At 36.0% G+C, this 72,089-nt stretch overlaps 1 protein-coding gene across 1 annotated transcript; it reads right to left on the bottom strand.

The window, feature by feature from the left end:
• Window positions 1-18,484: 18,484 nt before the first annotated feature.
• On the bottom strand, window positions 18,485-55,917 carry NAF1 (nuclear assembly factor 1 ribonucleoprotein). The gene is made up of 8 exons (XM_004450803.4): window positions 53,800-55,917; window positions 50,829-51,000; window positions 35,590-35,683; window positions 32,702-32,784; window positions 28,669-28,829; window positions 25,742-25,793; window positions 23,313-23,415; window positions 18,485-19,399 (listed from the first exon to the last, which is right to left on the bottom strand). Exons 1-8 carry the CDS (start codon window positions 54,147-54,149, stop codon window positions 18,936-18,938), a joined length of 1,479 nt encoding a protein of 492 aa, XP_004450860.2. The 5' UTR covers window positions 54,150-55,917; the 3' UTR covers window positions 18,485-18,935.
• Window positions 55,918-72,089: the final 16,172 nt, after the last annotated feature.

Below are 72,089 nucleotides of genomic sequence, written 5' to 3'. Positions count from 1 at the left end.
GAATGGAAGTTTAGAATTTAATTTTGGATGTGTTAAATTCAAGATATGCATTAGACATCCAAGTGAAGATGCCAGGTAGTCTGTGTCTGTCTTAGGCTGGAGTTCAGGAGTGAAGTCTAGAATAGAAATAAGTGTATTTAGAAGAGTGCACCAAGCACAGTTCTCTGGACAGTCCTACATTAAGAGGCAGGCTAAAAAGAAAGAACATGAAAAGGAGACAGAGGAGCAGGGCCACCTCCTTGAATACCTCCAGAAGGCACCATTTGTATTTTGGTCTAGGTGAGTGGTATCACTTGGAATTGTCTGAGAAGGAGGGACCAGTGGGGTAGAGGAAAATATAGGAGAGTTTGATATCCTGGAAACCAAGTAGCATTTCAAAGAGTAAAAAATTACCAACTATGCAAAAGAGATTAAGTTTGATGAAGACTGAGATTTGACCATGGCTCTATTAAGGTCACTGATGATTTTGACAAGAGCAATAGGGACAGAAGTCTTATTAAAATAGGCTTAAAAGAAAAAAGGAGAAGAGAAAATAGAGACTGACATTATAAATAATTTTAGAACAGATTTTTTTGTCAACAAAGAGCAGAAAAATAATAGGACTGTAGCTGATGAATGGACCAAAAGAATGGTTTTTAATAATTACAAGATGGAAGAGAGAATATCAAGTTTTATATGCTAATGGGAGTTGTGATTCCATAAGGAAAAATTGATGAGTAGAAAAGGGAGGGGAGAATTTCTGGAGAAATTGATGTCTTTGAGTAAGAAATACAGTGCACAAATGAAGAGATTGGCTTTAAATAAAAGCACTATCTAAAGAAGACAGCCATAGGTTATTGAAACAGATGCAAATTAGTGTTAGACATGGTGGTGGCATTCTGGATGCATACTGGGATGTCTCAGATTGAGTTTTCCGGAAGCAAACACTGAGATGGAGTTTGGAATGCCCATTATTTTTAGGGTTCAACAAAATAGAAGGGAGAAAGAGCAAATAGAATGGAGAGGAGGAAAATTTCACACCACTATACATGGCTGGCAAAGTCTTGACCAATCCCAACAGGCAGTCTGCATCTGTGGTCAGTACTTTTATGCCCCCATCACAATCAGGCATTGTCTTTGGGCTTCCCTGGGAAGAGTGTGCACTTGAGCTAGGAGGCTCTTGCTAGCCAAAGTAGACCATGAAGAAGCTGTCCCCTGGAGGCTGTTGGCTCACAGCTGTCACAGCTGTTGGGATAATATTAATAGGTCCTTCTCTGAAAGGGGATGCAAACTGTACATAGACATAGAGATGTCTACCAACTAAAATTATTTCAATTTTCTCAAAGAGGCAAACAAAGTCAACAGCTAGGAGTAAGGTATGAGAGTGAAATGGGGGTGGGAATGGGATTGAGAATAAAGGAGAAGTGTGAAATTGTCGCCTTGAAGAGGAACCAGTGAATGAGCTAGAGAAACATGGTACATTTCCAGGCAGTACTGAGGATCCATCTCAAATGGTTTCACACTTACAAATTTAAAGTGAGAACAGATAGCATGTTTGTTTGATTTTCTCCCACCAAGTTTAACCACATATATGAAGATATAGGACCAGAGTAAGAGAGAGGAATAATTGACCAATCAAACCATTTACAGTGAAACATTATATAGGGACTTGCAGACCATTTAAAGACTTTGCCTTTTCCTTTAAGTGAGATGGGGAGCCATTTTGAGGTTGTTTGTTATAATCCTTTTGATTTTGAGAAATAACATACAGACAGGAAATTGTACATAACATAAAGGTACAGCTCAATAAATTATCACAAAGCAATCAGTCTTATAACTCCACCTAGGTCAAGAAATATAGCCAGCATTGTGGAAAGTCTCCTCTTGCCCTTTCCAATTATTCCCTTCCTCACTGTTAACCATTACACTCTAGCAACATTTGATTATCCCTTCCTTGTTGTTGTTGTTTAATAGTTCTGCCATCAAAACTTATTTGACGGAAAACTAAAGTTTAGGGTTGCTGGGTTTTGGGTTTCTTTTTCCCCCATCATTTCATAAATGAAATCAAATAAATTTTAAAAATGCAAAGATGTTGTGCCTAACATTTTTGCTCCACATTGTGTTGGCAAGATTCACCCAAGCTATTGCATTTGTGAATTTAGCCACACACAGGATCAGAATTTGGGTTTGGTTTCCAGAAATTTTATTTCTTCAGCTACAGGAGATAGATTGGGGTGTTTTGTTTTATTTTGTTTTTCTCAGAGCAATTTAAGTTTTCTTGGTCCTTGCTCAGGTTGTAAGCTTGGAATTTAAAGACCTGATCAACTTTTTCTTTCTCCAATGTCCACTACACTTGGAAACAATCAACCAAACACAAAAGTCCTTGTTCTTTATTCCCATACTATTGTTATGTTAGCAATGACTTGATCACTTAAAACCTTATTGTATATCTTTTTGTTATTGATTTGAAGTATTTCTGTATATATTCTGGATATTAAACCCTTATCAGATGTGTTATTTCCAAATATTTTCTCCCATTTCATAGATCATCATTTTACTTTCATGATAAAGTCCTTCAATATATAAAAGTTTTAAATTTTGATGAGTTTTTTTTTCATTTGTTGCTTGTGCTGTGGTTGAAAAATATATATAAGAAAGCATTGCCTAACATAAGTTCCTAAAGATGCTTTCCTATGGTTTCTTCTAGGAGATTTATAGTTCTGACTCTCATATTTAGATCTTTGACCCATTTTGAGTTGATTTTTCTATACAGTGGGAGGTAGGGATCTGATCTTTATTCTTTTGTATATGTAAATCCATTTATACAACATCATTTGATGAAGAGACTATTCTTTCCCAATTGAGTGGTCTTTGTCCCCAGCCAAAAATCGGTGGGCCAAAAAACGTGAAGGCTGACTTCTGAATTCTCAATTCAGTTCCATTGCTCTAGAAGTTCGTCCTTCTGCCAGTACCATGCTATTCTCATTACTGTGACTTTGTCATAAGTTTTAACATCAGAAAGTATGAGTCCTCCAGCTTCTTTCCTATTTTTCAAGATGGCTTTGGCTATACAGGATCCCTTACCCTTCAATATAAATTTGATGATTTCCTTTTCCATTTCTGCAAAGAAGACTGGGATTGTGTTGAATCTGTAAATTGCATTGAGTGGAATTGACTACTTAACAATATTTGGCCTTCCAATCCATGAACACAGAATGTCCTTCCATTTATTTAGGTCTCTTTAATTTCTTTTAGCAATATTCTTCTTAGATATTAGATTTTTTAGTTGCTATTGTAAATGACATTTTCCCTTGCTTTCTTCTTCTGACTGTTGTTTACTAGTATATAAAAACACTACTGACCTTTGAGTAGTGCCACTTTGCCACACAGGGGTGTCCCTGCATGGAGGAGACCCATGCACAAGGAGTGTGCCCCGTAAGGAGAGCTGCCCAACATGAAAGAAAGCGCAGCCTGCCCAGGAATGGCGCCACACACATGGAGAGCTGACACAGCAAGATGACACAACAAAAAGAGACACAGATTCCCGTGCCACTGACAACAACAGAAGCAGACAAAGAACACATAGCAAATTGAAACAGAGAACAGACAACCCGGGGGCGGGGGGGAAGGGGAGAGAAATAAACAAAATAAATAAATCTTAAAAAAAAAAATTTAGAAACATTTATATGTTATATCTGCTCCAAAAGGGTAAAGTCTTAAGAAGGGCTCCCTTTGTCTTTCTTTCTTCATAAATTATTTTGAAAACAAGATAAAAACCAGGGACCCTCTCTCCCAGAAAAATGTATATTTCAGAGGCTCTGGAATATTGACACCTAGCCTCAGATGTCCCAGGGAACATAAACCCAGATTAAGCACCACAGAGTCTATTCTAGAGGGAAGCTAGAGCAGCAATTTCCTAACCTAACACAAAAGATGTGATATTCCTTCCAGGATCACCTAAATAATCCATTACCTTCTTAGCAGAACTAGAGATATCTCAGAAAAATGCACACCACCATGAATTTCTGCCAGCTATCTTCTCTGATAATTTCCCAAAGTGTGTTCTGTGGAATAATGGTAAGTAGAGATAGTCTATGAAAGAATATAAATATGGGAAGTAATATATTCTATAATCCAATACTAGGTTTGAAATTTTTATTTTGTAGTACATTTCAAATGATTCAAACTAATACTATTTGCTTTGTTTTTAAAGATTTTTTTATTTATTTCTCTTCCCCCCCCACCCCAGTTGTTTGTTCTCTGTGTCTATTTGCTGCGTCTTCTTTGTCCGCTTCTGTTGTTGTCAGCGGCATGGGAATCTGTTTCTTTTTGTTGTGTTGTCTGGTTGTGTCAGCTCTCCGTGTGTGCGGCGCCATTCCTGGGCAGACTGCAAGTTCTTTCACACTGGGCGGCTCTCCTTACGGGGCGCACTACTTCCGTGTGGGGCTCCCCTATGTGGGGGACACCCCTGCATGGCAGGGCACTCCTCTCATGCATCAGTGCTATGCATGGGCCAGCTCCACACGGGTCAAGGAGGCCCGGGGTTTGAACCGTGGACCTCCCATGTGGTAGAAGGGCGCCCTAACCACTGGGCCATGTCCACCACCCAAACTAATAGTATTTGAATGCATTAATTTTTTCTCTGTCTATAATTTTACTAAACAGAACTCATTTGAATTTATGTTGTCCCTCACAAATATATCAGCAACAATAGTTGGTCAAAAAAGAAATCAACATTAGAAAAAATTAGTCATTTGCTTTCAGTGAATTAGTTACCAACACAGCTGAACATAATTGAGCCTGACCATGTCAAATCATGTCTGGTACATGCATCGTATGTAGTCAAACACATATTTGCAAGAATGGTAAGATGGAAGAGACAGCCAAAAGTTTTCCCACCACTTATGTAGGTCAGGGGAACACAGACCTAATAGTTTGAAGAGCTACAATGACAGGTTTTGCACACTGTCGTGGCTATTGATACAAAACACATTTTAGAAGCTCATCCCTATTGTCAGCCACTACAGATCACCATCATCTATTTATCATATATATTTTAATCTTTTCTATTTGCTATATTTTATTATTTGGGTCACATCTATCAGAAACAATGTTTAGTCCATCTTATATAAATACATATAGAAAGCTTTTATCACATAAACAAGGTCAGATTGTTCTGCTTGAGGTTAACATAGTGTAACTAATTACAAGATAATCCAACATAAGATGTATTCCCATTCATCAATTGTGTGAATAGAAATAAAAGACATATTTTTGGAAGTTAATTAATTCATGTAAAATATGTGTAACAATCAAGCTTTTTATAATATCTTTCAAATAAATATATAAATATATATCTGTCTTTGAGCAGAAGAGAATATTGGGGGTTTTGTTTTCATTGCCTATTTTCATTACTTAACAAACAAATTTGTACCATGTTCCTAGGGCACTAAGTAACTATGCATATCTAATTCACCAATGCTAACAATTTGGATCCAGAGTTCAAACAAAGTCAAGAATGAGAAATAATTTCATTACTGCTAGTAACTCAAAAACAAGTACACTGGCTGATTAATGGTATTAATGAGATATATCCAAACTTCAGTTTTAAGCACATTACAATAAATGTTTTCTTGGTGTAGTGGTTTGAAACTGTATTGTACCCCAGAAAATTATGCAAATTAAAGCAAATCAATTCTTGTGGGTACAAACCTATTGAAAGTAGGACTTTTGAATAGGTTACTTCAGCTAGGTCATGGCCCAGGGTGGGTCTTAATTCTCTATTACTAGAGTCCTTTATAAATGGGAGCAATACAGAGAGAGAAAGAGAAAGTCACTGAAACAAGAAGCTGAAAGCAAGAAAACCTGGAAGTGATAGGAGAGACCATCAGACACTGTCATGTGCCTTGCCGTGTGACAAAGGAGTCCAGGATCACTGGTAGCCAGTCTTCAGGAAGAAAGTATCATCTTGATGATGACTTGATCTGGACATTTTCATGGCCTCAGAACTATAAGCTGATAAGCTAATAAATTCCCATAGTTAAAAAGTCAACCCATGTTATGGTATCTGCTTGAGCAGCTTAGCAAAATAAAACACTTGGTTTTCTGGAAAACAATTGCAATATAAATTTAGGGTTACACTAGGTCACAGATGACAGGAAGAGAAAGGTTTTCAGAGTATTGGTACTTAATCTGCAGGAAAGGACACAAATGGTTTTCTTTTTCCATTTCTACCCCGATTATTATGAAATCATAGTGTAACTGCAACATTACCTGAAAATGAATTCTCATAAATAATGCAGTTCTTTTTCTTCTAACTATATGAATAGAGAGACGTATAGTTATTTAGCTAGGCCTTCACCTTACCAAAACAAAACATCATCTTTTTTATATTTGCCCTCTTGTATTTTCTTAAAATCTATTTTTTTTACATCTAGATCTCAGAACATGATTGTTCGCAAGCATGCACTGTCAGAATGAGGTACATGCATACTGTGTGAACACCCAGATAAATTCATTCTACACAATGTTAATCTAATTTTTTATTATATTTTTTAAGTATCCAGCATTTAACAATATACTAATTTATTTTCCCTAGCACTTTAATTATAAAATTACACAGTATTTATAAGGAAAATTCTAAATACCTTGAGCACATAAACTAATACCTTAAGCATGTGAAAATAGTGTCCTAAGCAAGAATTCTCCCAAGCCAACCATAGAAAAGCAGATTGGAAAAGGTGAGTAGACATAATTATTTCTCTTCCTCTGCTTATATTCCTTGATTTGTGTCATCTGGGATAGGATGGAAGGGTATCTAATTCTGCAACGAAAAAGATGCTGAAAACAGCTGGATTTTTCTTGATTCTGAAAAGTTCACTCTATATAAACAAAAATGATTACTAAACCATTTGCTCTGGTATGAAGCCTAAATTAACTTGATTATCTTTGACAAAGAATGGGCACCCAAGATAAGACCATTTAAACCTAAATAATTCCTAGGTTTTACTATACATTTTTAGATTATATTACTTGTGGGTTTTTTTGTTTGTGTTTTCACTGCTTTCTAAAAATTTCCTCACACCATGTTTTCCTTAATGATTACAATATATGCAAACTAATATTAAGTTTATGTTTAAAGAAACAACAGCTATCTGTTGGCAAAGACAAGGGGTTGATGAATTCTCTGAGCAGATATGAAAACGCATTTGGGATTAAATTTTTACTTGCTAGTGACTGTATCCACACACATAATGTATATCAACATCACAGAAAGAAAAATTTACTTTACTTTGAGCTTTGAAAATGTATGTAAAATCATATCATAAGATTAGTTCCTATTTAGACAGTCAAAATGTTAACTCTGAAAGTGCAAGTTTCTTCCCAACTCTGTTTTACCTTTATCTCATTTGGTAGTGTAAACATGTCTTTCTATAAAGCTGTGCAATAAGCAGCCAATAGAATTTATTTAGAATTTATTTGGTCTTCTCATCTTTGGAGGTTTGGTATATTGATATTAGAAGATAATGAAACAGATGGCACTAGTGAATGACAAGGGTGCTTTAATAGAATATATGAACAAATAAAACTACATCTTTCTCCGGTACATTTATCCATTCTAAAATGGTTGCAGAATTGTATTCATATGTAAGGCCTATAAAGCTTAAGAGTTATTTTTGCTGCAACGTGAGCAGTTTCACTATTAAAATGCAGCAATAAACACACATAAATGCTCACTTAGACTTTTGTAAGAATATATCTATAGGGTAAATTTTCTGAAGTGCAACAAACTCTCTAGCCTTTGTTTTCCTGAAAACATTTTTATTTCATCTACATTTTTGAGGTTGGGTTCCCCTCCCTTGGCTTTTTGTGTTTTGTTTTTTGAGTACAGCAATTGTTTGTTCTGTACTTTAAATATAGAATTCCATTTTCATCTACTTCCCGTACTTTTTTGAAAAGTCAGTCATATTCTTATTGTTGCTTCATTGAAGTGAACTTGTCTTTCTTCTCTGGGTGTTTTTTAGATATTCTCTGTGATTTTCATTGATAAAAAGTATGAATCTAGTGGTTTTGTTTTTATCCTGCTTGGGGTTTTCTAAGCTTCTTGAATCTGTGGGCTGATATCTTTCAAAATATTTGGAAATTTATTGGTCATTATTTCTTCAAATATTGCTCATCTCTCATTCACTCTCTCCTGACTTCCAAGGATACACTTATGTTAAATCTTTTAACCATGCCCCACATGAAATACATTTTCCCCCACTTTATTATCATTCAATGTGGACATTTCTTAATGACTTTATTCTGCTATGCAAATCCATTATAATCCCATCTAATGGTTTCTTCATTCTAGTTATTATAACATACTAATTATAGTTAGTTTAGAAGTCTTTTTAGTCAACTATTTTCTGGATCATTTCTTAGTCTGCTTCTGTTGACTATAATTTTCCTTGATTATTGTTAGATACTATTACTTCCTCATATGCCTTTAATATTTTATTGTATGCCAGATATCATAGATAATACATTGTAGAGACACTGAATTATGCTATCTTATTGTAATATGTGGTTAAGTTTTGTGCTTGCAGGCAGTTATATTACTGACAGATCATCTTTAAGTTTTATTAGGGAAAGTCTATCTCAGTTCTGTCCTTCATCCTAGAGTGTAGTTCTTAGTCCTATTGTGTGCTTTCTATGGTCTCAACTGAGAGTTCTGATCATTCAGCAACAATTTCCAATCTGGTTAGGCCCTAAGTACAAATTCTGGCTTCTAAGCACTGTGCCGCTTCTGAAATTTCTGCTGAGTTCTCAGTCTCCTAACAGCTCTTATTTGCAAGGCTACACAGAACCCTACTCTGCATATGCACAGCTTAGACATCAGCTGAGATGCTGAGGATGAATCTGTATGCAGTTTTCCTGGGTTATTTCTCTGTAGCTGCATTCTCTCTGGGGCCTACACCTAACTCCCCACAAATCCCAGCCATGTTAGCAGCTCTGAACTCCCCACTCTTTTGCTTAATTTAGAGGACTAACTTTCCCTGTGCTGTTGTTTGGAAATGACTTCACTGAAAAAGCCAGTCTGAAAATGGAATTCAACTCATGTGTTTCCCTACTCTCTAAAATTGCAACCCTGTGCTGGTTGCTCTCCAATGGGTGCAAACTTTGATTACATATTTTGACCCCTATTTTTCATGACAGGGGTTAATACATATACCAATTACCCTGTCATGATAAAAACTAAGACTGTTTTCAACAAAATTTTGGGTTCAACTAGACTTGATTTTGATAGGTAGAGTAGAAATCTAAATTAAATCATTCTGAATTGTAAACCAACTGTTCAACATCATTTAATTTTTCTTTTCCTCATGATTTTATTTTCATTTTTGCTGAATTTTTTCTTTATTTTTAAAGAACCTTTAGATTACATAAATGTTATATTGAAAATAGAGGGGATTCCCATATACCTTACCCCTTCTCCCTCCCATGCTTTCCTCCATTAACCTCATCTTTCATTTGTGTGGTACATTTGTTACAACTGATGAACACATATTGAAGGACTGCTACTAAACAAGGTCTCCTCATGATCTGAAATACCAACTTTATCAGAAATTAAATTCAAATATATATCAGTGAATATATGAAATATTTGGTATACTACATTGATCTGTCAATATTTGCTTGTGTTGTAACACAAAACACTATCACAATTATAATATATAGTGCTACAAATATTATTGTTCTCATGGTACTACCAGCAATGTTAAGTCTCAAAAATTCCTTGGCTATACTTAGTGACACTTTCAATTAGCTTTAGAATATTCTTGTCCATTGCCATCATCATCATGCTCATCATCATCACCACCATCAATACCCAAAAAATTTGATAGTGTATTAGTATTAAACCTCTGAATATACATCTCTACATAGCCTCATTTAGGAGTATTTTAATTTATTCAAATTTTCTTTCATGTCCTTCATAATAAACTTCACCTGGAATATATACAAATTTTATTAGACAATTCTCCTATTGGAATTTTTTCTCTCCAAGTAGCTATTTATATATTTCTAAAACAATCCATATTGCATATTATTCCTTTAACACAATCCTGAACTATATGAATAATTCTAAAAATGTTAGAAATTTTGCAACTATGTTTTAGAAGACTGATCTTAAAGAAATTAAATAAATTTGACAAGTTAGAATTCCACTGACTGGTCATTAGTAACAGGGTTATGTACATTCCTAATGAATGGGAAAGCTTTCTTATAGGCTATTGATATACTGTTACAGCAGATTTTAACTGTACTTTGAAATTTAAAATTCACCTGTAAAATGTGTAGGGCCTTCTTTGTTAAACTGTAAAATTTTGTTATTAGTCTGTGTATTAGTCAGCCATAGGGGTGCTGATGCAAAATACTGTTGGCTTTTATAAAGGGTATTTATTTGGGGTAGACGCTTACAGTTACCAGGCAATAAAGCATAAGTTACTTCCCTCACCAAAGTCTGTTTCCATGTGTTAGAGCAAGATGGCTGCTGATGTCTGCCAAGAGTTCAGGCTTCTTGGGTTCCTCTCTTCCCAGGGCTTGTTGTTTCTCTCCAGGTTCAGCTGCTGTGTTTTCTCCACAAGGCCAGCTGTAGCCTATCAGGTGAATGGCTCTATCTTTCTCACCAGGGCTTCTGCCATGTCTAAGGAACCTTCTCTGTTCCTCTCTGTTCTTCTTCTGTGTGTTCACTTCCCAGGCTCCAGCTCAAAACTCCCAACTCTGTCCTTTGCCATGTCTTTTCTCTGTGAGTCCCTGCCCATCAAGGGATGGGGACTCAATGCCCTACTGACAAGACCCAATAAAAATCCTTATCATAATTTAATCAAACAAAAGTGATACCTCTGCCAGACCAGTTTAAAAACATAATCCAGTAACTATTTTTGGAATTCATAAACAATACCAACTGCTACATTTCACCTCCTGAATTCCAAAAAGACATTATAATATTCAAAAAACCTTAAACCAGTAACAATACTAAGTACAAAATCATATCACAATCAGTTTAAAGAAATACAATGTATCTTGGGGCAAAGTCCCATCTGCTGTAGACTTCTGAAACTTATAAAACCATTTACCTGCTTCCAATACACAAATGGACAAAGGATAAATATTTTCATTATCATAAAGAGAAACTGGAGAGGAAACCTGAATCATGGGTCCTCTATGTTCAGTAAACCTGCAGAACATACTTATTTAGTTGTCGAAGTCTGAGAGTCATTCTTAAGACAATGGTTTCTTCTCCTTGGTGCCTCATGTGGACCCACAATTTCCACAGGCTTGCCCAATGGCCATTTTCTTGTTTTCACCTTTATCAAGAATCTGGGTGTCAACCAAACTCCAGATCTCACCCTCCAAGAGCATAGGGGTGATTGCCACACTTTACCCAAACTTTGGGTTGTGGTCTTAGCCCCCCCCCCCCCCACAGGACAGTGAAGACAAGATTCTCCCTAACCTTTGGCATACAAGCCCAACCTTCTTAGAGCATCAAGTTGACCATCTGGCCTTCCCTATTCCATGGGATGACAGGTCCACCCCTCTCAGACCTAGGGTGCTGACCTTAACTGCCATAATCCTTGAGGAATGTGCTCCACCTCCCTGCACCCTAGGGTAGCAAAACTCTCCCTGAACACTGGGTGGGAACATCCACCCTCTTCAACTGCCAGGGCAAACCCACTCACTCAGCACACATGGCTGGATTTCTTCTCTTGGCCAGAAAGATGTCTTAATTTCATATATCAGTTTCCATGGTATTCCTCTTGAAGCCATTTCCCCTTCAATCTCTCCCTTCCATGTCCCTTTTATTCTAGGCTGACAGCAATTTTGTTATTGTGCCCTAAAAAAGTTTGTTGGTTTAGCATGCAGGAAGCAGGGGTCCAAGCTATCAGACAGTTAAGATGTTCCACAAGTCTTTCCAAGATAACTGCATCTTCAATCCTGATTTACAAGTTCCAAGTTGAGGTAAGTTTCAAATGGAGCACTATCGTCTGGGGACTTGATTTCCTGAGGCTTGGAATTTCTGGGATCAATTTCTGGTTTATTTGTGACTATCAGTTCAGTCCTCAGCATATTTCTTTCATCTAGCATTTTGCTATAAACTACAAGAAGCCAAGCCATATTCTCTGAGTTTACTTTGGAAAGTTCTTCAGCTAAAGGCCCAGGCTCACCATTTTCAAATTTTTCCTTCCACAAAAAACCAGGAGTTAATCTTGCTAAATTCTCTGTAACATTAAAACACAGATCGCCTTTCCTCCATTTTCCAAAAATAGTTTCATCCTTTCCATCTAAGGCCTCATAAAAAGTCTCTTTAGCATTCATCTAACAATTATTTCCTTCTAAGGCATGATAGCCATTAAACAGCAGGTGCTGATACATGATTACCTAAATTGAAATACCATCTCTGTCATTTTGTGACCTTTGAGCAAGTTTTAATTCTCTGTTGCTCAGTTACCTCATCAGCAAAATGGGGCAATAGTGGTACCATAAAGCTTGGGTTCTTAACAAGGGGTCTGTGAGCCTTAATTTTTTTAAAAAAAACATTATTCTTGTGGGAGCATGTAGGTGTGGGAGTGATATATTTATTAGATAATAGTATAGTGTGGACTCAGTCACCAGACTGGCCAAGGGGTCCATGGAACAAAAAAGTTAACCAAATATTTTAACATTTGTATGATTCAAAAAAAAATGTTTGTATCCAGTACATTTAATTGAGAAATGTTTTTATTCAACTGTTTCCTTTTTAATTATTGCTTATATTTTCAATTATTAAATGTACAAAATAAAGTTTAAAAAAAAACCTGCCTTACTGTGAAGATTAATATACAGAAAGCCTTTATTAGAGTATCTAGCACAAAGCAAATGCTCAATAAATATTAACTATTCTGAAGTTAAGCTCCATGTTAGCAGGAATTTGCTCTAATACTTTACTTTCAGGGCTGAACTGGCAACTCAATCAAATAATCTTAAATATCATAGTAAACAAATCTTGTTTTATCAAGATTTTCAGATTACAGTTATAATAATTTTTCTAATTGACTAAATGCTTGATTTTATATCTCTTTTTTTTCTAATTTTATATCTATGTTCCCCTTTGTTTTCTGGTCATAGACTTGGTAGATGATTGGCCTTTCTCTGCAGAACTAGCTCTATTATTATTTTTTTTAAGATTTATTTAAAGCTCCTACTATTAATCTTCTGGGTTTTTTCTTCCCTAACACATTATTATTCTCAGTTTTCATTTTTCCTATGCTTTAGGTTTATTATTCTTTATCTAAATGCTGGTTATTTTCATTGCTTTTTAGAAAATAACTACAAAAATGAATTCTCTCAATATACTATTGGCTGATGATTTTATATTTGGTGGCATATCCTACCCCCCCACCCCCCCACACACACAGTTATCCTGGAATTGTAGTATTTAATTTCTTCTTTCATCCATTGGGTAGTTGGAAGTGATTTAAAATTAACTTCTAGGAAGCGGACTTGGCACAGTGGATAGGGCATCCGTCTACCACATGGGAAGTCCGCGGTTCAAACCCCAGGCTTCCTTGATCCATGTGGAGCTGGTCCACGCGCAGTGCTGATGCGCGCAAGGAGTGCCCTGCCAGGCAGGGGTGCCCCCCACGTAGGGGAGTCCCACGCGCAAGGAGTGCACCCCATAAGGAGAGCCGCCCAGCGCAAAAGTGCAGCCTGTCCAGGAATGGCGCCGCACACACGGAGAGTTGACACAGCAAGATGACACAACAAAAAGAAACACAGATTCCCATGCCAATGACAACAACAGAAGTGGACAAAAAGAATAATTCGCAGCAAATGGACACAGAGAACAGACAACTGGGGTGGAGGGCAGGGGGCGGAGAGAAATAAAAAAATAAATCTTAAAAAATTAAATTAACTTCTAATTTCTAAATGAAGATTATGGTTTTGATATTGTTTAATTCATTGTTAATTTATAATTTTATTTCATGATCAGGAAAAGAAAATGCAACCTATAAAATTTTCTTCCTTTTGGAAGACAACTTGCCTAGATTATTTAGTTGCACAATTCTTCTAAAATTTTCTGTTGGTGCTGTCCCTTTGTCTAGGTCTTTTATCTCAAAGAGCTGTCTGTCTGAGGCTAGTATGATGCAGATAACTTTCACAGAAGTATACTGTTTTCTTCATATTTAAAATTTACGATGTCAACAGTCCATGAGTTCATGTCTTTTTAAATTAATTTTGCATGCTATAAAGTAAGCCCTTTCAGTCAGCAGACTTATGTGATTTCTTTAGATTTCTTATCTGATTTTCTATTTTTTTGTGCTCTATCATTCTTTCCCCTTCAATCTCAGAAACCTTCCTCAGTTATTTTCAAATTTTTTTCTGATTTTCAGTAATCTTGATTCAGCTAGTTCCTAGGCAAATTTTAATTTGTATCATCACAGTAAGATAACCACTGATAATCAAGGTCCCAGAAAGCATACCACTTATATAATCTTCATTTTAAAACTGTTTAAAGATCTACTTTTGCTGACTAAAAATCAAAATAACTCCATAATGGCAAGTTGTATAAAAGAACTAAATAGACAATATTGAAGTCAATTAAACATACTTGTCTTTATATGCTTAATGTAAATTTATAAAACTGAATGCAAATGCCAAACATTATGTCAAAATAGAATATATATAAATGACATATTCTAAGTTTCTACCTCTCCCCAAATCATTACAGCTACCCTAAGAAAAACCTTGTCCTGAGAAGTAGTTCTTTTCTAGTACCTGGGGATTTTAAATACCACTTCGCTTTATTTATTAAATAGCTTAAAATTACAGTAGCCTGGAACTCAGAATATTCTTTTATTAGGAAAGCGGACTTAGCCCAATGGATACAGCATCTGCCTACCACATGGGAGGTCCACAGTTCAAACCCCGGGTCTCCTTGACCTGTGTGGAGCAGGCCCATGTGCAGTACTGATGTGCACAAGGAGTGCCCTGCCGCACAGGAGGGTCCCCCGTGTAGGGGAGCCCCACGCACAAGAAGTGTATCCCGCAAGGAGAGCCGCCCAGTGCGAAAGAAAGAGCAGCCTGCCCAAGAATGACGCCGCTGATAAGGACGGAAGTGGTCACAGAAGAACACATAGCGAATGAACACAGAGATCAGCCAACATGGGGGGGAGGGGAGGGAAGGGGAGAGAAATAAATCTTTGGAAAAAAAATATTCTTTTAGCAAATAGCCTGATTTTAGTTTATATACTTAGTTACCATCCATTCTAAGTAATAAAAATAATATAAAATGGAAGGGAACATGACAAATCATAACATGGGTGGGAAAAGCAGCAAAAGCATACTCTATTCCTGACTTCCCAAAAAAAAATGGAAACTTCTGAACATAGTCACTGCTCATTACTTACATCCTTCCTATGTCCTATTAGCAGTACTATTCATTAAGATGCACAGAAGTTAATGGTCAAGTCATTCAATTCCTATGGACCTGACTAACTTTTCTGTAAAAGGAAGAGACAGTTACTCATCTTATTAAAACAAATGTACTAAACAGCAATTTTATTTTCTGTAAACACCCAAAGGTAGTATCCATATTCAATCATTATTTTATTATAGAAAGGCTAATATATTTTCTATTTGAGGTGAGAAATTGTGTGAATTTACCTTTATAACCCTAGTAGTTTCAAGACGTAGGGTTACATGATTTTAAAAGAAGCACTTTAAGACTAAGGATGATGAAAATTATGTTTCTCTTTTCCAAGTGAGATAGTTGGATTCCTCCTCTTAAATTTAAAGATGGACTTGGTTGACAAAACACTTCTGAGAATCAAGTGCAACATTAAAGGTACAAATATAAGCAGCTAGTTTTCTTCCTCTTTTCTCCCACATATCCTCAACATTACCCCAAACAAAATTTGCTGAAGCTCTAGAAAGCAAGGCCAAAATTGTGTGGTAGTATATTTACCTTCAAATATATGCATACTGAAAACAAATCCTGAAATCAATCATCTGGAGTGCCTATTAAAATAATTTCTTAGATTTCATCTCAGAACTACTGAATTTGACCATGGAAATCAATGTTCATTTTTAACATGCTACTGAGGTGATTTCTAGGCACTGAGAATTAAGTATAGGGAGAACGGAATATTGGCCCTATGTGGTTGATGCACCAACTTAATTGAAACTAGAAATAAAACATCCACTGCCAGATACCAGTACCTGAAGTACAGACTGAAAAATTTTTAGTGCCACTGTGATTATAATGGCTTTGATTTACCATAACTTTACCACTGTTGCAGAAAAGGAAGTTTTAGTGCTTTTAGTCTCACTTGAGACTCCTAAAATCTTCTATCAAGCAGAAAGTGGTACTGTCATTTGCACTGTATACTTCAAATTAGACCAATGCCAGATGTCTTATAGTCACACTGTAAGCTGGAAACATGTAGTCCTCTCTTTTAAGCTATTGGTTATCTTTTCCACTGTATATGTGTTGTTGGGTAATTTTTTAAAAACCCTTCTGGCAATAAAACTGTAAAGATGATGATATCAATTCACTGTAGTATCTATTTCTGTCATCTGCAGACTGACGGCTGCAACTGGTTGATCAAGAGGCAATTCAAACAAAACCTTCATGTTCAAATTTGTCTCTTATGAGTAATATATCAAAGAGCAGCTTTTAAGAAAGCTTTTAATTATAATTTAAATCATTAAAGCTTTAAGTGTATTTTATTGTTAAGTTTACTCATTTATTAGTAAAATTAGAATTCTATTCTACATAATAAACTTTGTGTTATTACTTGTTATTGATAGTGCCCTTCCTTTAGAGAAAAATCAATTCCAACTTGAACATAAAGACCCAGCTCTTTACATTTTATGATTCAGATATCCTTCACCCATCTGCATGATCCTAGCTGGGTCATTCGAGCCCCCAAGGACAGGAGGCACTATGCAACTGGCCTTGTCTTCTACAGAGATGACCAAGAAGTGGCAAACATTTCCACCTTCACTTGGTGGCCCAAATCATGATCACAAAGAGCTGCAAAAAAAAGGATGGGAAAGATATCTCATTCCTTTCTATCTAAATTCAGACAAAAACATATTTAGACAGCACAAGATACTTGTATAAACTGGCTTTTCAAACTTTATTACTTTATCATATGTTTGGGATGTCCATGAAATATTTATGAATCTTACTTGAAACTCAACTATGAAATTTTTCATACTATAATCTTACTATACTACATATTTAAAACAGCAAATATAAACAGTTACATTATTATACATTTAAAGCAGTATTGGTGTTTGGTAATAACGGGTTACTTGGGCCTAAAGTATGCTGATTTGTACTATGTTTTTGTTCAAAGTAAACTGCATGTCCTTTGTTAAATCTACTTCAGTTACAACAAAATAAATGATTCTCAATTTCACAGAATTTCAAAATATTTTTTAATTTCTCTTTTGGTACTGCTTTCAGCACTAGTACATCACATCTTTTGTTTTTTTTAAAGCCACACCTTGCTTTGGACCAAAAGTCACCAAACTTAATCTTATTCACCAGAAATGGTTATCTTTTTGGCTACTCCACAGCTAGGCATATTCAAAAAGACCATACTACCAGCTATGAAGGCGATTCCTGAAGAGGTGCTGCAAAAATATCTGAAGAAATAAGAAAGTTCTGAAGTAAATGATAAAGACAAGGTATACCAAGGGCAGAACTTAATATGCACACTAGAAATCTGCTAAGATTCTCCCCAGACCATGTAGAGGTCAAGTGAGTCTTGGCTGAGCCAGATACCCCAAGGACCATGGACTTGTGACAAGCTAACTTTCAGATTATCCCAGTGTGCTATATGAATATTATTTTCTAACAGTCTTAAGGATTGAAAAAGATTGGGAAGAACCCGTTTAGTGGAAGCTGATCTAGGAATCAAACTAGATTCAATGTCTTGCTGTCTCACTAGCCGAGTGGCCTCAGTTACTTAAGCTCTTTGGAACCCTTAGTTAGGCTCCTCAATTAAAAAACTAATTTAGACTACTTCTAAGGTCTTTTTTACCTCTAAAATTCCATAATTCTCCTTACATTTACACTTTATTACATAAAGTAACATTCACTGGTCTTTCATTTGAGAACTCTAAACTCAAGTCAATCAAGAAATATTTATAAAGCACTTTAAACGGTGCCAGGTATATGAGCATATGGAAAATAGAGATGGGATATATGATCCTTAATTACGTGTGTGTGTGAATATCCTTTGTTTCTCCTTAAGTCTGTTAAATTATAAAACCTACTAAATAGTGCCCAAATAATGGAAATTCACATTAACTTTGCCGTTTTAGACCCTGCCAAAATTGCAAGGTTTGTCCCCTCTGAACCCTTCTTTGCCTTTAAAAATTAATATAAAGAGGCATTTAAATTTAATGGTAAATTGCACTTACAGTGAAGGTCAAATTGCACTTACAATTAAAGTCAAATTCCCAAGTATAAATTTATAAAAATATTTTATTTTAAAGACTCTCAATAGTACTTCAATATCTTATTTTCAGATATACCAAGACAAGTGTTCAGTATATTTTAATCCATGATGAAAGTGGTTCCATAGCTATTATTAGACATACACATATATAGATTCTTCTCTTTTTAATTAGGCAGGGGCTGGGAGATGGGGGGAGGTTTCAATTTAAATACTATATAATTTTAATTTTCCACATCAATTTGGGCTAATATTTTCATACGAATACAATTTTACAAAGGTTACAAATATATCAACTTACAACCAAAGGAATAATTATTTCATATTTTACATTGTTTTAAAAACCTATCTCCATAATCTTTCATTTTTTTCTTTCTTTCCAAAAAAAAAAAAAAAAAAAATCCCTCACCATACCATGTAATATGAAAAAGTCCAGATATCTCTGGAAATGCATACATTCACCTAATAATAAGATCCAAAATGAGAAGAATTACTACCTCCAGAAGACGGTGGGGCAGGCATGGGTGGAGGGGGAGGGGGTGGGGGTAGAGAATATGCCAAATTAAGTAATGGATGAGGTGCCATAGGTGCACTATGAGGTGCAGCCCAACCCATATTTACAGATGGGGGTGGTGGTGGAGGTGGTGGAGGAAGTGAAAAATTATGCATGTCAAATACTGGAGGAGGAAAGTGATACTGTGGCATAACAGGACTGTCTTGTCTTTGAGATGGAAACCCAGAAGTCTCCTGAGATACCACATGTTCTGAGTTATAAAACTGCTGAGGTGGGGGTCTTCCATAGCAAGGTCGAGGATATCTACCCCTGGAAAATCCTCGTGTGAATTCTCTGTTGCCATATCCTTTTGAGTACTCTGAAGCAGAGTTATGAGCATTCCAATTCTGATGTACTTCTGTAAAATCTCCACCTTTGAAGGGGAGAAAAATTCAAAGAAAACAAAATTAAAATTAACTTTAACATATTAAAAAAACATGTTTGAATTTCAAAAATTTGTTTTAACTTCCAATTCACCTTATGACAGTTGGAAATTAAGGGCTAAGGCTTAAAATTATTAAACTATTTTAAAAGACAAAACAAAGTCAAAGGAGAAGAGAAAGTCTAGCAAGACAGAATACTTTTAGAAAGTAATCACTCTATTCCAGCCTAATACTACAAAAACAAAAACAAAAACAGAAACAAAAACACTGTGGCACCATTTCTACCCTCCAAAGGCCACATATAGATCCTAGGGTTCTACTCTCACCCAGCCATAATGAGGCACACCCAAGTCTCCCACCTGAGTGGTATCAAAACAGGCTAGAGAGCAAGCCAGTTACATGGCCTCCTTTAAACAGTGTCAGTGGAGATAACTAATACTTCCACTGGCAGCAATACAATGTTCCCCCCTCCCAGAGGAAGGTGGTATCAGAGGCCTAGTGGTGAGTCAGGACTTTCATCAATCCCTAGCAGTAATAAATCCATCCCCCATAGGTGTTCGTGGGGGCCACAGAGGAGCTGTAAAAACAGAGAAAATAAATTGAAAAATCAAATGGCAAAGACTTAAGCACTAACATATCAGTAATTACATTAAATATAAATGGTCTAAATACATCAATTTAAAGAAAATAATGGCAGAGTAGATTAGGAAACATAACCAAAGTACACTGCTGTTTATAAGAAACTCAAATATGAATAGGCAGGCTCAAAATAGAGAGATGGAAAAAGGTGTATCGTGCAAACTTTAATCAAAAGAAAGAGTATCATGTATTAGTTTCACATGAAGATTTCAAAGTTAAGAAATTTGCTGAAGAAAGGGAGCAGGATAACAAAGCAATCCTAAAAGTGCATGCATTAAACAACACAGCATCAAAATACGTAAGATAAAAACTGATAAAACTGAGAGGAACAATAGACAATTCAACAATTATACTGGAGACTTTAACACCCTTTTCTCGAAAATTCACAGAATAACTAGATGGAAAATCAGGATATAGAAGAAGTCATTGGCACCACTACCTAACAGGATGTAATTGTCACAAACAAAACACTGTAATACTAGAATTACCCTAACAATAAACCAAAGATAATAAAAACAGAAAATAAAAAAAAAACTATACATCAATATCCCTCATGAACATAAGTACGAAAATCCTTAACAAAAATAAGGAAAGAGAATACACACACACAAAATAACAATTACACACCATTACCAACAAGGTCTATAAAAGGGATGCCAAGTGGATTCAATATTTAAAAATCAATAAATGTTATCTATCATATTAGCAGGGTAAAGAAGAAAAATCATATAAACATTATCAATCCATGCAGAAAAAGCATTTGAAAAAAAACTTAAAACCTCAATTCATAATCATCATAATAAAATTCATAAAACTAGTAATAAAAGGGAACTTAATGAAGAGTATCTACATAACAACTGCTGCTAGGTACTGTACTTCGTGGTAAAAGACTGAATGTTTTCTCCAAAGATCAGGAACAACACACTCTTATCAAACATAGTGCCAGAAATGATAAGAAATACAATAAGGCAAGAAAAGGATATAAAAGGCATAGAGACTGGGAAAAAGAAATAATACTGTCCCTATTTACAGGTGACATGACTGTCTATGTAGAAAATCTCAAGGAATCTACAAAAACTATGAAAGTTCAGCAAGGTCAAAAGATATAAGATAAACATACAAAATCCAATGTGTTTCTATATTCTAGCAATGAATCTATGGACACAAAAATTAAAACTACAACATTCAAAATTGCAACAGAAAGCTAAGAAAAGGAATACTTAGGTGTATATCTAACCAAACACAGAGGGTATGTATGCTGAAAACTACAAAAAGCTACAGAAAGAAATCAAAAGATCTAAATAATGGAAAGGTGTACCATGTTCATGGAATTTAAGTCTCAACATAATAAAGATGCCAATTTTCCTGTGTAGATATAGAGACTATTCTAAAATTTATATGAAAAGGCAGAGAATTAGACTAACAATTTTGAAAAAGCATAAAGTGAAAGGAATCACTCTCCCAATGTCAAGACTTATTTAATAGCTCCAATAATCAAGACTACTTGGTAAAGACCCACAGATCAATGAAAAAGAGTAGAGATCTCAGAAATAAACCTATACATGTATGCCCAAATGATTTCTGACAAAGATGTAAAGGCAATTTAATGAGGAAAAAACAGGCTGTCTAATGTGTGGTGCTGGAACAACTGAACATCCATAGGCAAAAAGATGAACGCTGGCCTAAACCTTACATCCGAAATGAAAGTCAAATCAAAATGAATCACAGACTTAGATGTAAAATGAAAAATGTAAAACTCTTACAAAAAGGAAACACAGAAAATCTTTGGGATCAAAGGCTAGGCAAGGAATGGTTAGATTCATAAATGGAAAAACTGATAAATTAAGACCATCAGATTTAAGACTTTTATTCAACAAAAGGTGCTTGTAACAGGATGAAAAGGCAAGCTACAGAATTGAAGAAAATATGTATAAACCACAATTCCAGAAAAGGACTAGTATTTAAAATATATTTTTAAATCTCTCATACCAGTAAAAACAAACAAAAAACCAGATAATACAATTTATAAATAGGCAAAAGACATGAACAAACATTTCAATGAAGAGAATTTACAGATGGCAAATTGGCATATTTGAAAAGATGTTCAACATCACTGACCATCAGGAAAATGCAAATTAAAACCATAATGAGATATCACTACACACCTATCAGAATGTTTAAAATAAAAAACACTGACAACACCAAATGCTGGAAAGAATGCAGAGAAATTGGAACATTCAAACATTGCTGGTGGGAACATAAAATGGTACAGTCACTTTGAAAAATAGTATGGCAGTTGCTTAAAAAAACTAAGTTTAAAAACTTCAGATGACCTAATAACTGCACTCTTGGGCACTGATTCCAGAGAAACAAAAACTTACATTTAAACAAAAATATACACATAAATATCTGAAAAAAGAAAAAAACAGATGTCCTTCATGGATGAATAGTGAAACAACCTGTGGTACATTCATGCCATGGGATGCCTCAGCAATAAAAAGGAATGAACCATTTGATACATACAGCAATATGATTGACTTGCCAGAGAATTATGCTGTGAGAAAAGCCAATCCTAAAAGATAATAAACTATAAGTCTATTTATATAATATTCTTAAAATTATAGAACTGTAGAAATAGAGAACAGATTAGTGGTTGCCAGAAGTTAAGGGAAGGGTTGGGGTATGGATGCGTGGGGTGGCTATAAAGGGGCACCATGAGGTACCTTCCTGGTGATGGAAAAGTTCCATATCCTTGACTATGTCAATGTCAAGATCTTGGTCATAATATCGCATTAGTTTTGCAAGATATTTACTGGGGGAAACTGGGTAAGGAGTACATAGGCTTTCTCTTTATTACTTCTTCTAACTGCATGCGATCCTACAATTACCTCAAAATAAAAAGGGAGAAAGAAAAACCAGAGAAAGCATGATAAAGAGAACACATGTTGAAAGATAAAATACTTGATATAAGTATTAAGCACCATACTATTATATCCTAAAAATGATAGCAACTAGTCATCTTAAGAAAAGTGCTGATAAGCACAAATAACCCTAACAAGGCATAGCTTGATTTTTCACTAACAGTCACTCTGATACCTTAAGATCACAAAATTACCACAGAATATTCCTTCTGATTCTCCCACCACATCCTCTAGCTGTACACCAGGTGATAAAAAGAGAACCCAGATGTTTCCTTCAGATCTGTTATTGATGAACTTACCTAGATGTAAATAAAGGCACAGAATGACTATTTCATTCACTTACCTGGTTCATTACATTCAGATTTGAGTTTTTTTCGGCCTTGAACCTGAGATTTTTTTCTCTGCTTGGCTTCTTTTTCTTTTTCATCATCGCTAAAATCTAAGGCCTTGCAGAGATAAACGTATAGATTTATGTTACCAAGGTTTGCCAATTCAAAAGCATAAACTTAGGGGTGAGACAATAAGCCTATTATTACTACTGACTCTGAAAGAAAATTGCCCTTCCAATATTTAATATTTTCCAGTAATACTTTAATTCATTTACCATTTTAATTAATTTAACATGGCAGGAAATTATTTTTATAAATGCCTACTCTCTTAATAAACTGGAGACCAGTCATCAAGATGAGTACAAGTATATATTTTTAATTTTTAATTCCTAGAAATTTTAAGACAGATAACTTTTTAAAACCTTCAGATCTGAATACTCCCCAGCTAGACTCAAGCATTATCAGTTTCCTCAAAAACTTAAATATAGAATTAACATATGATCCAGTAATCTCACCTCAAGGTATATACCCAAAAAGCTATTGAAAACTGCAACTTAGATATTGGTCCACAGCAGCATTATTCACAATAGCCAAAAGGTGCAAACAACCCAAGTACCCAACGATAGGTGAATGAATTAACAAAACGTGGTATATGCACACAATGGAATATTTAGACATAAGAAAAAGTTGAGACATGCTGCAATATAGACGAACCCTGAGAACATAAGTGAAATAAACAATGTACATAAGAATTTCACTTATGAAATATCTAAAAATAGCAATTTCTTACAGACATAAAATAGGTTAAAGGTTACAGAGAAGGGGGAAAGGCAAGTTGATGCTCAGTGGATATACTGTATATGCAAATTTTGGGAATTTTTAGATTTTAAAAAATCCATCATTGTCCCAAATCCCAAAGGATGGAGAGGGTATTTTACACATACCCACTATGTGCCAGGCACTGTTTTAAACACTTTATAGGTGTAAATTCTTTTAATAATATAGCAGTAGGCAGGTATATGTCAGGGTTATAAACAAATAATAAGACTAAGTAATGGTAGAGAAAACCACAGGGGATGCTATTTAGATAAGACTGTAGGAAAAGGCTTTTTATAAACTGCTATAGGCATGATCCAACTTCCAGAAGGAAACTAGGAATTTAAATTACAAGTGAGAAAATTCATATAAAATTAAGAACTGGGATTCACTGTTATAGAATAGTAAAAAGCCACTGCTCCAAGACTTATGGGTTATTATGTATGAGGACTGTCATGGTCTTTCATAGTTCAAGTATTTTGATTCCATTAATACCAGAGAGCAGATGTTATATTTCATATATAATTATATGAAAAATATATGAAAGCAAGTTACAAAATTTTATAAAAATAAATTTTATAATCTCAGTTTTCCATCATGAGCTCTGAATCTAGTCAGCTACTTGGAAAAAACACTCTAAAATATGGTGGGTTTTAATTTTGCAATTAATCTAAATTTAACTAATTTTATAAAGAATTAACATTACCATAATTAGCAATTTCAGTGCTTCATTCTGAAACAATGGGGATATATTACAGTATTTGGATATCACAAGGATATATTTGGAAGCCATTGTGAATTCCGAAATACTTGTAAAAAATGTAATTTCAATAATAAAGATGTCCTAAACATAACTGAGCACTTTAAGTGAATCTTCATGGTCTTAATGAGAATGGTATGTATCTATGAAATTAACTAGAAAACAACCCCATTGCAGAGTGAAGAGGAAGGTAGGATTATTCACTGGTTAAGTAACTTACACCCTAAGTGGACATAAACCTGATTCTTGCTTCAGCAAAACTAGAAATTAAAACAGACCATGAATCTTCAGCATCACTTGAGAACTAAAATGATTTAAATATGAAAAATTGCCAAGAATCTACAATACTCAGAAACTTCATCAAAACTACAGAGCACATTTAAAAACTCCGACTTATAATATTTTCTTTTACACTTCACATTTTCAAGAAATAAAAAAATTAATATTGCTGCAATCTTTGTATTTTAATAACAAAAAAAATCTGCTTAAACATATCCATGGAAAGGTTCAACTAAATATTACTGCTAAATATTTCTTTCATTTACAGATTATTCCTGAATCTATTCAACACTGGATATCAAGCTACTTTGTGCCTTTCCTAGGTGTCAACAAAATTAATAAAAATATGAAGTTACAAGAGAAATGATGAGCTCATATTAAAATAATTATTAAAACATGACAAATTTTTCTCCTAAAATGATAAACCAGAAATTTTTTACTGAGACAAATGAGTCAGTCATGCAGGAGAGAGGGAAAAGCAAACAATATGACTGCAAAGATGACTTGAGATAAATAATGATAAACTTTAGTATAATATTAAGCCCACCTCGCTTTCAAAAATACTGTGTAACAAAACTTAATACGTACTTCTGGTGGTGGTTCCTGATCATTCTTCCATGATGCATCTGAACCCCTATCTCTAAAAAAAGGAAAAAAAAAAAATCAAAGAAGTATTTATTAAGGTTCTGCTAAACGCTTTTAAGTATAGGAAATTTTAAAAAGATGTATTCAACTTTTAATTTTACAATATATACGAAAACAATGCAAAAAGCACCTTGTTTCAGAGGATGTGGGTGGCTTATATACAGACACATGTAAATATTAGGATGAGAAGGTAGAATGAGAAGCCAAGGCTGTGGTGTACAGACGGTGGTTTTGCTGTGACTTTTATTTATTACTTTCATGATACCTGAAGTTTTCAAAAAAGCTCAGTTCAAATGCTTATTCAACACCAACAAAGGGACAGGTGCTGTTCCAGGTGTTAAGAATACAAAATTAATTATGAGGCATTCCCTTGTCTAAAATTTTAAAAGTTTAACAGGAGAGATAAATATACATTAAAGAAAATTAAAAATAACACGAAATTCTTCATCCTCAGTTTGAGGAATATCAACAACCTCCCATGAATAACCAAAGCTCACACCAGCAGTAATTCTCAAAGCAGAGAGGGGAAACAAAGACTATCTAGGTTGGGGATGGGAAGAACTTTAAAGATTCTGAAGGACATTGAAATTGCAAGCATATGTGAAATGAGTAATTGTAGCTGAAGATTAATCACTTTCGGTGGAAAATTTTACACTCTATGACCAACAAAACATCTATATCTGTTATAAGTATGATTATAATTTCTGAAAGCTTTTTTAAAAAATTTTATCAACTTCATAACTTTGGACAATATCTTATTACAATAAAATATTAAGGAATAGATGTAGTCTACTCTGCTTTTAAACTAGATTTCAAAAATAAATGGGATTCTCAGCAATTAATACCTATTCAAATCAATTTACAGACGTCAGTGGGCTAGAACAAGAAAATCAATTTGTTGCTTTAAAATGTTGATTGAGAACTCTGACATTTTATATGAGGTATTAAATCAATAACTTTTTCACAGCTTTAAAAAAATCATTTACTCGTTGTCATTTTACACTTGTGCACTTATCACAGCTCCACAACTCCATTTTGCATATACTTCATGTCTTGGTCTGCAGTGTTTAGCCTGGGGGTTTATACAAATTCCCCCAACTAGTACATCTACGACAAGAATTCAAAATCTACTAAATCTACTAAAGGAATGCTCAATCTTTCAAAAAGGACTTTTAACAAGATAGAAAGCACATGGGAAGCTAAGAATAAAATAGCCTTCCCCAAGGACCAGTGAACTAGAGAGAAGCTGAACTTTTCTCTCAAAGGCAAAATGCTCCACTAAGTTCCCAAACACCGAAACCTAGTCTAGAATAGAATAGTCTTTTGCCAATGGGATTTCTGCAAGATAGGCCTAATTTCCAAATTCTTTGGTTTATTCTTATTCCCCTCCAGGAGAACTGCAAATCAAAAAAAAAAAAGACTGCTCCTAATTATTTAAGATCTATTTAATAAACATTTTCAAATAACTTTTTCTAACTTAAAATATTTAGCATTTGTTAAATGCTAAATATACAGCATATCCATATAGCAGCATTTTAACATTCAAAGCAGAATGAAATGCTAATTATTTTATAACATTATTTTAAAGCATATTAAAATCGTTATGATTTTATTATCTATTTAATCTCCTGGGTCAGCAGTTATTTAGAATTAACCTCATAGAACATTTAGAAAAAGGAAAAATGTTCCTTCGGGTAGTTAACATGGATTCTTAAACATGAGATTAATCAATTTTCAAAATTTCCAGCTCTGAAATAATAAATGGAAGTCAGAGACTTGATTCAGTATGTAAGTGATGTCTCTACCTTAGGCCATGCAATTGAGACCAGTACTTTGGCTACGGAAATCAAGGTCACTCACTGACAGAGTTCGTTGGTGTTCCCTGCAAAAGCCACATCCATAATGTATCACTTGCATTTCCAAACAAGGAGAACTAGAACTAAAAGGTTTTTGTGTGTCAAATCGAGTCAGCCTTGGGATTTAGGATCCCCCTCCCTCTACCTATCCCCACCCCAATTTTCGGTAGTCTTTTCTTCTACTAATTTAACAAATATTTTCGTGGTTCTCAAATTCATTATATCTTTCCAAACATTCAATTTATTTTTATAGAAATAACTCCTCTCTTGAATTCATATGCCATTGGTTTATGAGAAAATTAAATTATATAGTAACAACAGTAAATTTTACTGATATAAACATTTCTACTGTTAACAGATGCCAATACAACAAACACCTAGCAAATATACAATCAATCAATGGGAACATAAATATGCAGAAATGTTAAGAGCCACTTAACAAATGCATTTACAGAAGAAATAGAGTACTGGTTTGCTTCCCAGTTTTTCAGTTAAGTCAATCCCATTTACAATGAATGGCTTTATATACAACTCTTCAGAGACACAGTTTAGTTAACTCATACAAATTAGAATTTATAAGCACCATGAAATTTACTTTTCTTTTTTCTTGAGAATTCTAACTTTTATTGGATAATTAAGCCTATGAAAGTAATCCAAAGAAAATTTTCTTTCAAATGGAAAAGCGTTTTTTTAAAAAATTGGTAATCCCAAAGCACAAATAGCACATTTAAAAAAAAAAAGGACAAAATGGGAAAAGCAATGAATTAGAATTCAAAAAATTTATATGGTCTAAATGTGCTCCTACTCACTAATCAGGTCAGTTTGGGTAAAAGATTTAAAAGATCTCCACCACCTCTAACTGGATAACAAATTTCAGTTTTCAGAGATGTTCTTAGGATGATAAATGAACTCTTTAGAGGGCAGATACCATTTAAATATAAGAAACTACCACCTGAGAATTAGCTCTAAAAATTAAGTTAGAGAAGAATAATTATAGCATATCACAGTACTTACTGCTTAAGTCTTTCTGTGAATATGTACTGGGTGAAGTCTTTCATTGATGGAGCAAAATACATGGTATCCTTTATTTTAATACCTTTACTCTCAATGTGATCTGAAGAATTAAACCGTAACACATAAAACGGATGAGCAACAGGTCCAAATATCTCAAATATCTATAAAATAAAAGAAACATAAAGGCCTCTTTTAACATGTAAAACGATGACTTGAAAGGTAATATTTTTTTCCCTAAACCTACCACTGATAATTTGTAAACAAGGCAATTTTGTCAATTAATGAACATTAAATCTGTATGTTATTCTTTGCATACTCATAAAAGTCTCCAATTTTTATCATAAATGTACGTTTTTCCAAATTTCCTTGAGTTTAAAGCCACTCATAACAATTTGTTCCTTCCCAAATTGGTGATACCAATTAGAAGCAAACTATGAACATTTTTTTCATTATTTTTCATTAAAGTTTTAAGGTACAAGGAAACCAATTCTCATCGGTAACTTCAGAGAAATGAAATGCTGTCTGACATTTTGAATCTTATTATGCACAGTGATAGGAAATATAAAAGCAAGCTTCCGCTTCAATGGGTATTCAATCACTTAAGCTGTTTCTACAGAGTAGTATATCACTGTAAAATTAAACCACAACTTTAATTTTAAACAAAAGAGTAAAGTACACTTGAAATTGAAGCTTCTTATTATTCAATAACTAAAGATATTACAACCTTTAGTTTTTAAGCAAAGGGCTTGCTTAAATTGCTTAAATCCATTTACATTTTTTTCCTGAAAATGTTTTATGAATGATAAAAGGAAACCTCATTTTCAAACTTCTCTAGATGACTACCTGGATTTTAAAAACTAGGTTTCTGAGAATAAATATATATTGTAGAAAGTAGACCATGACAAATTCAGTGAAGATTTTTCCAGTTTTTTTCTATTAATATTTTTCTCTCAAACTATAGCTTTATATACTGCTCAATTTTAAAACTTAAAGTTGCATTAAATTTTGAGTTTAGATTTCCTCACAAGCATAATTTTAGTAGCTATATCATACTCCTGTTTGAATATTTTAATTTATTTTTCTCTTCTTCTACAGGAAGACAAAAGCTTCCAATTTCTTCAATTTAATAAATGATGCCATGATAAGCATCTTTATATATAAATGTGTTTACTTCAGACTTCCTGAATACTGATTTTTAAGTTGTAGAATCATTGGAGCCAAGTGTATGAATATTATTAAAACATTCAAATACTTAATACAGTACTTTCCTAAATAACTTAAGACCAATTTACACCAACTAAAGTGAAAGTGTTTTTATGACATCATGAATTCCTGATTTTTGACAGTAGATGCTCTGATCTTATCATCTTTAGTATACCATTCAAGTTTTTGAGTTTTCAAAAATGCATAAAACAATTCACCTGGAAGGGTTCTAGAACTCTGGTAAGATTACTCTGAAAATAATAAGTGACATTCTAACCAAATGCCAATGAGTTCTGACATAATACTAAGACAGTATTGAAAATTTTTAAACTATTTTTATTTTGAAATCACAACAAAAAATTTAAGAAAATAGTGAGAAACTTACTTTGAAAGAATTTAAATACAAACAGTATAGCTTTCCAACAAAATTGCAGAGTATAAAATGGATTTACTGCAGTACTACAGTAAACAGTGACTGGCCTACATTACATACATTATATATTAATACACTCTCAAAAAAAAAAAAGTCTTAAAAACAACACAGTTTTGTTTTTAATTATTTTGATGAGCACCAGTAAATCAGATTCTTATAATCTGGACAGGGATAAATAATATATATTTTTAAAGATTTCACATGAATGAATTAATACATGATGAAATAATCACATCTACCTGGTCACTGTTTGCGAATGACTTACTTCCTGGATAGTACAACTCCATTTCCTAAATATGAAAATGATTTCACTGAAGAAATTCCTTACTAAATTTTTATGCAACAAACCAATTTCAATGCCAAATTCTTGGACAAAACCAAAGCATGATTTTTTTTCTCTGCCTGTTCCAAGGATCTAAAGTGTTATAAGTCACAGCTACAATTAAAACATTATCAAATTTTAAATAAAATGGTATCACATATGGTTGGGCACAGGAAGCTACTCAACAGAATCAGTATGTGGCATGCACTGATACTGAGAGGTATTTATAGTCCTACCTCAAAAAGTCGCAGGAAACCTTGACTGAGTTCACGTAAGAAATTTAATACAAAAGTAAGAAAAGAACTACTTAATATTTTAAATAACTATTAGATTCGGGCTAGATTTTAGATTGGCTAGTACCTGAGAGATAACGATAAAGAGCAAAGCAAGGAATAGCCAAGAATACAAGGATAATATAAGAAATAGAATTTACGATAGTAATGTCTGAGATATTATCAGGTGGGCGAACAGCTCCTCTGTAACTTAAATTAATAGTATACATTCTACTATATATAAATTAATTCTGCCATATGATTATGGTGCAATCTTAGGTGGCTTGTTGATCTCTGTCAAACTAAAAGGTCTATGCAGGCAGTGAAAGGTGGCAGCAAATTAGGGCCCTAATAAAAACCTGATCCTTTCTAAATTTACGATCAAATGAAATAGTAGGAAAAGGCAGAGAACAGTGAAGCCTATGTAAATCTACTCAATAAAATAATTCAAAATATTTGCATTTTTCTAATTAAACATAAATGAATTGTATCTCCCTGAACTATTAAAGAAGCCAACTGCTGCCCATTTGGGAAATACTAAACCCCACACTAAATTGTTTTTCCCAAGACAGCAGGTGGTTTCCTACCTGTGTGTTTGATTCCAATTCAACACATATTTACTTGGCAAATAAAACTTGCACAGGACTATTAGTTACAGTGGAGAATACAGAGATGAATAAAACTGTCCCTCCTGCCAAAAATGGAACATATGGTGGTATTCATGTTGTTGATCTTAGAAGGTTACGTCCTCTGGTGATGCTCAGAATTATTCATAATTCCCCAGTATGTACTTCAAATGACAATTCAATACTGTCACTTCTTTTATTTTTTTTAAGAGATTTATTTACCTTCACTGCCCCCCGCCCGCCACCATTGTCTGCTGTGTCCATTCACTGTGTGTTCTTCTGTGTGTCTGTCTGTCTTCTCCTTAGGCAGCACCAGGAACTGATCCTGGGACCTTCCAGGGCAGGAAAGAGGTACTCCATCTCTTGCACCACCTCAGCTCTTGATCTGCTGAGCCTCTTATTGTCTCTCCTGTATCCCTTTTTGTTGTATTATCTTGCTGCACCAGCTCTCTGCTCGGGCCAGCTCTCTGTGCCAGCCAGCTTCCCTTCACCAGGAGACCCGAGGAATCAAATCCTGGGCCTCACATATGATAGATGGGAGCCCAATTGATTGAGCCATATCCATTTCCCTGTCACTTCTTTTCTACTTGAAAAAGTAGCCAACTGAGGAAGCCAAAGTCTAAAGGGTTAAGAGTCATTACTCAAAGCAGCTCACAAACAAAAGAGGTAAAAAATTACTACACTATGGAAAGCTATGTAAATATATGTCTCCTCCACTCAACTCTGAGTACTTGGAGGGTAGGGAACTATGTTTTATTCTATATGCACACCCACTGCCTATCAAAGTGCCTGACAAACACTTAGAGAGAATTCTACACATGTGTATATATCTAATAACTTATGCTACAAAGAGTAACAGTATTAAACCAATTTACAAGGTACTGAAGAAAATCAAGAAGGTATTAAAAAATGAGAGTTCTAGATTGTTTATCTACTAAAATTAATTAACTACTTTTAGTATAGTTAGGGAGCTAGAAAAAAATGAACAAAGATAGAAAAATTTATAAATTTTGCCTTCCAGGCTGCCTATTATATCCTTTTCATTTTGTTACTATCATATGATGGATAACTGTACTATGAATTGAAAAAAAAAAAAAAAACTATTGACTTTACAACTGCAAAATACCAGTTAAGTATTTTAAGGATTTAGGTGTGTTGATTTTTTTTTTTTACAAACCTTTCCTGCTGCTTGTCGATCAGTTTTAAAAATTACAGTCTCCTCATTAACTGGAGGTAGGCTAGTCATAGATTCAATTATTACTGAAAAACAAAACAGAACAGATTATTTTAAGCTTTAATCAGAAATTAATGTAGAAAATATGTGAGAAGTTAGGATTTAATTCCAGCATAATTTGAGCAACTATTCCCTTCAGATAAAATAAAAAGTCTATTGCCAAGTAGTACAAGAAGATGAATTCTAGATACTTTTGTTTAAAATGAAAGCTATAATTCTAAGATACTGGGTGGGGGGGAATGTATATAATCTTGAAGATAATTTGAATCACCCATTAATGAATCAATTTCAAGCTGTGTATATTTCTCAAGCAATTTTTACAAAAAAAAAAAGTCATTATATTTAGCCATAAAACTACTGTTTTAGAAGAAATTAGTCTTCTTTCTCACTAGGAAATCTTTGCAACAAAGCATTGATTACTTACTGACATACGAAAATCTTCCTCTGAATAGGTAAACAGTGATAAAACTCAAGAGTAATTTTTATCATTACATTCAACTTTCCTTCCCAAAAATCAAAAGCATTATCCAACTGATCTAGCTATAGCTATCTCTAATTGTTGTGAGTGCTACATATATTAAACTGAACACAGCAAAGAGAAAAAAAATAAATTCTTAGACAAAGCAACAATCAAGAATACTCTGCTACATTACATATATAATGCCATGTTCAGTTGGAAAGAAATAGTTCAGATTATTAAAATTCATTCAAAGACCTTATTCTACATTCCAATTAATTTAGACAGTACTTCTAAAGTTCTGAACATACACATAAAGAACAGGCCAAGTTTAATACTTTTTCTGAGTTAGATGTGCTTCTGGAATGAGGAAGGATTAATAATAACATTGAACAATAGCAGGATTCTCAATCATCTCTCCTCAAGCCTCTTCTTACAGAATCAAATTACATGAAATTAAAAACCATTTATCCCAACACCCACACCTTAAAGGACGAGGAGAAAACAGGATTCAAAGATAAATATCAGCCTACAGTCAATTCCAGGAAGAGTTATCAGCAGAACCCAGATCCCTAGTTGCAATGTTCATCCTGTAATGACACATCTGCTGGCTGTATTTCTACACCCTAACAAATCCATTCTTTCATTATCATCTGGGTAGTAGGCACAGGCAATTTGGTAAAAATAAACTTACAGTTTATACCACATTTTGTAAAAATTTCCAGTGGATTTCAAACTAATATCCTGATAGTATGGATTAGAACAAGATCTTTAGTTTCTGGAAATTCCTTTACTTCCATCTACCTAGATGAATTATCTATAATTAGAAAAATTTTAAATCAGAATGTATGTTTTCAAGGAAAAGAGTATAAAGTATGGGATACACATGGAATAATGATTTTTAAAGATACTATTTTGACAAATCCATCCTATTAGACTAAAAATATTCCTGCCCTAGTGGTAATAGATATTTGAATGAGACAAAATCAGCACATGCTACTCTTACATACTACTATTTTTTAAATTACATTATTTACATTGGGTGTATTTATTCCACACATACCTTTTCCCATATATCCTATTATCAAAAGCTTGTATTAATATAATTGTTATAATTCACTAAAGAACCTTCTTATACTTGTACTATTAACAATATCCATTGTCTGTAACTTTGATTTAAAATTTTGCTACTCATATCAAGCCAAATATATGCGCAATTCATATATGTAATCAATTTATATACATAATCTGACTTATCAATGAATATTACTAAATACCATAAAATAACTCAAAAGTAGTAAATATGATGACTTGGAAATCACGTGACTTTTAATCACTATGATTACTGTAAAAATTAGTTTTATTTTCTCTGAATTTGAATAAATTGAAAAAGTAAAAAATTACATTTTGTAATTTTATTAGAATTTAGGTCAAAAGATAAAGTCTCTTTTATACCACTGACTCACTATTCTCAGGTTTATTTTGCTATACAAGTTTATGTTAACTACATTCTACACTTTAGGGTCTCTTCCATAAACCTACCTCACATCTTGGGGTTGAAAGGAATTTATATTATCTAGTCTAATATAATTCTACAGCTTCAAATTCCATATAATAAACCACAAGACTTTCTAATTTACATGTTTATGAGAAAAATTCCAAATGTAGCAGGCAGAAGAACAGCTCTCCAAAGGTATCTACATCCTGATCTACAGACCTATGAATATGTTACTTTAAATGAAAAAAGGGACTTTTACAGATATGATTTAAGTCTAAGTAAGGACCCTGAAATGAGGAAATTAACCTGGGTTATCTAGGTTGGCCCCATTTGATAACAAAGAGCTCCTAAGAGCAGAGAACTTTTCCAATCAGTGGTGAGAGAGACGAGAGGATGGAAGGTCGAGAGAGCTATGTTACTAGCTTTGAGAATGGAGGAAAAGGCAGTAGGCTAAAGAATGTCTTGATGCTGGAAAAAGCAAGGTAACAGAGCTTCAAAAAAAGGAATGCAGCCTTGCTGAATCCTATTTTAGATTACTGTGACCTGTGTCATATTTCTGTTTTACAGAACTATAAGATAATAAATTTGTGTTGTTTTAAGTTACCAAGTTTGTGGTAATTTGTGACTGCAGCAATAGAAAACTAATAGACCAAAATTAAAGAAAATTCTGGAGAACTAAGACAAGACTTTATGTTTTTATAAAAACAATGGATTTATGCATCATTTATATAAATAAAAGATGAACTTTATCCTTTTAAACTCAATGACTATAAAATGTAATACTACATATATCAAAGAAAATCATAAACTTCTTGATTCAATTATTAAATGCATGTTAGGATATAAAAAACAAAATCATTAAGATTATTTACATACCTAATTGTTCTATAATACTTGAAACTATCCCAAGAGGCTTTAATTCAATATCTTCTGGCAGAATAATAGTGAGTTCTTCAACAGAAGGTAGTTCCTATAATATAAAATGAATTAATCTTGCTCCAGTTTCAACATAACTTTAAAAATATATATACATTTCTTCCATTTAAAGTACTGTACAAATTTCCAAATACATAATATTAAATGCTTATCTCTTTAATTTTATTTTTTTAAGCAGTGGCATGGTCTTCTGAAGGTATTTCTTACACCCTCATACAAAACTGATTCACCAAGTCTAGCAAATATACACTAAATCCTGCTATACTAAGTACATGAAGTATCTTCCAAAATTTTCCTATCACACTTTAACAAGATACAAAAAAATAGCTATTGTCAAGGAATCCAATGTAAAGAAAGCAACAACTCCCAGGGACATTGCATTTGAAAAGAAATAATTCTACTGGTAGCTAAAATTCCTCCACGGGATAACTTCCTTTCTTGGATGCTTTGTTAATTTGGCTAATTAATTAATTTGACTGTAATTAAAAAGTTGAACAAACAGAAGAAACAGCAATCTTTTCTGCAGCTGTGTGAATAAGAGGCAAGTGTGTCTCTGGTCTCTTTGGAAAAGAGGAAATGATATCTATCAGCCAAATAAAGAACTCCTAGAAGAAGAATGTAGGCATCAGACCATAAAAGCTATAAAAGTGGGAAGCGGACTTGGCCCAATGGATAGGGCCACATGGGAGGTCCGCAGTTCAAACCCCAGGCCTCCTTGATCCGTGTGGAGCTGGCCCATGTGCAGCACTGATGCATGTAAGTAGTGCCCTGCCACACAAGGGTGTCCCCCGCTTAGGGGAGCCCCATGCACAAGGAGTGTGCCCCGTAAGGACAGCCGCCTAGCATGAAAGAAAGTGCAGCCTGCCCAAGAATGGCACCAGACACACGGAGAGCTGACATAACAAGATGACTCAACAAAAAGAAACACAGATTCCCGGTGCTGCTGCTAAGGATCAAAGGGGTCACAGAAGAACACACAGTGAATGGAACAGAGAGCAGACAACTGGTGGGGGGGGGGGGAGGGGAGAGAAATAAATTAAAAATCAAAAATCCTTAAAAAAAAAAAAAAAAGCTGTAAAAGTATTGCCTGATACCTTCTCTCTCTAGGTTAAAAACTAAATTTCTTTATACCTAAAGATTTCTTTGCCAACTCTTCTACTGACCCAGTTGCACACTGTATCTCAGTTGCTATAGAAACCTGATATAGAAGTAAAGAGGAAACCGAAGAGAAATCTAAGAATAAAAAGACCTTAGCCTTTACATTAAATAAACACAGCTTTCTGCTCTGGACCTTAGCCAAAAGATCATTATTATCCCTCAACAAGAAGTTTTTCCTTAAGAAGGCTTGAAAATGCAAGATCCTATCAATGGTATATTAGGAATAAGGTTTGGGGGGAGAAGGATTACTTTTGAAGAAATAATGGAAAGGCTAGGAAAACCTAAATACTTCAAAGGGTATTGCAGAATATATCATGTGTAATCGTTTTCTCCTAAGGGTGCTCAAGTAAGGTTATTTGTATTGAACCAAAGTAGAGAAGTAGATATCTAAAGTTATCCCTTCCTTCTGGGAGATGCTATTCTTTGACCACGGATTATTTACTTACGAAGAGCCACACCTACGATCTCTACCAACTCACCTCTGAAGAAAATCAATGACTGGCCTCTGTATTGTTAGTCTGCCTAGTATTAAAGAAAATGATTTTTGTTTCATTTTTCAAGTGCCCTTATATTAAATAGGAAAAACATTTTCCTAGCATGGCCATGGTTTGAAAGAGGTCCATATGTATAGGAAAATAGAGAAAGAACTTCAGTTGTTATAAAGACAGGTGAAGAACATGTGACATGGATTAGTCTTAAGTTCTTAGCTACAGGGTATGCCCTGTTCAATATGAGACTAAACACCATAATGGTGACACAAGGCAGAGGAGAGAACTTTAATGATATCTCAGAGATGGGTTTCACATTGACTCTGGCTCTAGGAATGGCACCTCTTACAACTTGTGAATGTACAAGTATAGTTAAGACATCTGTCCTGTTACATAGCCAAATTACAGAAAGACAGATCAAAAATTTTTACTACTTTAGAATTGTGATAGGGTTCACCAGTTAAGACACAATAAAGTGAGGAATACATAGGGAGAAGAAAAGGTAGGAATGTCTTCAAGAAAGAGAATGCTGTTAGATTTTTTGTGAAAACCTCGGAAAGTGGGTGGGAGGATAGATAATATATCCTTAACAAGCTAGAACACAAAAATCAATGTTTTCTCAAGTAAGTGCATGCTATTTGACCACAAAATGAAAGCCTCTGGGTTTTTGTATTTTTTGTTAAGAGGAATAAAGGCCCATATAATATAATCTTTATACTTTGATATAAATCTAAATCAATATTTTTTTAAAAAGTTAAGAATGAAAGTAATACATATTCATTTTTTTTTCCCTAAGGAAAAAGGGGGGGTGGGGCACGGAATCTGTAAAAACCAAAAATCCCTCAAACCTATTCTTCTCAATTTCCCAATTGAACTTCATAGATAACTACTGTTAAGAGTTTTGTGTCTTTCAAATATATCTAGTATGCAGATATAAACTTTACATTCCTAACTTTAAAATGTTTTACTTAAATATTCATCCTTTAATGCAAGCTACTCTTTTTACCTATCATATCCTGCATATTTTTCTACACAGAATCAAAAATTTAACTAATTTGATTTTATTTAAACACTCTCACGTTACTCCACTATACAGGTGTACTATAACTTATTTCACCAATCACTTGATAAAATATTTAGGCCATATTGTGACCAACCCCTACCCACCCCCCCCTTTCCTTGCCATTATACACACTGATGCAATAAACATTCTTTTAAATGTATCTTTGTGTGACTCCTGGGATAAAATCTTTTAAGTGGAACTGTCGGATCAAAAGAAATTAACACCTTTAATTTTGACATATACTGCTAAGTAGCATTTCTTTTCTAAAAGGTTACCTCAGTTCACACTTACACCAACCATGTAAGAGATTTTCCTATGCCCTTGCCATCACCAAAAGGTAAACTTTAAATCCTTGACAGACTGATGTGGTAAAATAGTATCTGGCTCTCACGTGAATTTCTTCATTAATGAAGACTGAACATCCTTGCATATTTCTTAGCCACTTGTACATGTCTATGAACTATTTGTGAACTTTAGAGGTATTTCTTTTGAAAAGTTTGTCTTTTTACTAATTTTCAAGAGAACTTTTCATTGTTAAGGGTGATTTCCCTACAATAAATGTGTAGCAAATATCTACTTCCATTTCCCTCAGCATGCTGTTTATGGTATGTACCCATTGTAGAATAATACATTTTCCTGCTACTGATTTGAAAAACTTTAGCATATACGAAATGTACTTAAGCCTACTACTGAAACCTCCATTCTGTTGCACTGATCTATTTCAGCATCAGTGCTTAACTATTTTAATCAATTGTAGCTTTATATATTTTTTAACATTTGGGGAGAGGGCTAGTTCATCTATATTTTCCCCCTTAAAATTTTTCTAGCTATGTTTATTTTTCAAGAGGAACTTTAGAACTATTTTGTCATGTTAGTATTGTTAGTATTGATATCACATCTAATTATAATTTTCATCTTATACATCCTACTTATTCGTTATGCTTATACCAAGCGATTTTTTAGATTTGTTGCTATAATTTCTAATTATTTTATATCTCATGGCTATTATAGATTCTTTATAGAGTATTATAAGTTAATTTTATTCCCAACATCATGCTAAAATTTATTTCTTAGTAATTTTCTTCTGTGTTCTCTAAGCATATTTTAAAAAAATAAATCTTCCTCTTCAACATTTGCACATAATATTTTCTGCTTTTCAAATGACATTCACTGGTACTTCCAGAACATTTATTAAGTGTCAAGCAATTGTGATGATAGTGAGGCATGATTTCTGACTCCACTAGGAATGCTTCAAATGTTAAGCATAATGGAGGGGAATATACAAAACCAGGATATTCGTAGCAAGGCAGGGCCTCACAACTTGTGATCAAAGTCAAGGTCTGGGAGGCTCCTTAATTCCTGTTTCTACTTTGTTTCTAATGTATGTATTAGCAGAATGAAATACTATACCTACAACTGGGGAGAATCTGATTTCTTGTGCAATCAAACTCGGGGCAAAAATGAGATATTTATGATCATCACCATACTACTAATTCCAGTTCAGTGATCATATCATAGTATCTTGTAACATACAAATGGATGTAGTTTCCTTAGCATTCCTTAAAAAAGCCAATAAAGATATTAAGTTGCCTCTTCACAGTACTCTTTATAGAAGTGATGTGCATGAACCAGCTATCCCAAATACTCTGTAGAACATGAGACATATAAAGAACTAAATACTGTACACAAAACATTTAAGACAGACCAATAAATGAAACCAGCCCTGTAAAATTTCACGTTAAGAGTCTATATTGGGAAACAGATGTGGCTCAACCAACTGGGCTCCTGTCTACCATATAGGAGGTCCAGGGTTCAATGCCCAGGGCCTCCTGGTGAGGGCAAACTGGCTCACATGGAGTGCTGACCCACGTGGAAATGCTGCCCCACATGGGAAAGCTGCCCCGCACAGGAGTGCCAGCTGACACAGAGAGCTGGCACAGTAAGATGACACAACAAGAGATGCAGAGGAGGGAAAAAAAGACGTAGCAGAACTAGGAGTTGAGGTGGCCCAAGAGAGTCATCACCTCTCTCCCACTCCGGAAGGTCCCAGGATTGGTTCCCAGAGCCACCTAATGAGAATACAAGCAGACACAGAAGAACGCAGAGAACAGACAATGGGGGGAACAGGAGGAAGGGGGGGTGGGGTGGAGGGGGGAATAAAAATTAAAAATACATCTTAAAAAAAGTCTATATTACCGTATTTGCCTCTGAAAGTCCATTTAAGTCAATAAATATATTTGCATTAAGAATGGCAGACACTCTGAGGACTGGATCAAGGGAGAATAGATCTATTTGTTTCTTTTAAATAAACAAGTCAGGGGAAATGGACTTGACCCAGTGGTTAGGGCGTCCGTCTACCACATGGGAGGTCCACGGTTCAAACCCCGGGCCTCCTTAACCCATGTGGAGTTGGCCCATGCACAGTGCTGATGCGTGCAAGGAGTGCCGCCCCACGCAGGGGTGACCCCCGCGTAGGGGAGCCCCACGCACAAGGAGTGCGCCCCATAAGGAGAGCTGCCCAGCGCGAAAGAAAGTGCAGCCTGCCCAGGAATGGCGCCGTCCACACTTCCCATGCCACTGACAACAACAGAAGCGGACAAAGAAAAACAAGACACAGCAAATAGACACAGAGAACAGACAACCGGGGAAGGGGGGAATTAAATAAATAAATCTTTAAAAAAATAAATAAATACATAAACAAACAAACAAGTCAGGAAAGGGGATGTGGACAAAAAGGGAAGAAATATCCCAACCCCATCAACTCTATGTCAAGAAATCTCCCTAAGGGATGTGCTTTACCTGAAGATTTTTGGCAGGTTCAAAGATGCAGAACTTTAGAAGATTTAAAGGGGACAGAGCTCTGGAAAATTCAAAGAGGAAGTTCCTTGGATTGTCATGTTGGATAAGGTAATTTAAGCTCTTGCCTTGTTTAGATTCTCAGTTCAAATGTTCCCTTCCACCCCCAAATTACTAAATCTAAAGTACTGCATACTACTACAAACCCTAGTCACTCTTTATCAAATTTATCCTGCTGCAATTTTTTCTTAAACTCACTACTGTCTTAAATCTATTTATTCACTTAACATCCATTTCCCTACCTAGAATTTAAACTGAAGAATAACTAAGACCCAGGCAGCCTTGTTCACTGCTATGGCACCCAGCATAATCATTACCACATAGCAGGTGCTTAGCATACATTTACTAAATGAATTGATCTACCCCATCAGAGATGATGGGCCAAGATTAAAAAACAAAACAAAACAAAACAAATCTCAGAAGAGGTCTTCTCCAGTCAGAACAGAAATAAGATAATTAAACTTAATCCCTAAAATTTGCTAAAGAATCCTTAAGAAATGAAAAGGACGTCAACCCAAACTTCTCAAAACTAAAGTAAAAAAAGAAGGTTTCCAAGGAAACTTAACTGCTTAGGACTGCAGGAGAGGTATATCTTGCTTAGCAGCAGTAAATATTATTACAATTATTAAATTAACACCTTGCTCTCCGATAACACAGCAGCTGCCTCTGATAAAAGAATGAATAAATCTTCCCAGTCTAATAATCTCCTTTGAGGAAATAAAAATCAATCACTTTGCTTTTCCATATGTGGGGAGCACGTAGGTGAAGCAGAGAAAGAGAATCACAAAGACATACTCCAGTAAGGGAAAAATGCCACAAAACTCATACTGGAGACACTATCATTCTGACAGTACATGTGTAGGATATAAAGAAAATCAGAAGTAAAAGATATATGGCAAACTAAAAAACCAAAGGCAGAAGTGCTACAGAAGGTCTGGGATGAGATCACCTTCATCATAGAGTAAGAAAAAAAAAACAATGGAAGACAAAAGACAAAAAGCTATTTACTGCAGTTTAGAAACACTGGAGTATAATAAGCCTGGATTATCTTATCATCGTTGTGAAAAGATAGATGAATGGGTAGGAAGGAACACTTTTATTCTGTGTAGCTAATTTGGTTATTTAAATTAATTAATGAAAATTAAGTAAGATTTAAAATTCAGCTGTCAGCTGCACTAATCACATCTCAAGTGCTCAAGAGCAACAGTAAAGAGAGTGTGGATATAAAACATTCACACCATTGTAGAGTGATCTCCTGAACACTACTGCTTTACATCCTTACGCATCTCAACAGCCCTCCATTACAAAACACATATCAGGTATTAAAAGCATCAATATATTTCCAGTCACTAACCCAGTTATAATTTGAAGATGTTTTAACAACATGTACGATATCACTAGGAAATTTCAATGCTAACATGTATACTCTACTTAGAAAGTGAAAATTCGTGGTAAATTTCTATTTTCATCATTGTTATTTCTCAAAATTAAAATTTTGGAAACTAAAAATCTGTTTTGGATGTACATTATCTGAACCTTGAGATAAAATCTATGCCATCACTTAAACAAAATTAGAATTCTACATGTTTATTCAAAATAAAAGAACAGGAAAAAAATTTGGGGGGGAACATATTCACTCAACTCTTCTATATATAATAACAAAGGGTAAGAAAGCAAGAAAACTATTTCATTCACATCATCAGCAAAAGGAAAAGATGCATGGAAATAATAGTCCTCAAAGGAAATTCAACATCCTAAAGACATTCATTCATTTACTTAGGACACACTCTATAGTCCCAATTCAAAGGCTTCAAGAGTCAATACAGTCCAAGCAAATACAATTTAAGAAAGTATGCATCAGGTGATAGTCAACCTTCACCATGAAAAAATATGCTACATTATTCAGAAACCAAACAAAGGTCAATCAGGCTCCAATTTTGCTATCCACTTTTCCACAAGTATTAAACACTATGTTTCCTAGAGCTAGGGAAGGACAGGGGGATTGAAAGGTGACTCCTAAGCAGTTTGGAGTTTTTCTTTTTAGAGTAATGAAATTATTCTAAATTTTTTTGTCATGATGAATTCACAACACTGTGATTATACTTAAAGTGACTAATGGTACACTTTGGATAGATTACATGGTATGTGAATATATCTCAATAAAACTGCTTTAAAAAATATATATGTTCTGGATCTGTCTCTCTCTACCTAGATGATCATAGTTTCAAGTCATTTCCTGGTATGAGTTTTCTTATAAGGTAGGGAAAGTGGGCAAAAGATCTGAATATTAATACAAATGGTTAACAATGCGGTAAAAAAAAAAAGGTTCAATTGAATGTAACAAAAAAGCATTTTAATATAAAAATCATATACCATATACTTCAATAAAATAATTTATGATTTTGTGCTAAGATATTCATAATTACTGCATTATAGAAATGTAAAATCCTAAACATACTTCTGAAATATACAAAAGAAATTACTGTCTGTGTTTCAAAAGTTTTATATTGTGACTCTAACATCTGTGTGGCCTACAAGGTTACACAATTAAGCACTACACTCAAATGAGCAGCAAATAACATTAATACCCTATTAAAAATTAAACTGTAGCTGCATGACTGGACAAATGTGTCTAACAGATGTAACACAAAATGAAAGGAGCTAATGTGTCAAAAATGACCTTTTGAGAAGATAACATTCACACCTTACAAGGGGCCTTCACTTTCCTAGCTTTTTAAGGCTTAGCATTGGGCAAGAGAAAAAAAAAATCAGGTTTTAATGATTTTCTAAGGCGAAATTATCTAAAGAACCTTGATTTGGATTTTTACTCACAAACACAAACAGGGCAGTAGAGGATAGCAGGTAAGGAACAAAACACTCCAAAATGAAACTAATCTAGTTCAAGGAGAGTGAGAAACGTGAGGAAATGGAATGAAATTATCTGACCACTTCTCTCCTATTATCCAAGAATAGAGGACATACAGGTGGCTGCCAATTACCTGATGCTATTAGGTGGGCCTTCACTTTTCAGATATGGTTTTCAGTAGGATCCAATCCCTGGAGTATTGAGAGCCATGAATGGAATTTTTTTTTCCTTATAGCTGGTAAAACATATTGAATAGAGAATGGATTAGGTATGTATGCTGCTGTGTGTCAACTATGACCACATCTAGCGTTTAGTGAGATTCACCAGCTTCTCAGGGTGAGTACCTTTTACAACTTTCCATGGCACTCAGTTATTTCTTTCACTATCTCAAATAAGCATTAATTGCCCTCATTAATTACTCCATTATATAGGGCAGTAAGTAAACTTAGGTTCAGACTAGCCCATTAAATAGTTTCTCTAAAAACTCAAAGTTGAAACTTCTCTGAAGTCTCTATTCTATTTTCTCTCTTTTTTTTTCCCCCCAAAGATTTATTTATTTATTTAATTCGCCCCCTCCCCGGGTTGTCTGTTCTGTGTGTCTATTTGCTGCGTCTTGTTTCTTTGTCCGCTACTGTTGTAGTCAGTGGCATGGGAAGTGTGGGCGGCGCCATTCCTGGGCAGGCTGCACTTCCTTTCGCGCTGGGCGGCTCTCCTTACGGGGTGCACTCCTTGCGCGTGGGGCTCCCCTACGCGGGGGACACCCCTGCGTGGTGCGGCACTCCTTGCGCTCATCAGCACTGCGCATGGGCCAGCTCCACACGGGTCAAGGAGGCCCGGGGTTTGAACCGCGGACCTCCCATGTCGTAGACGGACGCCCTAACCACTGGGCCAAGTCCGTTTTCCCTCTCATGCTCTCATTTGGTTTTTCTCCAAAATTAGTCTCAGACACAAAGTTCCTAAGAATACCTTAAAAAACTGACCCAGAAATAAAAAAACTGAAATAAATGTAGAACCCATCTCAATAAGGACAAAATCTCCGATGATAAATATAACTCTAAGCGTATCTTTTATGTAAAGTGAGGAGTCCACATTTCATCAAATCTAAGTCACTGATTTTACATATTTAGACAAAAGCACTACCAAATATTCCAAAATGCCATAAATTATTAGCCCCAATCTCAGAAATGCTCAAAGAATAAAGTGTGCATTTTAGAGTTGACAATATTAACTGTTTTGATAATAAATAATGCAAAAACAAATTATTTCCTGGGTCCCTACTATTATGTAACAGACATAGGGAACACAAATGGCATGTAAGGTGACAGAATTGGCCCTTTTCTTAAGAAACTTCACATTCTCGTCACCTTGTTACCTTTCATACATATCCTATGCACCTTTCAAGGCTCAGTTCAAGCCAGGTTACTTCCTTAACCACTGCAGTACCAGTTATCTCCCTTCCACTCAGTCCTGTGGCTTCTCATATCTTATTCCATTCATCCTGCATTCAATCATCATGACCTACAGTGTTATTTGGCTTTCAGCATGAATTGTATGCTCAATCTCTAGCTAGATTCCCTTGTGGGAAGCCAGCACTCAATCACTGAGACACACTAGCTTCCCTGAATTGGTTCCTTCACCTGTTTTGTTTGCTTGTTGCTTGTCCCTACTTTCTAGGAGGCACCAGGGACCAAACCCAGTGCCTCCCAAGCAAAAAGGAGGGATCCAACCGCTTGAGCCATATCTGCTAGATTCCTTTTTTTTTTTTTTAAGATTTTATTTCTCCCCCACCCTTGTTGTTTGTGTACACTGTCTGCTCTATGTCTGTTCGTTATGTGCTCATCTTTTTTTTTAGGAAGCACCAGGAACCAAATCTGAAACCTGCCATGTGGGAGGGAGGTGCCCAATTGCTTGAGCTGCCTTCACTCCCTCCTTGTTGTTTCTCTCATTGTGTTTCCTCATTTTGTCTCTTTGTTGCACCATCTCATTAAGTCATCTCATTGCGTCAACTTGTTCCATCAGCTCGCTGTCTTGCTCATCTTCTTTAGGAGGCATCGGGACCCAAACCTGGGACCTCCTATGTGGCAGGCAGGCACCCAACTGCTTGAGTAATATCTGTTTCCCTAGATTCCTCTTTAAGAGATATTCATCTCTATCTCCTCAAACAACTAGCAGACCTTAATTTTAAAATCTAATGGCGAGGGAAGTGGATACGGCTCAATCAGTCAGGCTCCCATCTACCATATGGGAGGCCCTGGGTTTGCATCCCGGGGTCTCCTTGTAAAGGCAGGCTTGTTGGCACGCCATGGAGAGCCACCGGCCTACAAGCGCCGTGGAGAGCTGATTCAGCAAGGTGACACAACAAAAGAAGGCAGACAAGTAAAAACACAGAAGAGCGCACAGCAAATGGACACAGAGAGCAAACGAGCAAACAAGCAAGCTGCGGGGGGGGGGGGGGGGGGGAGGGGAATAAATAAAAACAAATACAGGCACACAGAACAACTCACAGCGAACAGACAGAGAGAGCAGACAGCAAGCAAAGCCGAAAGGGGGGGATAAAAAAATAAATCTAATGGTAAATGGGGGAACCTATGGAATGCTTCTGTAGAATAATAATCATGTATATGGATATACACAGGACATATATGGATAGTATTTCTCTGAAGTTTAAGGAATTATTCATTCTTAGTATAATTATGGACAACAAAGCATAAAATATTAATTTTTTTTGAAAAATCCGAACTTATAAAATCTTGATAAATGTGATGGTTAATTTCATGTGTAAACTTGCATTATGATGCTCAGTTGTTTGGTCAAGCAAACACTGGCCTGACTTTCTCCATTTCATAGGTAAAAGGATTAACATATAGTCAGTTGTGATTGATCAAGGGCTGATTACACTGACAATCCACAAAGAAGACAGCCCCAAGCAATGAAGGACGTCTTTTTAGCCAAACAGTTGAAGAACTGAGGATTTCAGAGGACAGAAATAATTACTTCCTCTTCTTCAGCCAGCCAGCTTTTTCTGGGAAATAAAAGTTCACCTTCATTGAGGTTCCCAGCTTGCAGCCTAACCTATGGAATTTGGATTTGACAATCCCCATTGCTGCATGAGCAAATTCCTATAATAAATTTGTTTTTCTGGAGAACCCTAATGTGATAAGCAACTTTCTACTCTTAGTATATACATGATTATGTATATTCAAATATGTATGAATACACACACATGCACACATGCATGAGTGGGTCTTGCATTCTTTAGAGTAGGAAACCAAATACTGAGTATGAATTAAATAAAATTATCACTCTCCAATAATTTTTATTAGAGAAGATATGGGTTCACAGAAAAATCATGCAAAAAGTAGAGTTCCTCTACACACAGTTCCCCATCTTATTAACTCTTTGCATTAGTGTGGTATCTTTGTTACAGTTGATGACATAATATTATAATCATACTATTAACTATATTGTATGGTTTACATTAGGATTCACTGATGTATAGCCCCCAATTAATTTTAATTCTTTCTCTTTTTCTTTCACTTTTCTCCCCTTTTATCACCCCAATTGATCATTCATCTCTAAACAAAGAAATGTATCCAAATTTTCTCATTCTAATAATAGAAAAGTCCTCTTTATAAAGTAGCATATGAAAGCTTCTAGTTTTAATTTCAATGTGCCAAACACACATATGTATGAAAGTATGAATATCATCTTCTCAAAGGGTCATTTCTGATGCATTAGTTCCTTTAGTTTTCATGCTGGAAGTCTTAAACACCTATTTCTCCAATGAAACACCTATGATTTAATTTTTAATAGGTGGGTATTTAAGAAGAATGGACTTAGTAGATATCTGGATTGCAAGCAGAGGATTACTACTTCACATAAAAAAATGTCTGGAACAATCTTTCTCCAGATGTCTGGAAGAGCTCTGCGCAAATGTTCCCTGGCCAGAGACTGCTCTCATTCCCCAAAAGTCATCACATGCTATGCCCCTTATATGATGCTTTACATTTTTCTATTTCTTTTATCTGATGTATATTTACTCATTTACTAGTTAGTTGTCCCCTCTACTATATGTAAGTCCCGAGAGTCCAAGAACTTTGCTTTATTCAATGATAAATCCTCAGCGCCTATAACAGAGCTCGGCACACAGTAGGGACTCTAAATAATAAACATTTCATTTACCCATGTGTGTGTATTTAATTTACAAAACAAAATACCACTTCTATTACTCACTCAACAATAACCTCAGCCTTTATTATTTTTTAAGAGGACTGAGTAAGCAATAAAGAAAAGCTTTCTCTTTTCAAGTAAAAACCCATTTCTTAAAGAACAGACATTCTGAAAAACGTTAATACAGGCCATCAGTATCCTAGGCCAGAATGGAGTAATTCCAGATATTGTATATCTAGTTATAAAAAGTCATTCAATAAGCCCCACATTTAGGGCAAAACTCATAAACCAAGTTAGGCTTTGAAAACAACATTATCAACCATTATCAAGTGTAGACTACAGTACAACACAAATTTCACCAGGGGTGGGCGATCAAATAGATATGCAATATTCTACGGCAACTTGTTACTGCTTGCGGTGGCTAAGATATTCTACACCCTCACATCAGGATATTTCAGGATCCTAACAGGGTACCTGATTAGGCAATGTGCCTTGCTTCTAGAAATGCATATAAGCTTCCCTTTCCTGTGGTAGAGAACTCACTCCATGTAGTTCACATGGGGCTGACACTACCCACCCAAACCTCACTCTTCAAAATACCCACAAATTCATTTTCCCTTCCTTCATACTGGCTCTGAAGTGTTCCTGCCCTCTCACACTAGCCTATGTACTCTTTCTCTCAAATGTTCACTTTTTACATGTGCTCCCACTCTTCCCACAAATGAGTAACTGTGCAACTCACGTCCAAACAACAGAATACCCATTCCACTAGCCACAGTGATTTGTTCAAGGCCAGTTAAAGCCCCAGGTAAACCAGTAAGTTTGCTCCATGCCTATCAACCCTATGGAGAAACACCTACTAAGGAAGAGAGAAAAAGGCAGAGTTCAAAAGACTGAGTACTTGCAGCTATAATACCCTTGCTATTCAGGACCAACCTTAAAGTTCAGAGGTGAAGCCCTCCTGGAGTCTTACTCTTTCAGAGCCCTGAGTCAGAGATTTAGGGCAAACCAGAGAACTCATTCCTCTACCTATCTCTAGCAGCAGTGATCTAAAGGACTAGAAATTTCTGATCGGTTTCCTTCCTAATCTTCTAAATATAAAAGAAAGTGACTGGCTAATCAAGAATCCTAAACTGAAAAATAGACTATAATTGCCTCTTGATCCTCCCTGAAAAATCCTTTAGAACTCACCCAAAGAACAGACCAGTCCACTGTTCCAAGTTTTAAAAACTAACATACTTTCCCATTGAAAATGGAATTTCATTTAAGCCAAACATACACTCACACAGTTCAGGTAGTACCTCTTGCAATTGCATTTACTTTTCTCTGTTTTACGTTGTATACGTCCCTCAACTAGATATTATGAGAGCAGGATGTGGATCAGTCATTTACAGTGCTTGGCATACAGCAAGTGCACTATAAAACTTTCTTAAAACAATGAATAAATTTAAAATGCTTATTCATGCACTTGCTCGACAATCAAGTATTGCTGTCAACTCTGAACCCATCACCTATTATGTACTCTCCTGGACACTACAGGAGCTACAAAGGCCAGACATAAACTCAGTCCTCAAAGAACATGACTTCTGGCCTCTGTGGGGTCATGGAACCTTTTTGACTTTCCGATGAAAACTATGGGCACTTCATCCAGAAAAATACCTAGCCCAATAAGTTAAAATTATGCATAAAATTCAAGGGATTCCCAAGGTAAGAACTCCTGACATAGTAAAACAAATAAGGGAACAATACATATACATATGTAAAAGTACTAGGTCTTTTTTGTTGTTGTTGGTTTCTGTATTTAAGAGGAAACTTAGGTAGAAATGTGATCAAGATACAGAGAAGAGAGTTCAGACAAGTCCCTTGATATTTTCAGAAAGCAGTCTTTACTTTGGAGCTTTTGTGTAAGTGAAAAAAAAAAAAAGAACCAAAACTATTTAGAGATACTAAAATGCCTGCAGCAAGAAAACAGGAATCATTGATGAAATGGACTACAAAACGAATAGTCTTTACTACATGAAGCTTAAGACAGGAAATTTCTTACTGCATGAAGAAAAGTAAAAAAGGAGAAATCACTCATATTGAGAATCAAAAAAAACCATGAAAAAAGTTCTTGACTGCCTCTAGGATTTAATATTTTTCTCAAACCCTGAATTTACTGCTTTAAGTGTTACCTAATAATTGTAATTAGAAACTATATTTTAATATAGTGTTAATAATAACTAGAAGTACATTGAGGGCCAAATATGCATTTGGCATTATATTCTGAGACTTTGAGGAGAATTTCCTTTTGAGCCATGAGACTGCAACCAACTACCATTGTTGTCCTAGGGAGAGTTTACAGCATCAGAGAAAATGAGTCAGAAAGAATAATTATCAAATGCTAGGGTTAGAGGTAACCTTAGAAATCATCCAGATCAACCCTCTTTTACTTAATAAAGCCAAGATGTTGCAAAAGTAGCTCAATAAGAAGATGAGGAAAATAGTCTTAACATTTACGGTACAAATGAGATAACTATCAGTACTATTATATTTTAAAACATGCAAATTAAATTTAATAACCTAATCAAATACTTACATTAAGAAGTAACTCATCTTTTGTTTTAAGGGGAAAATTCTTATTTTCCTTCTCAACCTGTAAATCATCTTCTCCATCTGACAGCACGGGAGGAAGCGATATACGAGAGGAAGAGGAAGATGAGGTGGAAGATGATGAAGAAGAGGAGCTTGAACTATCTGAATCTGTTTCACTATAGGGAAGAAACAATTGAAAATTTGGCTAAGTATTATTATACTGGTATCAAAGTAAGATTATTCAATCAGAAAATATTTACTTCACTATTTATTACATGTTTACTCTTACTGGTAGAATTCAAAAGCTAGTATTTCAAAGTGGAAAATGGTATTTAAAGTAATTTTTAATCCACTAATAATCACAATCTCTGCCATAACACAGACTGTCATTAGAACAGTCTTACACATCACACATCTGCCTGACTATAATTAAGCCTATGGCAGAAAGGAGCTCTGGGAAAGGCTCATGACTGACCAGATCACTTAATTACAGCTCAATCTTCAAACAATTCAGTTACCAACCATGCTGACCACTCTCCTCTCTGAAAACTCCTTCGGCACCTTGACTTCCACAGCAATTCTTGTTACCAACCCTTGCAACATTCCTCTCAGTCTAAAGTCTGTTTGCTGGCTCACCCTTTTAATGCCTTTTATGTGCTGATTCTCGGTTCCATCCTCAAGTCAATTTCTCTCTATATACTGCTCCATGGCTAACCTCATCCACTCCAATGATTTTAATCATCAGCCATAAGCAGATAACTCCTAAATCTTCAGCCTTGACACCACTAAGCTACATCCCTAATCTTTAACTGCATAATGGCAACCTCTTTATTAATGACCTACAAATACCTCACTTTTTTAACAAGATGAAAACCATAACAGTGAACTCTTACTAAACCCGCTTCTCTCCTTGAACCCCTATTTTATTTCATTGCATATTCTTCAATCCAGTGCCTATAGCTGGTATCAGCTGTAATCATTTTTAGCTACTACATTATCACAGTCAATGATAAAAGCCTACCTTCTGATTGGTAAGCATCACTTCAATTCCACTTCTCTATCTCATTTCCATTGCAACTATGACACTATTTCTGGCCCTTATTTCTCACCTGCTTTTTCTGAAACAATTGTATAATGATGGTAATACAAGGCCTTCCATCCTAATTAGTTTACTCCCTTGCTTTTCAAAAAACTTCTGTGACTGGACATTAAATAACAGGGAATTATTAATTGCTCTATGTTGTAACAGTGTTGTACTTTCACATAAGTGAATGTCCTCTTAGAGAATGTATGCTGAAATAATTAGGGACAAAGTGCTGTGAAACTTGTAAATTACTTTAAAATGGTCTAATAGAATATATACATGTGAAATTAAGTGCCAAAATGTCAATAACTTAAATCTAGATGGTGTCTACATGGGTCTTCATTGTACTATTCTTTTGACTTTTTCTTAAGAAAATATTCAAGCATACAGAAAACCTTAAAAAGCTTTCTAAGACTCTCCATTAAGTAGAAGATAAAGGCCATGCTCCAGAGCATGACATCTTAGAACCCTTTGCAATCAGGTTCCCGATTACCTTCACAAATTCTCTCCTACCACTTCTCATACAAAACCTACATCTAGTACGTAACATTCCAAACTTTCTGAACTGTAACTACACCATGCCATTGTTTATGCTATTACTTTTGCCGGGAATGTCCTCAGAACAGAGGAATTCTATCCTCTTTATAGCCCAAAATATATATTACCTTCCCTGTTGTCATCCCCTACCACCAAAAGTAAAATTATTTACTTACTTTTCTAGCTCTCAGAGCACTTTTTTCAAATTGCCTACTAGAGACTGTCCTATACTATAACATAGTAAAAAATACATCTTTCCAGCTGGATTATTTAAGTACTTAAAACCAAAGACCATATGTATGTATGAAAACGTTGCCTAGTCAGTACAAGCACTAAATTGGACACCCCTTTTCACTTTTTCAAATATTTGATACTCTCTGTATTCCACAAAGACCTGGAAGCAGTATCTTGATTGATACTAAATTCTCTTATGATGCTACATTCCAACATATGCCTCCTTCAAACTTTTTCCCAAATAATCTCTGCTTAGTTCACTTCACAGGTACATGGATCAGAAATCCCACAAGATGACTATTCTGGACTGCAAGGTAATTTTCACCACCTCTATTTTAATTGTTATTTTGACTTTTATTTTTCATCTCTCCTGTTAGAAATGAATGTAGGACAGGGATCATATCTATCTTGCCCATCTGTTCAGAATCCAGACAACATATTCAATATCTGTACACAGTATTCCACATTAAATGTGGTTTAATAACATCCTACATGCTGAAGTCTCTCCCACCACAGAGGTTTCCCACTTAAAAGACACAAGAAAACAAAAGGCTTTTATAAAAGGTAAGAAAACATAAAAACTGTACTAAATAAGGCTGTTCAGCTAATTTCAAGAGCTTTAGTTTCCCACGTGGATTCTGCTAGCTGGCATAATTGTCAGGCGCCAAATCTGAAACAGAATAATCCTCTTCCTGATGCTCAATCCACCAGGCTCAAAAGAGCATTAAAAAAAACACCCTAATCTGATAAAGAAATGCAGACCAGACAGAAAACTCAAATTAACAACCCTAAAGACAAGTCAAACTCAGTAACTACGGAAGTAATAAGTAATCTAGCACCCTCAGATTCCCTATATTCTAACTAAAAATGCAATGGTTTATACATAGGATCTTTCAGACTATCAAATTTAGGGAAGTAGGGAGAGCAATTAGCAGAAGATAGCTAGGAATGGGCGGGCCCAGCTACAGGTAACCACGTGCGCCGGAGCATCAGCCCTCTCGCCTCCCGCCGGAGACCACGCGGGCATGCTCTCGGCCCAGCCCCCTCCGCAAGGCCAAAGCTTTCCTCGCCCGTCACACGAGCCCATTGCCCCCAGCTCTGGAGCCGGCAGGCACCCGACCTGTCTGAGTCCGAGTCCGAGTCCGACGTCTCCAAAGAACGCCGGTTCCGCGCGGAATCCGCGGCGCCCGAGCCGGTGACGCAGTTCTCGCCGGATCCCCTTTCGGGCTGAGGCGGTGGCGCCGGACTCCCACCGGCGGCGGAATTCAGGGCGAGCTCAGGTGGCTGCTCCCCGGCAGGCTGGGCCTCCGCGGCCGGCCCTGCATCCAGAGACCCCTCACCCGACCGCTGTGGCTCTGGAGCAGAAGCAGAACCCGGAGACTGCGCCGCCTGACCTTCGCCAACCCCCAAACCGGTACCATTGAATTTCAGAGTTTCCAGCTGAGCGGCGGCGGCCTCCACTACCTCCATTGCGCCGCGCCCGTGTCTGAACCGGGCTCACGTTCTGGGCTCGCGGACAAGCTCGTGGCTTGCCCGGGAAAAGATTAAACAATCTCGGCAGCGCTCGCAGCAGCGCCTGGGCCCAACTTCCCGCGTTTCTCGGGTAACTACACGCGGAGTCGTCCGGAGACACGCCCCCGCCAGTTAGTAAGCGGCACTTCCGGGAGAGCGTGTGACGTAGCGTGACGCGACGGGCGCGGCGGCGCGGCGGCACTCGCAATGGGCGGGGCTGGTCTTCAGACCTGGGAAACCAGACTCCCACGGCGCTCAGCCCACCGCTTTGCTGCAATTTTGGACCTCACAAAGTGAGGCCAGAAGGCTAGACTTTTATATTGCTGGATCTGGGCCAGTGCTGTTCGGAATGAAGACTGAAAGGACGGATTATGGGGCAGGAGAGATGCTTGAGAGTAGGAAGCTCTGTGCATCAGAAACTTGAGCCTGTTAATCTTGAGAAGACACTTCGAGTCACTGCATTGAGCTTAGACGAAGTTAGATTGATAGCTGAGTAGCAAGTATAATGACCATTCAACTCAAAAAATTAGCTATTCCATTGTTTGTAGCTCTCCAAAGTACCCTAAATATAAAGCTGAGCAGTGGACAGAATTTTGCTGTTTGTTGTTGATGTGATGATGACTATATTTGACACTGCTTCACAGAAATGATGGGGATGAGACTGAAATGTACTAAATTAACTTTTCATCATACGGAGGGCAAGCAAAAAGGCAGAACTAAATTAGAAATCAGACTTTCCTGGTTTCCTATCAGTTTGATGCATCAGTCCCTTCGAGTGATTATAAACAGTAATCATTGGTACCATTTATTAAATATGCATACGTGCCAAGGCGTGCTAAAGGTTTATAAATTAGTCACTGAGAACTTATATGCCTTGCACAATAGTAGACCCTTACTGAAATTCTGGTCTATAGTATTAACATGGTCTCTTTAAAAGAAGCTTGCAGTCTACTTGAAGCAAAAAGCTCAATGCACATGGCATAACTAAGAAATTATTTCAAATATGAAATATAGTATAAGAGTTCATCAGTAATGAGAAGTTTATGATGGGCTGGTGTTTTGTCTTGGAAATTCTCCAAAATTAAGCAAGAATTAAACTCGCTAATGCATTGATGAAGCAGAGCTCAGAATTACCAGCTAAGTAGACCTGTGTTCAAATCTCAGCTCCACCATTTTCTTGTTGTTGTAACTGTGACCTTGGGCAAGTATCCTAACATCAAAATCTCATTTTTCTTACCTGCAAAATGGAGATAAAAATATCTTTTTTAGTTGATATGAGCATTAAGGTTTTGAGGTAAGGAAAGGTAGGAGAAGGGAGATAACTGGGCAAAGGAAAAGGACCAACAGAAAATTACCATCAGAAAATACCTAACTGTAGTGGAATCAACCACCAAAGGCCTAATGCCTAAGTATACCAGATGACAAAAGACCCACCCATCATCTGACCATGATATGATTCACCAATCCCTCCTCTGGATAGTTCTCACTTTGAGGAATATGGAAAAATAAAAAGTTGTAGTATTCAATCCCTCTTTTGCATAAGGCAAACTAATGAGAATCTTGGAACTTACAAGTGCTAATTTACATGGAGGGGGAAGAGGGGGGTGACCCCAGCCTTAATAAAACAGTACCCCCAAACCTCAGCACGTGCGACTGTTGCAACTCATACAAGCATGCACACACTCCTGTCTTGAGTGTATACTTTCACCGTACATTAAATTTTCCTGCTACTATATGACTAGTCTTTGAATTCTTTCTTGTGACTGTGTCAAAAACCTTCCTACACTAGGTTGGGTTTTTCTCCAAGACTTCCCAGGGCCTCTCTGACATCAGTTTTATACAAGAGAATGACGTGTGACATACCCATATTAATTGTGCAAAAATACTTGATGAATGGAACAATGCTGCATGAACATATGAATGAAGAAGTTCAGTGAAAATGAACTTACAAAGATACGCAAAATGAATTTGAGGAGAGAAGAAAGTTGAGTCAGAATGACTGTACTGTCAGCCTAAAGTCTGTTTTGTTTAATATTTTTCCAGAAATTAGGTGATGAAAATCTAAACCAGGGTTAGAGGCAATGACTTAAAGGAAATACCGAACATTAGGAGAGGAACCAAAATACTCTAAAATTTCTTACCAGGAAACTAGAAAGATATTCATATTAACAATGAAATCGAGAGGTTAGGAAGAGATAATGAGTTTTTCATGTTGAGTTTGAGGAAAACCTGTCAATTAAAAATACAAGTAGATATTTGAAACTGAGCCTGGAATTTAATAGAAAAGCACAGGGGATAAGACAAACCCTATTAATTTGTTCAGTAATCATTTACTTAACACCACTATGCTGTGCAATGCTCTAGAAGCTGGGCATAAAGAAAGCTGAGTAAAACACAATCCCTGCCCTTAGAGAGGTAGCAGTTTAGTGGAAAAGATAAGTTGGAAAATAAATTCTAAGTACCATAGTAGAGCAATGTACAAAGAGCTTTGAGAACAATAAGGAGAGGACAGTGCTCGGGAAAGTTCAGAAGGCTTGACGGAGGGATTGACAGTTGAGCGGGGCCTTTAAACAAAACCAGTGATCTGAGAAAGGAGGAGAACTTCATAAAAGAATAAATAAAATCCTGTGATTTCCTACAAAAAAAAAACAACCCTAAATACATGCAAACACATTTAGAAAAAAATACAGACTCCCTGGATTTTTTTAACATATTGTAGCAGTTTGATATGGTTATGAATTCCAAAAACAGATATTGGAGTACGTTTATAATCTGGCATGATTAAATTATGATTAGGGCTTTGATTGAGTCACATCATTAGGGCATGGCATGGAAAGGACAGAGTTGAGGGTTTCTGATGTTGGAGTTTTAATGTTGGAATTTGATGCTGAAGTCTTAAGCTGGAGCCCCAGGAAGTAAGCTCATAGAGGAAAGAGAAGCAAGCCCCAGGAAGAGAGGACCTGAGCCAGGAGAAGAACACAGAGGGAATAGAGACAGCTCCTTAGACATGGCAGAAACCCCAGGGAGAGAGACAGAGCCATTGACCTCATAGTCTACAGCTGACCTTGTGGAGAGAGGCAAACTCTCGAGAGGCTCATAGCACACAGCTGACCTTGTGGAGAAAACAGAGGAGCTCGGCCCAGAGGAAGCCAAGAAGCCTAAACCCTCACAGATGTCAGCAGCCATCTTGCTTCAACAGGTGAAAACAGACTTTTCTTAGGGAAGTAAATTATGCGCTATGGCCTGGTATCTGTAAGCTCCTACCCCAAATAAATACCCTTTATAAAAACCAACCAATTGCTGGTATTTTGCATCAGCACCCCTTTGGCTGACTAATACACATACCTAATCTGGCTCTATTTAGCTCTCCAAATACCATCTCATACCAATTTCCTCTCCCTTGTACCTTGCATTCATCTCACTGGCTTTCTTGATCTCCCTGCAACACACCAAGTTTATTCCTTACATATGACCTTTTCACTTTGCTGTTCTTCTCTTCCTCATATTATCATGATTTGTTTCCTCATGTTACTCATATTTGTGCAAATATTACTTCCTAATGATTTTTTGCCAGATCACCCTAAGAGTGTCCCCTAAAACTAGTTACTCTCTGGTTCATTATTCTTTTTTTTTAATTGGACTTATCGTCACAAATTATTAAATTTATTTACTTCTTTATTATTTGTTTTCCCATAAAAGTAAGTCTCATCAACCCAGGATCTTTGTTTAATTCACAGTTGTTTTGCCAGTGCCCAAAACTTTAATAAGTGCTATAAATATTTCTTAATGAAAGAAAGAAAAATATAAACTACATGTAACAATCACATTGTGGAGGATGATTTACAGATAAAAGTTCAAATGATGCTAAAGTTATTAATTCAATTTAAAATGAAGATATTGATATGTAAGTACAGCTATTGGTTTCGAATTTTGAAAATCTCTTTTTCTATGTGTGGGGATGGTCTCCTTGACAGTAAGTATAGCTGGACCTCCAGCTACCTTTAAACCAGGTCAATATTTTGCAATTGGCACTTTATGTAAGTTCATGAATGTTTCAAAATGTTCTGAATTTCCCACTTCCAGTGACTGCCTCTCCTTAACATTATTCCTAGCAGCTACTAAACTTAGCCTGAAGTCTTTGGCCTAAGGCCAAAAGCTTAGAAAACTCCTTGAAAGACTGAATACCTCATAGGATCACTATTAAAATTAAGAGTTTGTCTCAGCAAATTAAAAGCTATATTACATTTGTGAGCAAATATGTAAAACCTAAACATAATCTTTAAAGTGCAAAAACAAAATTTACAAGAGGGAATTTATTTGAAAAATAGAATTTTGGAAGCTCAGCATTATCTATTTTTTTTGTAAAAACTGCAAAATTTTACAAGGAAGTAAAAACAAACTGCTAATTCTTGATGCCATTTTTTATTGCCTGACTATTCAAAGCACAGTGGTGGATAAGAAGTGTTAGCCTCACGTAGGAGCTTTCAAGATTGCAGAATCTGCAGCTCTACTTCATATCATCTGAATTAGAACCTACATTTTAACAAGATTCCCCAGACTATTTGCATGCCCATTAAAGTTTAAGAAATCCTGTTTTAATGCCTCAGTAGTCACATCTAGAAATGGTGGTAAAATTGCCACTATTGGACACTGGATGCTTCTTCTTCTAGAAGATATTCTAAATGGCTTCCTGCTTCTTTATATTCCAGAGTACAAACTTTACTAGGGAATGTTAGACTGGTTAACTCATGGAGCTTCCAGAGGCCAGAGTTTAGGAAAAGTAGCATAGATAGGAAATTAATTTCCAAGACTGAGTAACAACACTCATCCCTTCAAAGACATATATCCCAAAAAATGTTCCATGCCCCAGAGAGTATATTCCAAACCAGGGCTGTCCTACTTCCATCTGAATAAGAGCAATGATGGAAATGTCCTGTATCTGTGCTGTCTAGTACAGTAGCCACTAGCCACATCTAGCTATTCATTACTTGAAATGTAGTTAGAACAACAAAGGAACTGAATTTCTCTTCTTATTTTATCTTAATTTAAATTTAAATAGCCGTATGTAGCTGGAGGTTACCATGTTGAACAATGTTGTTTCAGTACTTCAAAATTCTTTTCAAACCCCCCATTCATAATCCTTTTATTCACATTAAACATACTCTGGTAGGAAGGGGGTCGGGGGGAAGATGGTGGAGTAGAAAGCTCCAGGAGTCAGCCCCTCCACTAGAACACTAGTAAACAGTCAGGAACTGTCTGAATCAGCTATTTTAAATATCCACAGTCCAGGAGAACAATATACAGCATCCAGAGAAGGGTGGGAGGGAGAAGCTGGTAAATTAGGGTAAGTAAAAGTAAATTGATCCGTTACCAGTGGCCATACCCACTCTCACAGCAGGCAGTAGTCTGGCCCCTGAAGTAGCTTACTGGTGCCAGAAGGGACATAAAAATCCAGTTCCTGAAGATTTGGGTGGTCCAATCACTGATTACCTACTTTGGAACACAGGTGTCGCAGCTGTAATGGTGCTCATTATTCCAACATACCCCAGACAAAGTCAGGGGAAGAGATCTAAAGATGAAATGTTTCCTCAGAGCTGCAGAGGACATAGAAGGGCTGCATTTGTTGGACAGGGGCCAATTAAGAAATTGCAGCTTTAGATAGCTGTGAAAAAAGCTCCTTGCATGCTTTCTGGCCCCTCACTAGTTCCAGGGCAGTTTGGAGTCAGCCAGTGCTCCCTTTGTGAATTCCTGACCTTGTTCTGGCTTGGAAAGACTGACTTGGGAACTAATCTCCAGTGTATCACACACACACACCCAAGATTTTGCAGCTTGATACAATGAAAGCAGTGTAATAAACAAGTGAAGCTGGTGAACTGTGGCAAAGACTTGCCTAAATCCTGCAATGGAACACCAGGGAGAGGGAGTGAGTCTGTTTGCTGGGAAGTAGAGCAGGCACTCAAGCACCTGTAAACATGGAAATTCCTATGGCCACTACTAAGCACAAGCCCAGGACAAGACACAGACCCCCCCCCCCAAAAAAAAAAAACAGAGAAGATCCTTATTTGGCATTCACCTTGGGTTGAATTTCCAGAGGGCTGGACTTTGATGGAGAGCATGAGCCAACACAAAGTCAATTTGCAAAGATGGTAAAAGGTATTTTTGCTTAGGTTTGCTTGGTTTTGTTTTCTCCTGACACTCAAGAAAATCTCTGTCGTATCACCAGCTGGATATAAACTCAAGAAATAGGCATCTCTGAGAATAAACCCTAGAGTTAGCATTTTAAAATATTAAAATGTACAACGTGCAATGAAAGATTTAAGAACAAAGAAATAGGAAATGATGGTCCATGCAAAGGGAAAGGACAAAAATCCAGAAAATATCAATGAAGAAGAGCAGACTGTAGATGTACAGAATGAAGAAATTAAAAAAAAAAAAAAAAGATCTTCAGGGAGTGGCTGTAGCTCAGTGGTTGAGTGCCTGCTTCCCATGTATGAAGTCCTGGGTTCAATTGCCAGTACCTACTAAAAAAAAAAAATGATCTTCAAAATGTTCAAGGAGATGAAGGAAAATTCAGAGAAGAAACTAAAAGGTATCAGGAACAATATGAGAGTCTAAAAGAGACAGAAATTTTTTTAAGGGAACTAACTAGAGTTGAAGACCACAAAATGAAAAGTTTCCCAGGAGATTTTCAACAGCAGGTTGGAGCTAACAGAAGAAAGAATCAGTGAACTTGAAGGCAAGACAATTGAAATGAGTCAGGCTGAGTAGCAGAAAGAAAAAGAATTATGAAAGGCAAAAATAGTCTAAGAGACCTCTCAGACAATATCAAGCAAACTGATATATGCATCATGGGAGTCCCAGAAGGAGAAAAAAGAGAAAAGGGGCAAAATGAATAAACAAAGAAATGATGACAGGAAATTTTCCAAACTTAGCAAAAGATGTGAATAAGCACATTGAAGTAGTCCAGAGAGCACCAAACAGGAAAAACTTGAAAAGAAATATGCCCTATCACTTACTGATCAAATTGTCAAATGCAAAAGACAAGGGGAGAGTTCTGAAAGTATAAATAGCAAACTGGTCAAATTATCATATGCAAGGTACAAGAAAGGAGTTCTGAAAGCTGCAAGAAAGAAGCAATATGTTATGTATGAGAGAATACCAATTAGATTAAGAGCTGATTTCTCACCAGAAATCATGGATGCAAGAAGGCAGTAGTTTAACATAATAAAGAGCTGAGAGAAAACACCTGCCAACCGAGAATTTTATATTCAGAGAGATTTTCTTTCAACAACGAGGAAGAGATTAAGACATTCCCAATAAAAAAAATAAAGCTGCCAGGGTTCATTACTATTAGACCTGCCCTGCAATCAGTGTGAAATGGAGTTCTTCAGACTGAAAGGAAAGGACACAGAGAGTGATTAAAAGTGGTATAAAGAAATAAAGACCTCCAGGAAAGGTAACCTTTTTGGTAATTATAAATGCCAATATCATTGTATTTTCTGGTATATAACTCCACTTTTTAGTTCCTTCTGGTGCTAAAATGCAAATGCTTAAAAATAATGATGAATCTATGATTTTCAACAAACAATAATGTAATTTATAACAAGTCCAAAAATGGTGGGGGACAGAGATGTATAAGAATAGCATATGTATATTCAATTGAAGTCAGGTTTGTATCGATAAGATAAGCTACCTACACTGTTTCAAGAAGAAATACATTTTCAAATAACTAGTAAATGTCGTGACATTGAATTAATCAAAAACCTCCCATTAAAGAAATGGTCAGGACCAGATGGCTTCACAGGAGAATGTTACTAAACATTCCAATAAGAATTAACACCAATCCTGCTCAAACTCCTCTAAAAACTTGAAGAGAAGGGACACTGCCTAATTATTCACCCTCAAACCGAAAAGATAAAGATATCACAGGAAAATTACAGAACAATATTGCTTAGGAATATAGATGCAAATGCCTTCATCAAAATACTAGCTCACTGAATCCCATAGCACATTAAAAGAATTATACACCATGACTAAGTGGGATTTATGCTAGTCATGCAAAGGTGGTTCAAAATAAGAAAGTTATGGCATATTAATGTAATATGCCATATTAATAGAATGAGGGGGGAAACCACATGACCATAACAATTCAACCAGAAAAGGCATTTGACAAAATCCAGCACCCCTTCTTGATAAAAACACTTAGAAAATTAAAAATAGAAGGAAATCACCTCAACATGACAAAAAGTATATATGAAACACCCACTGCTGATATCATACTCAATGGTGAAAGACTGAAAGCTTTGTTCTAAGATCAGGAATGAGACAAGGATGCCGACTGTCACCACAGTTATTCAAAATTGGACTAGAATCTCAAATTCAGAGCAATTAGGCAAGAAAAAATGTAAAAGGCATCCAAATTGTAAAGGAAGAAGGAAACCATTCCTTATTTGCAGATGACATAATTCAATATACAGAAAATCCTGAAAAATCCACAACAAAACTCCTATAGCTAATAGACTATTTCAGGAAAGTAACAGAGTAGAAGATCAACACCCAAAGATCAGTAGTGTTTCTGTAAAATAGTAATGAACAATTAGTAGAATAACTAAGAAATAATTCCATTTATTATAGTAATTAATAGGAGCAAATATGTAGGAATAAATATTGTAAAGGACTTATACAAAGAAAACTACAAGATTGCTAAAAGAAATCAAAGAAGATCTATATAAATGTAAGGCTATTCTGTGTTTATCGATTGGAAAACTAAATATTGTTAAGATGCCAATTATACCAAACCAATTTAAAGATTTAACACAACCTCAATAAAAATTCAAATAACTTTTTTTTTTTTTTTTGCAGGAAAGGAAAAACCAATCATCAAATTTATATGGAAGGGTAAGGGGCACTGAGGCATCTTCAAAAAGAAGAAGGAAGTTGGAGTACTCACACTTCCTCATCATAATACTTACAATAAAGCCAGAGTAATCAAAAGAGCATGGTACCAGCACAAGGACAAATATTGACCAATGGAATCTAACTGAGTTCTGAAATCAAATCCTCACATTTATGGCCAGTTGATTTTTTTAAAAAGATTTATTTCTCTCCCCTTCCCCCCGTTGTCTGCTCTGTGTCCATTTGCTGTGTCTTCTGTGTCCATTTGCATTGTCAGGTAGCACTGGGAAACTGCATCTCTTTTTGTTATATCATCTTGCTGTGTCAGCTCTCTGTGTGTGCAGCACCACTCCCAGGCAGGCTGCGCTTCTTTTCACGTGGGTCAGTTCTCCTTGCAGGGTGCACTCCTTGCGCATGGGGCACCCCTATGCGGGGTGCCCTTTTGTGGCACAGTACTCCTTGTGTGTGGAAGCACTGCTCATGGGCCAACTCACCACAAGGTCAGGAGACCCTGGGCATTGAACCCTGGACCCTCCATATGGTTGGCGGATGCTCCATCAGTTGAGCCATGTCCACTTTCCTGGCCAATTGATTTTTGACAAGGGGACAAAGACCACTTAATTGGGAAAGAATACTGTCTTAAACAAATGGTGCTGGGAGAACTGGATCTCTATTTGCAAAAGACTGAAGGTGCACCCCCACCTCACACCATATAAAAAATTCAACTAAAACTTTTCAAATACCTAAACATAAGAGCAAGAAGAATAAAACTCTGAAAATAGAACATAGGGAAGCATCTCCAGGATCTTATGTTAGGCAATGTTTTCTCAGACTTTACACCCAAAAGACAAGTAACAAAAGAAAAAAAATAGACAAGTGGCACTTGATCAAAATGAAAAAATTTTGCACATCAAAGGACTTTATTAGGAAAGTAAAATGGCAACCTACCCAATGGAAGAAAGTATTTGGAAAGCACATGGCTCATAAGGGTTTAATATCAGAAATATGTAAAGAAATACTTCATCTCAATTACAAAAACACAAAAATGAGCAAGAGACTTGAATAGACATTTCTCTATTCAATATAGAATTACTATATGACCTGGTAATCCCACTTGTGGATATATAATCAAAAGAACTGACAGCAGGGATTCAATTAGATATTTGCTTATCATTGCTCACAGCAAACTTATTCACAATTGCCAAAAGATGGAAGCAACCCAAGAGTCCACCACCCAATGAATGAACAAAATTTGTATATATACACAATGGAATATTATTCAGCCATGAAAAGAATAAACTTCTGATAATGTGACATCAAGGATAAACCTTGAACACATCATGTTGTGTGAAATAAGCCAGACACAAAAGGACAAATCTTATATAATCTCACTTATATGAAATAATTAAAATTAGCAAACTCATGGAGTTAGAATCTAGACTATAGGTTACCAGATAGAATGAGAGTAGAGAATAGGGAGTCAATGCTTAATTTAACATTGCCTAACACAGGTCCTGAAGATGCCTCTATATTTTCTTTTCAGAGTTTTATAGTCCTAGCTGTTATGTTCAGGTATTTGACAATTTTTAGTTGAGTATTTAATATAGTGTGAAGTGAGAAGTTTTTTTTTTTTTTAAAGTACCCTGTGCTTGGATTTTTGCCACTTTGTCATCTTCCATTCCTCAACTCATTATGGTACATTTATGACAAAACCTGAAACTTTTCCTTCAAAGTCATAAACAACTGTACCCTAATTTCTCCATCCAACATTCTGTACTCAGGCCCAAATATACAAGATGTAATCTTCAAATACCTGAGCACCCTTGAGAATGGGGTCCATAGATTCTATCTTGGACTGCCCTGAGGATTCCAAATACATTATAAATAAAAATTATGATCTAGCCATTGCATGAGATTATCCTCTGCTACAACCATTAGAAACTTACTTTTATGGCATGTATTTTACCCTAGCCACATTACATCTGATTAAGAGCATAAGTTGGTGTCAATCTTTCAGGAACTTTTCGAAGCTCTCTTAGGGCAAATGTACATTTCTATTGCTCACTGCTACTAAAACAACAACCAGATGGCCTATATTAATTGGTCCTTGAAGAATGGCTATAAGATAACAAATTCTCTAGGTAGGAACACAGAGTTTAGCTCTTTTCCCAGGGAGTAGTATTCATATAACACAATGCCCTATAACAAATATCATTACAAGATATTAAATAGAACTTTTGAATGAAGCATCAGGATACATGAGGTGCTGCATTCCAAAGAAAGTGCTAGACTATCTGCAGAATTTCAATGGAAATAACCAAAACTCAAGTACAAAACCTTAAGCCTACACATTCATTTAAGGGATATGAAAAAAATAGAAATGACAGAGAATTTTATGAAGAAGGTTTAGAAGGTTTTGGAAGGGATGTTGGATAGAATTGTGATGCTCACCCTCTCCTTCAATATCCCTTTCTCCTCTCTGTGCCAACTCCCATAAACACAGGAAGTCCCAAAAAACCTAGAATGATAACAACAAGCTGAGAAAGGACAAGAAACTGTGGTAAGGGGAAAAAGGAAAAGAACGACTACATTCCCTTTCCCATTGTCAATAGCCAGATCAAAAAAACCCTTTAACAGGGAAGAGGTGAGAAGACTTTATGTTGAAATCAAATTTAGAGTTTTGATTATCGAGTGAGTATTTCATTTCTGAATTGAGACCATATTTGCCACTTAAATCATAGTACTTACCATATTTCTTATCATAGAGTAACTGGAAAATGTAAAGGATTAAGTTTTCACACAGATAGAATTACTACTACTGCACAAATTTAATAGGACAATGAAGACAAAAATAATGTTGTTTTTCAGCTTACACAGTGTGGCAGTTTGATATGGTTATGAATTCCAAAAATAGATATTGGATTGTGTTTGTAATCTGATCTGTACCTAGGCCTGATTGAGTTATGATTGAGGCTTTAATTGAGCCATGTCATTAGGGCATTGAGTCCCCACCCCTTAGTGGGTGGCAATTCACAGATAAAAGGCAGGGCAAAGCCAGAGTTGTGGGTTTCTGATGTTGGAGTTTTGATGTTGGAATTTGATGCTGAAGTCTTAAACTGGAGCCCTGGGGAAAGAGACAAAGATGTTTGCCTGATAGTCTATAGCTGACCTTGTGGAGGAAACAGAGGAGCTTAGCCCAGAGGAACCCAGAAAGTCTGAACCCTCACAAACATCAGCAGTCATCTTGCTCTAACATGTGAAAATAGACTCTAGTGAGGGAAATAACTTATGCTTTATGGCCTGGTAACTGTAAGCTCCTACTCTAAATAAATACCAGCAGATTTCTGGTGTTTTGCTTCAGCACTCCTTTGGCTGACTAATACACACAGTATAAATCCTCTGTGTCTAAGAACCAGTTACATAGTCATAGCACCCAGCCTTTTCCAATTGTCTGCCAGTCATAACCTGGCATAGCTCCCCACTACAGCATATTCTTTCATAGCCAATGCCAAGCACCCCACAAAAGCCTTGTGAGCAAGCATACTTCACTGAGCACAAACAGTAATTAAAACAAATAAACAGCTGCAAAGTAAAAGACTAGATTCTTGGCCCATATCAAAGATCCAGTGCTATCAATCTCATTTTTCTTGCTGAAAAATCTCCACTTTGTATATTAACTTTGTTTCCCATCATTCTTTATTATGCCTAACTTTTTGGACACTGACTCACATCTTCTGTCCCAAACTAGTCCTGACAGTCCGCTTCAGTGCTCAGCTAAATAGGGATTTGAGGAACAAACTCAGGGCCTGCTTGCTTTCTCAAGCACACAACAGATGAGGCATAACTGTGATTACAGTGGAGGGAGCAAGGGAGAGAGAAATGAGAGATGGTGCCCCTCCTGGCAAACAAGTCTCCACAGTAGGATCAGGACTCTAGGATAAAAGGGATCTATGAGAAGACAGTATTGGATTAAGAGGCAGAGCTCAATACTCTCACAATAACAATTGAGAAAGAGCCAAAAGCTGTCCAAGGGACCTGCTTTGGGGGTGGTCAGCAGATCAGAACAGTGCTACACAACTCCCAGGAGAGTGAGGGACAGAGAGATGAAAAAACCAAAACAACAAATCTGAGTTACCAAGCACTCACATTGCCAAGAAGAGTTCCCCTCTCCCCACTACCCAATATACTGAGCTGGGGTAAAACCCCGATTGCTTCAGCTAACTGAGAGGAGAAGAGTCATCTTTCTCCTTGTCAGCTGCTTTAAGGGTAAAGGGAAGGGGAATTGGGGGGTTTACCTTTGGTGAATTGGGCCATCAGAGCCTGCTTTGAATCTCTGCCCTGGATATTCAACACAGGAACACAGGAAAAGCCCAGACTAAAACAGTTCAGTGGAGAGGTCCACTGAAGATTGCCAACTGCTGGCCAATCTGGAAATTGCATGGAAAAAACTGTTCCTGGTTTTCTCTGTAACCTTACCCCTGGAAGAAAATATGTGCCCCCCTTGTAAGTCCCTGGCCCAATTTTGATAGCTTAGCCAGGCAATTTTAAAGACTTAGATTAAGTTGAACCAAATATCAAAGATCTGTGGGGAATTTTTTTTTAAATAGGCAAGAGAGAAAAATTGACCATCAGAAAAAAATTTTGGATTCAGATGCCTAGACATCAGCAAAAAATTACAAGCCATACTAAGAAACAAGAAGAGATAACCCAGCCAAAGGAACTAACCAAATACCCTGAAAAGGTAAAAGATTTAAACAATTAATCAGTGATAATCACACAACTCTCCTAAATCACTTCAAAGAATTTAAAGAAAATATGATTAAAGAAATAAGGGATATTAAGAAGACACTAGGTGAGCATAAAGAACAATTTGAAAGATTGCAAAAAAAAGTAACAGCTCAAGGGAATGAAAGACATGATGGATGAGATTAAAAATACCTTAGAGGCACATAAAAACAGATTTGAATTGCTTGAAGACAGAATTAGTGACTTCAAAGACAGATCATCTGAACAGGAAAATACAGGGGAAAAGAAAGAGAAGAGAATGGGCAAAATGGAACACTCTCAAGGAATGGAATGAAAATTTGAAATGCACAAGCATCTGCATTATCAGTGTCCCCAAAGAAGAAGAGAATGGAAAAGGGGAAGAAAGACTATTTGAGGAAATAATGACTAAAACCTTCTCAACCTTTATGATGGACATAAATATCAATATCCAAGAAGGACAATGCACCCCAAAGAGAATAAATCTGAATAGAACTACGCTAAGATACCTACTATTCAGAATGACAAACATCAGAGATAAAGAGAGGATTCTGAAAGCAACAAGAGAGAAACAAAGCTTCACATACAAGGGATACTTGATAAGATGAAGTGCTGACCTCTCATCAGAAACCATGGAGGTGAAAAGAAAGTGTATGATGTTTTCTAGGTACTGAAAGAGAAAAAGTACCATCCAAGAATTCTGTATCCAGCAAAGTGGTCCTTCAAAAATTAGGGGGAGTTCCAAGTCTTCCCAGACAAACAAAAACTGATAGAATATGTTACCAAAAGACAAGTTACAACAGATACTAAAGGGAGTGCTGCAGCCTGAAAGGAAAAAAAAAAACAAGGGCAAGATATTTGAAGAAAATTTTTGAAATGAAAATTATTAGTAAGGGTTCACTAAAGGGTAAGAAGCCAGACAATAGAATGTTATGACCACAGAGAGCCAAAGGCCAAAATGAAGTAAGTAATGCCTTTACAGTAATAATATTCAATGTTAATGGATTGAACTCCCCAATTAAAAGACATAGACTAATAGAATGGATAAAAAAAAGATGAGCCATCCATATGTTGTCTACAGGAGATCCACCAGACAAAGGACACAACCAAGTTTGTTGTGGAAAACTGGCTTACCTCTTTGCTGTTGTAAATGTTACACCTGTTAAATATAGCAGTTGTTAGATGTTGCAGTTGCTCCCTGTTACTGTAAATGATGTTGCAGTTCAGATAGCAAACAGCTGCTTAGTAGTTTCCCAATAAATGCGATGGGAAAACTAGGGTTGAGGCTCTCAGTTCCAGAAGCTGTGAGTCCCCTGGTCCCAGGTTTGCTCCCCTCTTTTGTCTCTACCTTTATTTCTGCATTGCCTTCCCTTTGAACCAACCTATTGTGAGCTGAATGTAGCACAAGTTAACAGTGAAACAATGAAAAAAGTTATTCCATGCAATTTATAAACAAAAAGGAGCTGAGGTGGTAATACTAATATTGGACAAAATGGATTTCAAGTGCAAAACTGTTATAAGGGATGAAGAAGGTTATTATATATTAATAAAAGGGGCAATTCACCAAGAAGTCATGACTATACTAAATATTTATGCTCCTAACCTGAGCACACACTGCAAAACTGAAGGGAGAAATAGATGTATGTCTCATCACTAATATTTGGAGACTACTACAGCACTCTCAATATTGGATAGGACATCTGGACGGAGGATAAATAAAGAAACAGAGAACTTTCATAATATTATAAGTGAACTAGACCTAACAGTCATTTAGTATTGAACCTCAAAACAACAGGATATACTTTCTTTTCAAGTGCTCACGGATCATTCTCCAAGATAAGACTATGAGTTGGGTCACAAGATAAGACACAATAAATTTTAAAATATTGAAATTATACAAAACACTTTCTCAGATCATAATGGAATGAAGCTGGAATTCAATAATGGATGGAAAAAGGGAAAATTAATACATATATGGAGAATAAACAACACATTCTTAAATAATCAGTGGGTCAAAGAAGAAATTGCAAGATAATTCAGCAAATATCTTGAGACCAATAAAAATGAGAACACAACATCTTAAAACTTATGGGACATTGGTAAGACAGTGCTGAGAGGGAAACTTATAGCCTTCAATGCATATGTTAAAAAAGAAGAAAGAGGGCAATGATTAGTGTCTGTTGATGGGCCCTTGATATTACTATTCTTGTGAGCCTTTGTTCTTGATGTTGCAAAATAGACTAGTGTTGTAAGGTGCCTAAGGGTTACCTCCTCAGAGCCTCCCTGTTGCCCAAATGTGGCCTCTCTCTAAGCCAAACTCAGCATATAAATGCATTACCTTCCCCCACTGCAGAACATGACTCCTGGGGATGAACCTCCCTGGCACCAAGGAATTACTACCAAATACCAACAAGCAACACAATAAGAAAAAGACCTTGAATTAAAAGGGGGAAAAAGTAAAGACAAATGAGTTTATATGGCTAAGAGACTTCAAAATGAGTTGGGAGGTCTTCCCAGAGGTAACGCTTATGGACATCTCAGCAGATCTCATAGACTGACAAAACAGATACTACCCAAGTAGTGGGGCTCTTGAGGGCTCTGGAGACACCCAGGTCCTATGGTCATGGCAGATAGCTCCAGAGGTTGGTGCCTTGCCAGTGGGCTCTACTTTGGAGTTTGTGCTCCCTAATGTGACAGAGTTGGACTCAGATATGATTTCTCTATATATGCCTCTTCTGTCCCCTTTATTTGAACCTATAGTTGGTCCTGGAGTTGGTAGGTGATCATCTAAGAGACTTGAATCTCTGGGCTGTCCATGTGCCAGCTGGGCCCTGAGCCTCAGCAGAGTTGCAACACCTACACTCTAGTTCATTGTACTCACCCAGGACAACAAACAAGGAGCCAAGAGTGTCTTCAACTACAAGTAAGAGAGTCCCATTCATCAGCCATGAGTCCTATTCATCAGATATCCCCCTCTCATTTAGAGGCAGACTGGGCATCACCATCCCTGAATCTTCAGGATTAAGGAATAAAATATGGACTAGAGTGGACTTACAGGTAGTCTACTATAGACTTATTGTAATTCTAGCAATGGAAGAAATTATATCATTGATGTGGAGACAGTGGCCACTGGAGATGCTGAAGTCAGGGAGAGGGACAAACAGGTTTAATTCAGGGGCATATTCAGGACTTGGAATTGTTCTGAGTGACATTGCAGTGACAGATGGGTCATTATCTATATGGCCATAACCTACAGAATTGAGTGGGAGAGAGTGTAAACTACAGTGTAAACTATAATCCATGCTTAGTGGCAATGTTCCAAAATGTGTTCATCAATTGCAATGAATGTACTAAAGTAATGAAAGAAGTTGTTAATGTGGGGGAGGTTGGGAGGTGTGGGGAGTGGGGCATATGGGAATTCCTTATATATTTTTATGTAACATTTTATGTAATCTAAGTATCTTTTAAAAATAAATATTTTTTAAAAATAAAAAAAGAGAAGAGCTAAATTTGAAGATATAACTGCACACCTGTAGAAACTAGAAAAAAAGAACAGCAAGCTAATCACAAACCAAGCCAAAGGAAAGAAATAGTAAAGATCGGAGCAGAAATAAATGAAACCAAGAAGAAGAAGAACAACAACAAAACAATAGAGAGAATCAACAAAACTAAAAGTTGGTATTTGAGAAGATCAGCAAAATTGACAAACGCTTAGGTAGACTGACAAAGAAAAACAGGGAAAAGACAAATAAAATCAGAAATGAGAGGGGAGACACTACAACTGACCTCACAGAAATAACAGTGATCATAAGAGGATACTATGATGTACTTTATGCCAAAAAACTAGACAATGTAGAGGAGATGGACAAATTCCTAGAAACAGACAAACCATGTACACTGACCCTAGAAGAAATAGAAGACCTCAACAAACTAATCACAAGTGAAGAGATTGAAAGAGTCATCAAAAAACTCCCAAAGATGAAAAGCCCATGACCAGATGGCTTCACAGGTGAATTTTACCAATCTTTCAAAACCTGCCTAATACAAACCTTGCTCAAGATCTTCCAAATATTAAACAGGAAAGAATGCTATCAAACTCATTCTATGAAGCCAGCATCACTCTAATATGAATACAAGGAAAAGATCCTACAAAAAAAAAAAAAAGAAAATTACAAACAAATGTCTCTAATGAATATAGATGCAAAAATTGTCAACAAAATCCTTGCAAACAGGATCCAA

This window comes from Dasypus novemcinctus, chromosome 1 (assembly GCF_030445035.2).
Source record: "Dasypus novemcinctus isolate mDasNov1 chromosome 1, mDasNov1.1.hap2, whole genome shotgun sequence".
Lineage (NCBI taxonomy): Eukaryota > Metazoa > Chordata > Mammalia > Cingulata > Dasypodidae > Dasypus > Dasypus novemcinctus.
Note: the sequence above shows the minus strand (reverse complement) of the source record. Positions and strands in the feature narration are given on the sequence as shown.

Bases quoted from the DNA above. Each gene is read 5' to 3' on its own strand.
- NAF1 (XM_004450803.4), bottom strand. From the start codon at position 54,149: ATGGAGGTAGTGGAGGCCGCCGCCGCTCAGCTGGAAACTCTGAAATTC. The intron at 25,794-28,668 runs GTAAGTACTGTG...TCCTTTTTTTAG, and splicing joins TTCACAGAAAGACTTAAGCA to AGATAGGGGTTCAGATGCAT. The intron at 19,400-23,312 runs GTAAGTGAATGA...TCCCCTTCAAAG, and splicing joins ATCTGAATGTAATGAACCAG to GTGGAGATTTTACAGAAGTA.